The sequence below is a fragment of the Oratosquilla oratoria genome, chromosome 1 (genome assembly GCF_046742065.1).
Source record: "Oratosquilla oratoria isolate Oo_2021 chromosome 1, ASM4674206v1, whole genome shotgun sequence".
Classification (NCBI taxonomy): Eukaryota; Metazoa; Arthropoda; class Malacostraca; order Stomatopoda; family Squillidae; genus Oratosquilla; species Oratosquilla oratoria.
In genome coordinates, this window is record NC_134777.1 from 90803373 (window position 1) to 90875461 (window position 72089).

At 40.0% G+C, this 72089-nt stretch overlaps 3 protein-coding genes across 7 annotated transcripts in view; 1 reads left to right on the forward strand and 2 right to left on the reverse strand.

Annotated features, from left to right (window-relative positions):
- The window catches only part of mRpL16 (mitochondrial ribosomal protein L16), a 19959-nt gene extending 1341 nt beyond the window's left edge, over window positions 1–18618 (reverse strand). The window contains exons 1-4 of one of the 4 annotated variants that reach the window (XM_076177434.1): window positions 17274–17550; window positions 15630–15700; window positions 5844–5903; window positions 4731–4891 (exon numbers count right to left, since the gene is read on the reverse strand). In XM_076177434.1, the coding sequence (XP_076033549.1) occupies window positions 4731–4891; window positions 5844–5877 (195 nt within the window). In that variant the 5' untranslated portion in view covers window positions 5878–5903; window positions 15630–15700; window positions 17274–17550. Of the gene's footprint in view, window positions 1–4730; window positions 4892–5843; window positions 5904–8619; window positions 10295–10433; window positions 11886–15629; window positions 15701–17273 lie in introns of those variants that run through there. The other 3 variants (XM_076177252.1, XM_076177155.1, XM_076177345.1) reach the window with 3 other exon arrangements.
- A 6066-nt stretch (window positions 18619–24684) lies between these two features.
- Window positions 24685–36608, reverse strand: RIOK2 (RIO kinase 2). Its single transcript, XM_076177759.1, has 7 exons — window positions 36451–36608; window positions 30333–30474; window positions 29322–29490; window positions 28604–28813; window positions 27306–27497; window positions 25765–25860; window positions 24685–25550 (listed from the first exon to the last, which is right to left on the reverse strand). Exons 1-7 carry the CDS (start codon window positions 36514–36516, stop codon window positions 24794–24796), a joined length of 1632 nt encoding a protein of 543 aa, XP_076033874.1. The 5' UTR covers window positions 36517–36608; the 3' UTR covers window positions 24685–24793.
- Window positions 36609–36741: 133 nt separating this feature from the next.
- On the forward strand, window positions 36742–60536 carry LOC143020770 (uncharacterized). Of its 2 annotated transcripts, XM_076177541.1 has the most exons (14): window positions 36742–36887; window positions 40679–40842; window positions 41510–41718; window positions 41928–42101; window positions 42301–42392; window positions 43852–44037; window positions 44400–44515; window positions 45066–45192; window positions 46375–46584; window positions 47339–47513; window positions 49052–49164; window positions 50533–50700; window positions 57289–57510; window positions 57917–60536. In XM_076177541.1, exons 1-14 carry the CDS (start codon window positions 36802–36804, stop codon window positions 58044–58046), a joined length of 2172 nt encoding a protein of 723 aa, XP_076033656.1. In that variant the 5' UTR covers window positions 36742–36801; the 3' UTR covers window positions 58047–60536. The 2 variants fall into 2 exon arrangements, with proteins under 2 accessions (XP_076033656.1, XP_076033744.1); XM_076177629.1 differs by lacking the exon at window positions 41510–41718 and having other exon boundaries at window positions 36761–36887.
- The last annotated feature ends 11553 nt before the right edge of the window (window positions 60537–72089 follow it).

Sequence of the window (72089 nt, forward strand, 5' to 3'; positions counted from 1 at the left end):
CAACCATTTTCTTCTCACTGCATCCCTCAGACGGCGAAGAACTTCGATGTATTACTCCTTCATTATTGTTTGGCCTTGAGGAGTGTACTTGTGGTGGACAACACCCTGATAATCCAAAAAACTGTCGACATGACTTTGACTTTGCTTCGACTTTGCAGTGCCTTTTTCAGATGTGATGATGCAAGTGACTTCTATTGGCTAGACTGGGCTTTTGTTTCTGGGTCATAGCTGTAGACCCATAACTCATCTCTGGTTATTACATGTTTCAGGAAATTCTATTCATTTATAGCAGCTTGAAGCATATCCTGTGAAGTTTTAGCACGAAACTCCTTCTGCTCATGGGTCAGGAGGCACAGGACGAATTTTGCCACCTTGCGTGTCATGCCAAAATCTTCCATCAAAATCTCTGAAACACTTGTCCGTGGGATACCAAGATCATCTTCTAATTCTCTGACTGTCAATTGCCAAAGTTGAAGATAAATGTGGGTAAAAGTAAGATGATGAGATGTACAAGGGGTGAAATTGGCAGCACACTGGAAGCGAGTATTAAGGGAGAGAGACTGGAGGAAGTGGATAGTTTTAGATACTTGGGTGCGAATGTGGCAAGAAAGGGAGGAGTGGAGGTAGAATGTAGATTGAGAGAAGCAAGTTGTTGTTGTTGTTGTTGTCGTTCCCTAGACTGTCTGTCCGAGCAGTCCCGTCTCCCCAAGGAAGGCCACAGCCGAAACTGGGTTTTCCCACAAATCCTTTATAGAGTGTATGTTGTGTTGTTTGCGTGCATGATTGTGTATAATGCAGTCTTCCATTATGTGTTGTATGGTATGGGGTGAAGTGTTACATCCTGGGCAGCTGTTCACAACACGGTCCTGGAGCTGCAACGTCTACGTCGTGGGACCACCCCCCAACCCCAAGAGTTGGGGGCCAATCAGCAGCAACCACCCCTGGCCATCAGCTCTACGCAGAGAAGCAAGTAAATGCCTTGGGGGGTTAAAAAGTGTAATGAGAAATAGACATATGTGAATGGATGCAAAGAGGAGATTGTATTTACCTAGTTGTATTATACAGGAAGGGAGCTATGCTCGTGGTGACCCGTCTTTGTATCTTTCAGCATCAAGTTTATTCTTAAAATTGTGAATAGTATTTGGACACACTGTTTTTTCATCTAAGTTATTCCATATGTCCACCATTCTGTGTGGGAAGCTACTCTTTTTCCTATCTCTTCTATAGTTGTCCTTTTTGAGTTTCTTTTCATGACCTCTTGTTTTTCCATTGTCATTTTTTAGTCAATCTTTTCTGTCAAGGATTTCCATTCCTTTCATGATTCTATATATAGTCAGTAGATCACCTCTTTCTCTTCTTTGCTCTAGTGTTGGTAGTTCTAGCTTCGATAATTTTTGCTCGTATGTTAAGTTGGAAAGAGCTGACACCAACTTTGTTGTTGCTCTCTGTATTCTTTCTAGTTTCCTTATATTCTTTTTAGTACTGGATGTCCATAGGATTGCTGCATATTCCAGTTTTGGTCTAATCAATGTGACTAATATTTTTTTTTATCATTTCTTCATCCAAGTATTCAAATGCCACTTTCATTCACCTTAGTAGGTTGTATGTTTCACCTACTATTTTGTTTATATATCTGTCCAGTGTCATGTCATTGCTGATTATCACTCCAATGTCCCTTTCCGAGTGCACTTTTTTTATTTCATTTTCACAAATTTTGTAATTTTTTGAAATTCTGTTTTTGCTTTTACCAAACTCCATTATGCTACACTTCTTGATATTAAAGTTCACCTCCCACTTTTGAGTCCATTTCCAGATTGTGTCCACGTCTGATTGTAACGAGTCACAGTCCTCATTTGTTGATACTTTCTTTAATATTTTTGCATCATCTGCGAAGAAATTCATATAACATTCAACTCCTTCATCCATGTCGTTTATGTATATGGCAAACATGATTGGAGCCAGTACTGACCCTTGTGGAACACCACTTATCATTTCTTCCCATTTCGAGTATGTCTGTAATTACTACCCTCATTTTTCTCCCAGTTAGGAAGTCTTCCATCCATTTTAATAAATTACCTGCAATGCCACCTATTGATTCTAATTTTCCTATTAATTTTTTGTGCAGTACTTTGTCAAATGCTTTTTGTAGATCTAGATAGGCACAGTCTGCCCATCCATCTCTCTCATCTATTATATCTATTATTCTCCAATAGAAGCAGATTAGATTTGTTGTACATGATCTTCCTTGTCTAAATCCAAATTGGCTTGGGTTTAGTATAGATTTTTCTTCCAAATGTTTAACCCATCTACTTTTAATCACTTTTTCACATATTTTAGCTACTGTGCTTGTTAGGGAGACTGGTCTGTAGTTAGTTGGATCTTCCTTACTTCCTCCTTTATATATTGGTACAATGTTTGCATTTTTCCAGTCTTGTGGTACTTTTCCTTCTTTGAGCGAGTATTTTATTATAGTGTGTATTTTATCTGTTAGTTCCTCCACGCATTCCTTCAGTATCCAATTTGCAATTCCATCCGGACCATGTGATTTTCTAACATCTAGGTTTTTTATTTGGTCACTGATTTCCTTTTTTGTTATGGTTATTTCCTTCATTTGGGGGGAATTCTGTTTTTCTATTCCTTCACAGTTAGGTGAGTTCTCAATTGTGAAAACCGATTTGAAGTGGTTACTCATAATTTCTGCCATTTCTTGTTCTTTTGTGTATTCATGACTTCCTTGGCATAGTTTTTCTATTTCTTGTTTGTTTTTCAGTTTACCATTCACATATCTGTAAAACAGCTTCAGCTAATCCTTACATTTTTCTATAATTTCCTTTTCATAATTTTTTTTTTCTCCCTACGTATTTTTACATAATTGTTTCTTAGTTTGATGTATGTTTGCCTTTTTGCTCTTTTTTTTTCATTTTTTCCAGGCTTTGTCTATTTTATCCTTGGCTTCACTACATTTTTTGTTGTACCAGTTTTTTATGTATATTCTTTCTTGCTTTTGTTGTGGAACATATTTGATCACACCCTCATTATACATTTCCTTTAGTATATTCCATTTCTCTTCCATCCTTGTTTCCTCACTAAGGAATTTTTCCCAGTTTGCATTTTGAAAAAATTCTTAAGTTTCTCAAAATTTGTTTTGCTATACATTGGTCTTCCTATTCTATGTTTCTCATTTCTTCTTAGGTCCATTTGCTCTTTTAATTTGAATTCGATTAGTATATGGTCACTCTTTCCTAATGGTGTTTTGTATTCTATTCTGTCTATGAAGGAGTGATTGTGCCAACAGCATTGTACGGGGCAGAAACATGGAACATGAGAGAGGAAGAGAGAAGGAATTTGAATGTGTTTGAGATGAGGTGTCTGAGAAGTATGATAGGGGTTACTAGGCTGGATAGAGTGAGAAATGAGGAGGTAAGGAGGAGAACGGGGGTAGAAAGAGAGTTGGGAGATAGGGAGGATGAAAGAGTATTGGGATGGTTTGGACACACGGAAAGAATGAATGAAGAAAGACTGGTAAGAGGTGTGGAAGGCAGATGTAAAAGGAGTGAACATGAAGGGGCGACCTAGGATGAGATGGACCAATGGGGTAAAAGGGGCTTTGGGGAAGAGGGGAATGTCTGTTGAGGAAGGATGGGAGAGGACAGAAGACAGGGGAGAATGGTTGTATATGGATGATGTTGTGATCCATGAGGTGGAATGGGTGAGGGAGTACGTACAAGGAAAATTTGATGCAGCCCAAAGGGATTTCTCCTGTCTCCTTTTCTGCATGAGGGGACGGAAGGGGGGGGGGGGGGTTGCCGATTTAATGAAACAGGCTTACTGCGGATGTGCTGCGTCTTGCAACACTGCTTCTGACCCAGGGTAGTGGACAAGATGCAGGGATGATCCATCCAGGAGGTGCCAAGATAAGAGGGAGGGAAGAGGGAAAAAAGCCTTTGGTATATATAAGACAGGCCTAGGCACTTTAACTTACACTCTCTGGAAAGACGAAGAGTGTGGAGTTATCTAATAAAAGTATTCAAATGGGTCAAAGACTTCAACAAGGGTGATACAGGTAAGGTCATCAAATTCAGACAGCAGGGCAGGACTCATAATAATGGATTTAAATTGGAGAAATTTATGTTTATGAAGGAAATAGGCAGTAGCTGGATTACCAACAGAGAGGTTAATGAATGGAAATGACTTAGTCACAATGTAGTGAGTGCTGAAACAAGTGGTTGTTTTAAGAGAAGATCTGAAAACTTTATGGATAGGAATGACATGTGGTAAGGGACATGGAACTGCCTAGTGTAGGCGTTATGGTCTCTTGCAGCCTCCTCCATTCTTATGTTCTTATCCTAAGCCCCCCTTCACCCTATCCATCCATATGATACCTTTTTTAAATCACTCCTTTACCATCTCTACAACTCCATGCTTCATCTTTAGTGCAATATTGTCCCCTGAGATTGGTGACAAAGTATATAAATTCAAGTCGGATTATATTACTAACTGAATTAAATTATCATAAATGTATTTCTATCTATATACCAAAAGGCTTCTTCCCACTGATCCTCCACCCATACTACAACCATAAATGTATTCATCTAGGTAAATAATGACTTTTTAATACACAAAGATAAAATGTATAATTATTTTCCTAATACAGACCATACAGCCGAGAGGGAATTAATAAATTAAAAAAGTATGAAAAATACTCATGACATTTTCCTATTTCAACTTACAATAATTCCATATTGTTTGTGAATTAGTTGATTATGTATTTCTTCTTCTCCTCGGATAAGGTCTATACGTTTGGTCATCTTGGGAGCTCTAACACCATTTGGGTACTGTGGAACTTTTTCCAGGAACCTCAACTTTTGTCGTTCTTTTGGTACTTCGATATCTAGAATGGAAAAATTGTAATGAAGCATAACTACTCATGATGTGCTTTGCTCTATTCAAATGTAATAGAAAAAATGCTTACAGATACTTTTTGATAGAATGTACAATTTTTTTTATATAATAGCTATCCATTTTCCTAAATGTTTAACCGTTAAGTATAAATACATACCTAAAGACCTCTTCCCTATTATGAGGGGCCAAGTCAAAACATACATCCAGCCTACATCCATATTTCCCCTCAAACCTTCACATCTCATTGGTGAAGGATCATGTTTTTCATATATAGTTCAAATATACATCATCAACATGGAGTACCTTACATAATTTCCTACACAATAGGTGTTTCACAAACACATTTGGCAATTGTCAACTGATTCATTCCTTCACTTCCCATGTTTAATAATATATTGTATTTTTCTCCTTTTCACTCAATCTAAAACTCACTCTCCATTGAATCAGTATTATTTTGTTTCCATTCAAATAGTGTTTTCCTCTCTCTCTTTCTTCTTCTTCTTTTACAATACATATGATTTCTGTTTTGTATTCAAATCTCCAAGGTATCACTACTACCTGAAATATGGCAATACCAATCTACTAAGAAATGCCACCATCTTTCCTCACCTGGAGCTCTGTGAGCTAACCTTCAGTTTCCCTGAGACTGAGCTCACATTTTTTTTACTACATGGCCTGTGGGTCCAGCTAATAGCTCCATCTATCCTTCTGTGAATACAGTTACACCTTCCATGCTTAAATATGACAACTGTCACAATCTGAACAACAAAACCTAGGATAATCATTATCCCTACCATTCTGAGATGATCACTAACAATCAATTAGATATTTACAACTTCTGTACTCTTCAAAGGGCAATTCTTTGAACTCAAAACAAAAACCTTAATACAGTAGCCCTAAGTCACACCTGGAAAACCAGGGATACAAAGCATCAGCCTTACCTCTGAAGTTGGGAGGAGTAGCAAAGTTTTTCATTCCCAATACTGGAGTCCATGACCACACTGCAATATTTAAGGAAACATGGTTTAGAAGTTAGAAAATGTTTTTAATTCAAATTTGAATGCTGACACTACATAAAACTTTAAGTGTAGTTACATATTCCTGTATACTTTCAAACCTTACTAATTTACTGGAGCTTGGCTTGAACAAGGATGACAATTCAAAATAAACATGGATCAACTTGAATACTGACAGTAAAGAAAACTTTTTAGTGATTGACATAAGCCACCCTATACTCCTTACATACTTTGCACTGAAGCCTGTCTTAGAACAAGAATCATGATTCAAAACAGCATTAACACAAGTTTAGGCCATAATAATGTACACCACCCTATACTCCTTACATACTTTGCACTGAAGCCTGTCTTAGAACAAGAACCATGATTCAAAACAGCATTAACACAAGTTTAGGCCATAATAATGTACACCACAAATACTTCACCTCCCTAGATCAAGAGAAAGTTATGAATGAATAGTGAGAGCAAGAGAGAAAGAAAAAAATATTCCTACAACACAATTATCATTATTCTAAACTGGAGATTAATTTCCAACCTACTAAATGTAGTAGCATTCTTTACAAAATTAGTTTTGGCTAATAAAAACTTCAAATAACTGTGGGTGCCCCCTAAACTGATGGATTAAACCTGTGTATACTGAATACCCTCCTTACTCTTCAAACATATATCATAATGTTACTAGTGAAATTCAAACTTCTTAGAAGAGTGGAGTATCCCAAAACAGCCATCTGAGATCAAAAGATTGTACAATGAAGTCCATCAAAGAGCAATACTCCATAATATTTATTTAACCTCTTCACAGGTTCCCCACACCAAATCCAGAGCACATCAAAGCACTCACCAGAACAGATGACGTAATAATAATAGCGCAGCACAGAACTACAAAACAGCTGCTCAGAACACCCAAACCTATTAAGATAAACTAGAATTGGCTAAAACAAAATATAATAAAGACCTCCCCTTAGACATTATTAGTGACATTGCTCAACCCAGACAACCATGAATCAAAAATACACCCCCAATAGTAAAATTGAATGGCCAGTTCCTTCTTCCATTGGACAAGAGCACTGAAATCCTGGCTCTCACTTTTGAAATCCATACCCTGCAGCAGATGGTAATGGTCCTTGGACCTTCTCATAGACCTCTCTGGGAAATGTTGGGCTGTTGTCTGTATCACATCACTACAGAACCATTTCTGTTACCAGCTTATGTACATGGAGAAGATCAGTTAATGGTTGTCAGCTTTCTTTATATGAAAAGGTCATTCAATCTTGCAGGAGACCCATGGTTCCCAAGTAACTGGCCACAGCCACTGGCTTGACCCACAAGTTGTTCAAGAGAATGATTTTTGGGTTGCTGTATGGATAGGAGTTGGGCAGTGTATAATGACGTATTTATCTAGTTGTATTTTACAGGAAGGGGAGCTATGATCGTGGTGACCCGTTTTTATATCTTGCAAGACCAAGTTTGTTCTTAAATTCTTGTATGGTGTTTGCACACATTTTTTTTTTTTTGTCCAGGTTGTTCCAGATATCTATCACTGTGTGGGAAGCTGTTCTTTTTCAGGTTTCTTCTGTAGCTGTCTTTTTTGAGTTTCATTGCATGTCCTCTTGTTTTTCCTCTGTCCCACTTTAATAATTCCTCTCTTATCAAGGAGTTCCTTGCCTTTCATAATCCTGTAGATGGCTAGTAGGTCCCCTCATTCTCTTCTTTGTTCCAGGGTTGGCAATTCCAGTTCGGCCTATCTTTGTTCATATGTCAAGTTCGAAAGTGTTGGGGCCATCTTTGTCGTTGCTCTTTGTATTCTTTCTAATTTTCTAATATTCTTTTTTGTACTGGGTGACCATATCAGCACTGCATATTTCAGTTTTGGCCAAATCAGTGTTTGTAATATTTTTTTCATCATTTCTTTACCCAGGTATTTAAAATCCACCTTTATTGATCTCAACAAATTTTATGTTTCTCCTGACTATTTTATTTATATGTTTATCTGGAGACATGTCTTTGGTGATGATTACTCCTAGGTCCTTTTCAGAATTTACTTAACTTCTTTTGTCAATTTTATACTGTCCTGATATTCTATTCTTGCTCTGTGTCTTCTGTTTGGTGGTTGCTCCTGGGGCAGTTGGAGTCCATTACCAGGTCAACTTTTTTGGTATTGTTTTAATGTTGGGTGGTGACCTGAAGAGTCATGCTAGCACAATTCTTTTCTCGAGTGTGATTTTTCTGTTGAGCTGATGTCTGGGGAAGGTTGTTGAAGTAAAGAATTTGGAAATCTATTGTGGAATATGTGTTTTTGTATGGACATGTAGGGTGCTAGGAGAACTTGTAGGTGATTTATTAGTGTGTTGCTAGTTTTTTTTCCAATTCAATTCAGTTGGTTGTGCTTGTGTAATATGGTGTGTGAAAAGGAGGAGGAAATACAGTTGAAATTGATAGTTTGGGCCCAGTTCAGACTAAATGTCAGATTCTTGGGGTGAGATTATTGATGGGTTTTGAAGATGGACAGCAGAATCTCTTTAATGTCTGTCTTGCATGACTTGTTTGCAAATATCCTCAATGGTTCTTATCATGGGAATAAATATCCAATATCAAAGAAATACCACTTCTTAATTTGAATATTCAAGGCTATGACTGACTTATACCAAGCTAAATTACATCAAAATTATGAATGTAGTGAACAGGAAAGGGAAACAAGAGATATAAAATATCTTTAATAACACCTTGTAAAAGTATATAACTTTTGTAGTTAATAATATCCACAACTTTATTTACAAACACACATGATTATAAATGTGATCATACCATATAACTTGTACAATGTATATAGCAATGGCTTTTTCCCACTTGAAAAAGGGGCAAGCAAATTCAAAGCATGCCTGGACTCTGCATGAGGAAAACACAGAAAGGCAAATCCCCAGCCACTTCGTTTTGCCCCATTAGTTGGCTTTTATGACATGTGGAACATGAGAAAAGAAAGGGTGGAGTACTTGAAGCTGTACTGGAGAGATTTAAGAAAAACAGTATAAACATGAGATGGTACAAGTTGAGATGGTACAAGTTAAAAAGTGGTACAGCATTCCTCTGTGAGTGGGGATTTGCCTCTGAACATAAGACTGCTGCATGATTGGTCCACAGGGATGCCATAAAGTCTTTAAAAGTATTGACTGCCAAGCAGCCAATAATGTAGTACAGGGACTGGTAACTTGAAGAAAATTTTACTTGTCCAAATGTGTAATACCATTCACTAATTTCAAATTGCATCACTGTTATATACAGCACTAAATTGTACTGTCTACTCCATGATTCATGTATTATATAGCTACACCACATTCATTTTAATAATCATTTTGATTGGTTTATTGTCTTTAAGAACTCTTGAAGTAATGAATCTGCTGCATCACCTGGTGATATCATTCCAAGCATAACTTGCCTTTCCCTTTCCTTTAAAATTTGTTTCATACCATAAGTTTGCATGAAAACTGACATGAGGTTCTCATTAAGGTGTGTCCACATCCAGGATTTCTGTTGCGTTTGTCTACGGCTTAGAAAGTCCCCACTGTTTTCCATTGTTTTCCGATATTTCTGTAAGATCTCCCATAATTCTTCAATCCCTTCACCTGTTACTGATGACACTCTTTTAACAGGGGCTTTCCACTGTTTGTTTCTGGAACGTATATACTTAAGTGCTGATATGTATTCATACTGCATTCTGTGAGCTGCAGCAACCAAATCACCATCAGATTTATTCACAACTATGAGATCACTCATTTCCATGATGCCTCGCTTCAAACCTTGAAGTTCATCTCCTCCTCCAGGAGGAATAAGAAGAGTAAACATGTCCACCATATCTGCAACTGAAAACTCACTCTGACCTACACCTACTGTTTCAACGATGACAATATCATAACCTGCAGCTTCACACAATACTACTGCTTCATTAGTGGATCGTGTTACACCTCCAAGATGTCCTCTTGATGGAGATGGTCTAATGTAAGCATTTTTGTCTGTTGTTAATTCTGGCATACGTGTTTTATCTCCTAAAAGTGAACCCCCTGTGGTAGCTGAGGATGGATCAACAGCTAATACTGCAACCTTATGACCCTGGCTAGTCAAGAATTTTCCAAATCTCTCAATAAATGTGGATTTGCCAGCACCAGGAGGTCCTGATAAGCCCAATCTAAAACTGAACGACTTGGTGCCAAGTGCATACTGGCGTTGGCGAGCATCATGAAGAACTTGAGAAACCAGCTGTTTGGCCTGTTCCTTCTTCTTGGGATGTGAAGTTTCCACAAGAGTAATGGCTTCAGCAAGACTTGCTCTCTGACCATTGCGAAGTCCTTCCAAGATTCGGGTTACGGTGTGATCAAGGCATCCTGCAACCAGCCACTCACATTAGCACATAACAAAGGCCACTTAAATGCCTATCTTCTTGGTACTGTCCACTATTGGTATACAGTGCTGTTTACAGTAAATATAACTGCATAATATCTAATAGCAACATAATATACTTACAATTAAACTGGATGAAAGTAATCATGGGTTTTCTGTTATTTTTGCTTCCAGGATAGAAATATAAGAATCTCACATTTAAAAACACCCAATCATAATAGTAAATACTTTTTCATATGTAAAACATGTATCAACAAACACAACTTTATGATGGTAATTATTTTGACATTATTTTATTCTTTATCCTCCATAACATCCTAATCATACCTTCAACAATGAATGACTAAAGTTTAACATTGTAGCACTGTTTTTTCCATCCAACACAACTTTAACCATCCAGTCTGGATTGAGGTGTTACTGTCAATTTCAAAAGACTGGCACATTATCAAAGGCAAACTATAAAGCAGCTGATAAAGAGAAATGAATGACAAGGCCAAACCAACCACTGAAGTTCTAACTGAACTGTAACATCAAGAAGGCAGTAGACATTGACTGCATTGACAGAAGTTAAACATTCCACCATGAGTGCAATAAGGTGTAACCTTTGGCTCAAGCCGTTAATGACCTTCCACTCCCTATGATACAGACTACACCTAATGCATGAAATCTAGATTTATCATTCTAAGAACCCAAGTTCCACTGAATGAGCTCCAACTACCTGTTCAATTATTTTACAAAAGGTATTAATCACTGTACAGTTGCTGTACAAGATCTTCATTAATGATCTGGATTGGATATGGATTTGACAAATACTACACTTTTTTATATATCTGTCTCCTCAGGAACTACTATATAATGACAAACAATACCATCACAAGAACACAATTATTTATATTCATTTATTTATTTGCCAATAACCAGTGTTTCTATCCTAGTGGACAATATGGCCTTAAAGAGGTTAAATCATTGGTTGATATCTAAAGGAGGGTCACTAGACAGAGGGATAGCAGAAGTTAAGTGATCTGGAGGCTTTTGAATGTGAATTATTCTATAGTCATAAAAGAATGCTGTGTTATTGGTCAACAAAGCACTCATCTCTAAAATAGTGTTTCTTAACCTGGGTTCAACTAATTTTAAGGGGTTCAGTGAGTCCCACTCAGGGGTTTGGAAGAGAGCTTCTGAAACACCTGCCCTCCAAAACAAGAACAAAAAAAGGCATCAAGATGCAATTCTTATTGTGTACTATTTGCACTCTTGTGTATGATTTTCATTACTTTTTTTCAATTGTGTGTATGCTTTTTCCAGATATATTCTTTATTTTTTATGCAATACATTTTATTTTTGGATAAAGTGAAAGAGATTTGTTTTTGTAAAACTTAATGGGTTCAGTAGTTGTGTAGTGGACTTTGTTAGGATTTGACACCTCTTAAATACTAACTGCATAAAATCATGCAGTCAAAACCTATTAGGAGAAATTATTGGTTGTTCTATTATTCATTTCCAATAATTGGTTTGTATGTAAATGGCAGTTGCCAACAAGTCTATCAAAAGAAATACCATATGAGGATGGAGCTGTATCAAGCACAACATTGTACTATTGTACTAATAGAGGCTCTGTCTCCACATGGTGTTTCAATAATTGATCATTAAAAATAAAGTTGAAAAGACTTCTTATGTACATAAACAAAAAAACAGTTAAAGTTATTACCATCAAAAACCCTATAAATACCATTGCCCTCTACCTGTTATAATCATAGTGATGTGGTCTTGAACTCTCTCTAGCTTAAAAACAAGAACCCAGGGCCATCCTTGAGTAGCTTCCTTGCTAAACCTTAGCTGGAGAATCCTAGTAGTTTATGCATGCAGGGATTTTATTTATCTATTCATTATTATGAAGATTGTATGAAGGAGCGACTGTGCCAATAGCACTGTATGGGGGAGAAACATGGAACATAAGAGAGGAAAAGTTTGAGATGAAATGCCTAAGGGGTTACTATGCTGGATAGAGTGAGAAACAAGGAGGTGAGGACAAGAGCAGGGGTGGAAAGGGAGTTGGCAGATAGGGTTGATGAAAGAATATTGGGATGGTTTGGTCACATGGAAAGAACGAGTGAAGAAAGATTAGAAAAAGAGGTGTGGAAAGCAGAAGTGGAGGGAGAGAACAAGGGGCAACCAAGGATGAGATGGATGGATGGGGTAAAAAGGGCATTGGGAAAGAGAGGGATGTCTGTTGAGGAAGGAAGGGAGAAGACAAGATAGGGGTTGTGTATGGCTGATGCTGTGATGCATGCAATGGAGTGGGTGGGGGATAGGGGGTGAGGGAGTATGTATGAATGATATTTTGATGCAGTCCAAAGGGATTTCTCCCCATCTTCTCTTTTCTGCACAAGGGGACAGTGAGGGGGGGGGGGGGTCACTAATTAAATGAAGTGGCCTTGCTGTGTCTTGCTGCATTGCTTCTGACCCTGGTAAATGGGCAAGATGCAGGGATGACCCATCATCCAGGAGGAGCCAAGAAAAGGGGGAGGGATGGTGAATAGGAGTGTGGAATATGTGGAAATGAAATGGGTGGGAGTGGATTTATGCCTTTGACTTTGTAAGGGGGAAAAAAGCACTTGGTATATGTATTATTATCAAAACTACACACACACATATATATGTATATATATATTTAAGAGCCACTTGTTCTGTTATTCTTTGTACCACAAAATCTCCAGACAAATAATAAGTCCCAATGTTTATGCCAAAAGACAAGTACAAACATACATATATCAAAGGCTTTTCCCCCTTGTAAGGGAGGTAGCAAAAAACATTCCCACACATCCTATCCCTAATCCACTCCACTCCACCCTTCCTCTTATCTTGGCACCTTCTGGATGATGGGTCATCCCTGCATCTTGTCCACTGACCTGGGTCAGAAGCAGTGTCGCAAGGCACAGCACATCCACAGCTAGGCCGCTTTATAAAATCAATGACCCCCCTCTCCATTCCCCCATGCAGAAAAGGAGAAGACAAGTAATTTGATATAAAGCCCACAGTGGAGACACCCAAAGGGCATAGGAATTGATGGTAAGTCACACTTGCCAAAACATTAAAAAGAAATTGCCAATAATGTGGCAAACTTAAAGATGCAAAGCTCAAAGCCCTCAACACAGTTTCACTCATTTGTGGTTTTGCAATAGTCTACATTAGCTGTATGCCTTGAAAATGTAAAAATCAAACAGAGGATGCCTAATGTGACTCTGCCTTGAGCACCCTAACTGGTAGCTCTGCTGAGCTCACTTAAGGGGGTTTTACACAATCAAATGTGTTGGCCAACTCACTCATCAAACCTCCAACACAACATATTTGAAGAGTTGTTACACACTCAGACCAAACAGACAGACAACCTCAGTCGGTGCCAAGAGGAGAAGGGGACAACATGTCCCTTTCTCAAGACAAGGTGATGACAATTGGGACAGTGATTGCCTTTAACGAAAAGAAAAGGAAGCGTTCAAAGTGGACAAAGGACTGGTAACTGAAAAGGGACCACATTTCTCATATCAACTTAATGAAGGAGCTGAAATTACACCCAGATGATTGGCACAATAATATGTGCATGGACGAATCAACATATGAACTTTTGAATTTGGTCACTCCATTCATTGCTTGTCAAGACACCGTTATGAGAAAGGCCATTAGTCCCCATGTATGATTGAGCGGAACATTGTGTTTTTTAGCAACGGACAGATCTCTGCAAGTCTTGAGATTTTCAGCTCTCATCACAACTAACACCTTATCTAGCATTATACCAAAAACTTGTCATGCCTTCTAAAAGAACTACAAAGACAGTTGATTTTTTTCATCACATCATCCTGCGTGCATGGAGGGTCAAGTTCTTTTAGTTTTCCATGCAATTCATCTATACCTTTATTTCTTAAATTCCTATTAGAGTATTCTTTCGATTTCACCTTCCACAATGCTATATGGTTCCCATACATGTCAATGAAATCTACAATAACTTCCCTTTCCTTGTCCTTAACGGCACACGTATCATTCATTTTGGAAATAATCGGCAAGTCTGTCACCAAAGGAGCTGCTATAGATGTTACCTCCGCGAGATTTGAGTATGTATGATGGTTGGAGACTGATGCATGTTCAGACATTCATGCATGGACATGGACAAGCAAGCTCCACCCACAAAAGTCAGGCCAGATCAGACATCTGTCCAACAAGTTGGTCCAACATGTTTACCCCTTTCACATGTTCAAGCATACTCTCAAACATTGTGTTGTCAAACGTGTTGGCCAACATGTTTGACTGCGTAAAACCCCCTTTACTGTAACTTCCAAACTAAATTTTCACATGTATATATGCCTGGCCTGTATGAATGACAAGCCTGTTACTGTGTGAAAGGGCTAACTAAATTGAAGAGTGGCAATTGTAGTATGGTGTAAATAGCAGTTTAAAAACCAATGTATGGTAAAATTAGCATTATTTAGCCACTTAAATTCATTCTTGTTTAAATCAATCAATCTTGCCTTAAGTTTCACTAAGTGAAAACCTGCAACCTCACAGTGGTCAGCAAGTTTTCAGAGCCTCCCATAGATCTCTCAGCAAAAAAACTTTTGACTTATCTGTGCTGTGGGATGGTAAATTTTTAGAAGTGCACACTTACATGATATAGCAATAGAAAATTAATTATTAATTTTGTAAATTATAATACATCAACGTAATATGCAATTTTCTTGGCGGAAATCAATAACAAAAAAGTTACTAAAACTTATTTACTAATGAACGAAGTTGCAGCGGTTGAATGGTACAGCATGTTTGTTTTGATAAATACCGAGGTTGAAGAAATGAAAGGATGATAAATTCATCTATTCTAACCTAACCAATATTTAATAATTTGGTACCTCAAATCCTAAAGATCACCTGGGTTGTCGTCATTGTCATGGATGCTGACAGCCTGATTGTTATTGTACCTCAGGCAATTAACAGACAACTGCAGAACTCAATGTTCTCTCAGAAAATCCAAGGAAGCCCTGTTGTCTTTGTAACAGTGCTTATTAACATCACCTAGAGTTGGAGAATACCCGGTTCATAATGAGAAAGCCATCATCTAACTGATAGTGACTGAACTGGACAGATGACACCATGGCATCTGGACCATATCATAGCAGCTTAGTTCATTAGTAAATTTGCTTGTAACAAAGTTTTTCTGTTATTTATTTCCACCAAGAAAATCGCATATTACTTTCATGTATTATAATCTACAAAATTAATATTTAATTTTCTAATGCTGTATTGCATTGGTGTACATAATTAAGATAATAATACCTGGGACTATTTTAATGTCACTGGCTACAAGTTGTAATGAGAGGAGAGCAGTTGCCAGCTGTCAGCTCTCCCTGTGTGTAAAAGAAAAGACAGTAAAAGCTAGGTCAATATGAAAATGGAATTCCTGATATTTGAGCTGAAGTAGTTCTCATGGGATGGAAAAAGTCGCTATGAGTATAATGCAATTTGATTTATCCATCTAGCTGTCCTAGTTCTCGAGATATTGCATTTTGAATGGAATTAAATCGGGCCTATTTTGTCCGAGGAAATCGGGCCGAAACGTGCGGTCTGACTGATCGCCGATCAAACGTAAACAATGACGGTTTTTACTGACAGGCACAATTTTATATAAAAAATTAGCATATGGTTGCATTATTTGACCTATTTTCTATAAGATGTGTGATTTCCATGTAATTTGATCATATAATTACGTTTTTATCCTCTGCAAAATTACCCACCACAGCTACGAATACCGTAAAATTACATGAAAATCACACATTTTAAAGAAAATAATTTGAATAATTCAATTATATGCAAGGTATTACGCTAATAACCCAATAGTAACAAACTTAATAGTGTAGTTTGATCCATACCACCAGTGATCATAGATAGCGGGCAGGACGAATCGTACCTGTGGTCCGTAATATTACGGAGGATGAAAACGTAACTTCTCTTCGATCAAATTACATGAAAATCACACATTTTAAAGGAAATATTTAAAATAATTCAACTATAAGACTATTACACTAATAACATAATAGTAAGAAACTTAATAGAGTGAAGTTTGGTCCATATCACCAGTGATAGATAAGATGGCGGGATGGATGTTGATGTTGTTATCCGATAATCCGACCCGATAGAAAAAAAAACTAATTTTAACAACCAATTTCTCAGCTCTACCGTAACATACTGACTTTATTTTGGTATTAGAATAATCCACGATACTAGTAGTTTTGGTTAATTATGGTCAGTTGCCCGCACAATAAATTTGTTAGCTCATTTTTTACGTTGAAACATATACCAATTTTTGATATACTGCTGAATGCAGGCCGCCATGTTTATCTAATGTTTTTATTGACCGACATGTAACTGATGATGTGAATGTTTGAAATTTATTACGATCGTAGTAAATACACTCACGCAACATTTTTATTAATTAAATTTCCCGCGGTATGTAAATTTGGCCGTTTGAACGGCGTGCGCATAAAATGACGCGCTATTGTGCTCGTCATCGACGGTGGCGCCTCTGGTGGTGTTTGACCTACCTAGAAAAGTGTTAGAAATACACCTCAAGTTGATAGAGACAGAGCTTGGGCCCAGTCTAGAGACCAAATGCCAGCCGTTCTGGGCTACATCTACTGATGGAGATCAGATGGTTGACAGGTTTTGAAAATTGGCAACTTTTCTGTCCATCTTTAAGATGCGACAGAAAAGTTGATCTTACAGGACCACCACATGCACCAGTCATTAGTACTTTCATAACATTTCACTGGATAAAGTTGCTACAGAATGACTACGCAATGACATTATTTTTAGGTGTATTTACTAAGATATACTGTAGTACACAATAAAGGAGCTGAGTTTCTGTACTTATTATCATTATGCAATGATCATGATGTACAGTGGGCAGACGGTATATCTTACCTGAGCCGCTGAATGAACTACTCCGTGACAGAGCTGTTAAAGTTCTAGGAATCTGTTTTGTTAACAGTGCCATTTTATATTTTCATAACACAAAAACCAATTTTCAAACTGCACCCTAGAATATCGCCAAATTATTCCAGCGCTTCAACTATTTGTTTACATCTCCGACCGTGAATCCGTGATCCGCTGATTCCGCCCTTCTGCTGTAACACCGGTAATAATCGTTTCTCTCAACAGATGTCGCTAAAGTCTGCTACAATGTAAACGTTCGTAATTTCTTATATTTGGCGTCCACCTTCGAGGATATATGTAACTTTTTCAGCCGGCCATTGTTAGTGTTTAGCTTTAGTCACAGTTCCACTATTTTTCACAGTTTAAATTAATCATTTATAATTTATATTATTCACTATTTCTAGTTCCAAATCGTAGCATCTCAAATAAGAATGAGTATATTTATCTTGTAAATTTCTAATTTTATATATGCTGTAGGTCAAATACGTAGAAAATTTTTGTTGTAATTGCAAGTGAAAGTATAAAAAATAAAGAATATAGTAACACACTTGCAAATCATAATTAACATCGCAGTGACAGCGGGTGGTAGATGTGAAGATGAACATAATGAATGGATAGGAGGGTGGGGATGGAAAGGGAGTTAATATGGATGATGAAAGAATATTGGGATTGTTTGTGCATGTGGAAAAATGAATGGAGAAAGATTGGCAAAATGAGTATAGAAGACAAAGGTGAAGGGGAGAGCGAAAATGAGATGGATGGGTGCGGTGCAAGGAGTCTTGAATGAAATGGAATGCTTGTTGAAAAGGCAAAAGATAGGCGTGAGTGGAGAATAGTTGCGAGGTAACAATAAACTGGCGCGGCCCGAAAGGGTTTATCTCTTCTCTATTTTCGCACGGGGGGGAACGAGGAAGGTCACCATGTAAACGAAGCGGCAGGCCCTGCTGAGGATGTGCAGTGTACTGCTGCATTGCTTATGAGGGTAATGGCAGGAGCAGGGATGACCCTTCATCCAAGGTGAAAGGGAAACTAATGGATGTGTGTGTGCATTGGCTAATTACCTTCCTTTTAAGGGGGAAAAGGCTTTTTGTACATACATATACCAAGGCTCTTTCCCCCTTACAAGGGATGTAGCCAAAAAGGAAAAGGCATAAAATCATTCCCACCCATTCCATCCCTGAATACACTCCACACCCCTCCACCCTCCCTCTCATCTTAGCACCTCCTGGATGATGGGTCATCCCTGCACCCTGTCCACTGCCCCGGGTCAGAAGCAGTGTCGCAAGACACAGCACATCCACAGCAAGGCCGCTTCATTAAATCGGCGACCCCCCTCTCCGTCCCTCCATGCATAAAGGAGAAGACGGGGAGAAATCCCTTCGGGCTGCATCAAAATTTGCTCACACATACTACCTCACCCCCCATTCCCTCGCCCATTCCACCTCATGCATCACAACATCTTCCATATACAACCATTCTCCATTCACTTCTGTCCTCTCCCGTCCTTCCTCAACAGACATTCCCCTCTTCCCCAAAGCCCCCTTCACCCCATCCATCCACCTCATCCTAGGACGTCCCTTCATGTTCACTCCCTCCACATCTGCCTTCCATACCTCTTTTACTAGTCTTTCTTCACTCATTCTTTCCATGTGTCCAAACCATCCTAATACTCTTTCATCAACCCTATCCCCAACCCCCTTTCCACCCCTGTTCTCCTCCTCACCTCCTCATTTCTCAGTCTATTTAGCCTAGTAACCCCCATCATACTTCTCAGACACCTCATCTCAAACACATTCAAACTCCTTCTCTCTTCCTCTCTTATGTTCCATGTTTCTGCCCCATACAGTGCTGTTGGCACAATCACTCCTTCATATAGTCTCCTCTTAGCATCCATTCCCAAATGTCTCTTCCTCATTACACTTTTAAATCCACCAAGGCATTTACTTGCTTCTCTCAATCTACATTCTACCTCCACCTTCACTCCACCTTTTCCTGCCACATTTGCACCCAAGTATCTAAAACTATCCACTTCCTCCAGTCGCTCTCCTTTAATGCTCACTTCCAGACTACTGCCACTTTCACCCCTCGTACATCTCATCACCTTACTTTTACCCACATTTATCTTTAGCTTTCTTCTATCACACACTCTCCCAAACTCTGTGACCAACTTCCTCACTCCCTCCTCCGATCCTGCCACAAGCGCAGTGTTGTCCGCAAACAACAGCTGGCTCACCTCCCACTTTTCTCCATTTTCTTTAACCATCTCCAATCCCTGACCCACTACCCTTGCATTTACCTCTCGCACTACCCCATCCATGTATAAGTTGAACAGCCACGGCGACATAATGCATCCTTGACGAAGTCCCACCTTTACCTCGAACCACTCACTCTCTTCATTTCTAATCCTAACACAAGCTCTACTACTCTCATAAAAACTCTTGACAGCTCCTAGAACCTTTCCTCCTATCCCGTAAATCTGCAAAACCTCCTACAGTGCCTTTCTGTCTCCCCTGTCTTAAGCCTTTTCCAGGTCCATAAAGGCCCAAAAAACATCCTTCCCCTTTCCTATAGCTTTCTCACATATCTGTCTTACCACAAAAATCTGATGTACACAACCTCTACCCGTCCTAAATCCACACTGTTCCTCACCAATTACTCCTTCTGTTCCTCTCCTAATCCTCTCAATTAAGATCCTCCCATAAGCCTTCCCAACTACACTTAACAAGCTAATCCCTCTGAAACTACTACATTCGCACTTGCCCCCTTTTCCCTTGTAAAGTGGAACTATACAGGCATTCCTCCAGTCCTCCGGCACTCTACCCTCTCTCCAGCAAACATTAAAATAACCTCACCAGCCAGTCCACCATCACTGTACCTCCTTTTTTTAGACATTCTGCATGGCATCCATCCAGACCAGGTGCCTTACCTGCTTTCATCATCTTAACAACTGCCTTCACTTCATCCTTCCTTATTTCTCCTCCATTTTCCTCACTCATCACAGTAATTTTCTTAGCATTTCCCACTGCAGCTATCTTTCCCTCCCTGTCCTCCTTCACATTTAGCAACTCCCTAAAATATTCTGCCCATCTTCCCCTTATTGCCTTCTCTTCCATTATCATCTCTCCATCTGCACCTTTTCTTCTCTACTTGATTCGCCTCCTCTTCCTCTCTTAATTTCTTTCCAAAACATCTTTTTATTACTTTCAAAATTTTCTGTCATACTCTTACCCCATTTCACATCTGCTCTCCTCTTTGCCTCCTTTACCTTTTGCTTTACTTCTCTTTTCTTTTCTTTGTACCTCTCATATGACTTCCTCGTCCTATTTTGTAACCAATGTGTGAAAGCTCGCTTCTTCTCTGTAAATTGTAAACCAGTCTTGCATTTATTGGTGGCAGAGTTTGGGAGAGTATGTGATAGAAGAAAGCTAAAGATAAATGTGGGTAAAAGTAAGGTGATGAGATGTACAAGGGGTGAAAGTGGCAGTAGACTGGAAGTGAACATTAAGGGAGAGCGACTGGAGGAAGTGGATAATTTTAGATACTTGGGTGCAAGTGTAGCAGGAAAAGGTGGAGTGAAGGTGGAGGTAGAATGTAGATTGAGAGAAGCGAGTAAATGCCTTGGTGGTTTAAAGAGTGTAATGAGAAATAGACATTTGGGAATGGATGCGAAGAGGAGACTGTATGAAGGAGTGATTGTGCCAACAGCACTGTATGGGGCAGAAACGTGGAACATAAGAGAAGAAGAGAGAAGGAGTTTGAATGTGTTTGAGATGAGGTGTCTGAGAAGTATGGCGGGGGTTACTAGGCTAGATAGAGTGAGAAATGAGGAGGTGAGGAGGAGAACAGGGATGAAAAAGGATTTGGGAGAGAGGGTTGATGAAAGAATATTAGGATGGTTTGGACACATGGAAAGAATGAGTGAAGAAAGACTAGTAAAAGAGGTATGGAAGGCAGATGTGGAGGGAGTGAACATGAGGGGACGTCCTAGGATGAGGTGGATGGATGGGGTGAAGGGGGCTTTGGGGAAGAGGGGAATGTCTGTTGAGGAAGGAAGGGAGAGGACGGAAGACAGAGGTGAGTGGAGAATGGTTGTATATGGATGATGTTGTGACTGCATGAGGAGGAATGGGCGGGGGGGGTGGGGGGGTGGGGGTGGGGTAGTATGTGTGAGTAAATTTTGACGCAGCCCGAAGGGATTTCTCCCCGTCCTCTCCTTATATGCAAAGGGGGACGGAGAGGGGGGGTCGCCGATTAAATGAAGCGGCCTTGCTGTGGATGTACTGTGTCTTGCGACACTGCTTTCTGACCCAGGGCGGTGGGCGGGGTGCAGGGATGACCCGTCATCCAGGAGGTGCTCAGATGAGAGGAAGGGTGGGAGGGGTGTGGAGTGTATTTGGGGATGAAATGGGTGGGAGTGTTTTTATGCCTTTCCATTTTTGGCTACCTCCCTTGGAAGGGGGAAAAAGCCTTGGTATATGTATGTATGTAGTATACATTATAGAAATGATCATGTAATATTGATTTTTTATTTCCATAAACCATGCATTTTTATTTTGTATGTTTAGTAGTTTTTATATAATCTTGATATATCATTCGGTAGTATATACAAAAATTGAGTTACAGTAGTTTGAAAATTATATAATTCTGGATCAGTATGTTTGATGTGTCTGCTTGTGAGTACTTTCTTATAAATGTAATCTTTCTTTGATGAGAATTGTACTTTTTACTACATTTTGTATTTTTCATATATGTTATAAATTATCTATCCTATGATAAAAATTCTCTAGTGTTACGATGGTAGTTCACTGATAAGGCCTAGACTACTAGAATATGTGGTGACATTGTGGTCACCCAGTACCAAAAAGAATATAAAGAAAATAGAAAGAATCCAGAGAGCAGCCACAAAAATGGCATCTGCACTTGCAAACTTGTCATATGAGGAGAGATTGGCTAAACTGGCGTTACCGACTCTGGAGCAAAGAAGAGAGGTGACCTACTGACCATCTACAGAATCGTGAAGGGCACAGAAATATTCGATAGAGAGGACTTGTTAACCTGGGACAAGAGGACATGGAAAGAAAAAAAAAACAAAAAACATAGCTACATAAGAGATCTGAAGAAAAACAGTTTTCCACATAGAGTGGACACTTTGAACAAACTGGACAATGAAATAGTGTGCGCAAAAACCATTCATAAGTTTAAGAGCAAACTAGACACTGCGAGGTACAAAGGCGGGACAACGAGCGTAGCCCCCCTTCCCGCAAAATATAACTAGGTAAATATAGTTTTTATTTATCTAATTTGGCAAATTTTTCTAGTCCAAATACCATGCAAATTGTTTATTCTTCATTTAACTTATTATCTATTATTAGTATTGATCAGTTAGTTATAACAGTAAAAACTCATTTTTTTTCTTATGTATCACTGATGGTGGTAATAAGGAAATAAATTGGGTACACTCCTTATACAGTTTAAAGTTCACATTATGCATGTTGAATATTTGAAACTGTTGTCATATAAGTGTTGGAATTAGTATACACCTTACTGGCACTCCCTTATTTAAGTTTTATTTTTATTTATTTATTTTTTATATTTTTTTAACATTGATAAGATAATTTTCCATGATATCCTAACTGATGTTCTTGAGTTCTTCCATCAAATTCTCTTGCTTGTGGTCTTCTGAAAGGGTTCTCATATTGTATAGTGTATGGTTAAGAGGTGACGGTAATCTTACTCTCCTGCTGCAGTTACTGGGCAGTGGGCAGGAGATAGGGAACACCCTTCATCCACAAGGAGCCGAGATAAGAAGGGAACAATGGGTGGTGGATGGGAGTGGGTACTTGCCTTGATTGAATACCTCCCTTATAAGGGGAAAGAAGCTCTTGGTATATAGACAGTAATATTACTTCCTTGCCACCTAGTTCCTGGTGATATACAAATTTGGTGCCACCTAATTCACTGTACTTAGGTGAACCCAATCTATTAATAAGGTGCTATGTGATCCATGTCTGCATCATGATAGTACTCTACATACTGTATCTATGAGGAATTTTCCTGTCTGCCACTAGGAATGCATCATTTAGCAGTTGGTTTTATCTGTATGTGTGATCTGATATTAAAGACTTGTCCAGTATGAGTGCATACATATACATACATATACCAAGGCTTTTTCCCCCTTCCAAGGGAGGTAGCCAAAAAGGGAAAGGCATAAAAACACTCCCACCCATTTCATCCCTAAATACACTCCACACCCCTCCCACCCTCCCTCTCATCTGAGCACCTCCTGGATGACGGGTCATCCCTGCACCCTGCCCACCGCCCTGGGTCAGAAGCAGTGTCGCAAGACACAGCACATCCACAGCAAGGCCGCTTCATTTAATCGGCGACCCCCCTTGCATATAAGGAGAGGACGGGGAGAAATCCCTTCGGGCTGCGTCAAAATTTACTCACACATACTACCCCACCCCCCCGCCCATTCCTCCTCATGCAATCACATCATCCATATACAACCATTCTCCACTCACCTCTCTCTTCCGTCCTCTCCCTTTCTTCCTCAACAGACATTCGCCTCTTCCCCAAAGCCCCCTTCACCCCATCCATCCACCTCATCCTAGGACGTCTCCTCATGTTCACTCCCTCCACATCTGCCTTCCATACCTCTTTTACTAGTCTTTCTTCACTCATTCTTTCCATGTGTCCAAACCATCCTAATATTCTTTCATCAACCCTATCTCCCAAATCCTTTTTCACCCCTGTTCTCCTCCTCACCTCCTCATTTCTCACTCTATCCAGCCTAGTAACCCCACCATACTTCTCAGACACCTCATCTCAAACACATTCAAACTCCTTCTCTTCTTCTTCTCTTATGTTCCCCGTTTCTGCCCCATACAGTGCTGTTGGCACAATCACTCCTTCATACAGTCTCCTTTTCGCATCCATTCCCAAATGTCTATTCCTCATTACACTCTTTAATCCACCAAGGCATTTACTCGCTTCTCTCAATCTACATTCTACCTCCACCTTCACTCCACCTTTTCCTGCTACACTTGCACCCAAGTGACCCTGCAGATATTTTATCATCCAACAAAAGAAACACCATGTGAGGATGAAGCTTTTCCATCTCTATTGACAGAAGTCTTGTAGTAATTAAGATACTACCACCTACCCACCAACATGAATGTAAGCCCTTAGGCATGATATCTTACATATACCTGTAGGTTTCATACCTTACTAGAAGATCTAAATTTTTTCTTCCTCCATAATTCTACTTGTTTCCCTTACTCTATAATTTACTTCCACTATCATTTCCTGCTACATGTGACCCCAGACTCATGAAAAGTGGTAGCCTTGAGGATGTGATGCAATGAAATCCTAGCATCAGGTTACTGAGACAATGAAATAAAAACCATTAACATTTTTATTGATACGGTTTCTATAACATGTTACATGCACATATAAAACTATATATAAAAAAGAAAACTATAAAACAGGTAACAAAAACTAACATTTTAGTAGTCATCCCACCCAGAGCTGTGTTTAATTGTGTCCTGATTTTCTTTCTTAACTCTGTTGTATGCATTAGATTCGCCTTTCACTCTTAATTTTTTCTTTGAGATCTGTTTCTTCTGGTTCCTTTCCAAATCCTTCCGAGTACGATGCTTAACAACTCCTGGGGCAATAGAACTGGCAGTTGTTGAAAAGCTCCTGATGCTACAAATATCACTGACAGAATCATCAATAAGGTCCATAAGTGATGGAGGTTCCTCACCAGCTGCAGTAGCTGTCTGACGGGCCTGGCGAGCTCTTGCTAGCTGCTCTATGAGAATCTTTCTAGATTCAGCATTAATATCTTTTCCTTTCTTTTCCTTCCTTCTTCTAGATCTACCACATGACTCTTCCTCATCAGAATCCCCCTCGTCTTCTCTACTATCAGTGACTTTATGACTACTCTCTTCTCCACTTTCTTCCCCTTCAGAACTGCCATGTTCTTCAGGCTTTATTGTCAAACTGTATTTCTTCAAGTCCTGGCACAGTTCCTCCAATTGAGTTTCTTCTTTCAAGTCTTTACAGAGTGCGTGCGCCTCAACTCTCATCTCCTCTAATTCTTCTTCAGCATCTTCAATGAACTCTTCCTCCTCCTCCTCGGATTCCTCTTCTTCTTCTTCCTCTTCAAGGTCCCGGCCAACTCCATACTCTTCATTAAAGTTTTTCACTTCCTTCAAAAATCCACTTGCTTCAATCTCCTTATCAAGGCTCTCCTGACGTCTGTACATGAAAGGTAAAATGAGATGTATCATAATTCATGATATGAAAAATATATACAATAATGTGTTGATAATACTTTCTACACAGGCTTGCAAAACTGGAGGGAAAAAAAAAAGGGGGGGGGGTAAAGAGTCTATTATCAATAACTATTTAACAAATAAAATGCACACAAAGCTCCACAAAATAACTACTAAACTGAAGCATTTCCACTTACTCTACATCCTTTGAAAATTCAGGGAATAATTCGCTTTCATATCCAAATCTGCGCTTGAAAAAGTCTCGAACACAGTTGACATCCCTATCAAAGTACCTGGAATAGAAAAAAGAAGAAAAAAAAAAAATAAATAAAAATGTTAAGACAGCATCTGTACATATTAGTAACAATATACATACATACATACATATACCAAAATGCATTTTCCCCTTTATAAGATGGGTGTGCTGAGTCAAAGTATACATCTACTATGCACCCATCTAAAAGCCCAATCACTGTCCCTGCCATCTTAGCCCCTCCGGGATGAGAGTTCATTTATCCCTTGCCATACCATGTAGGTCAAAGATAATGCAGTGAGACATAGTGCATTCACAGCAGGGACTTATAGCTAGAGCTGGTTTACCCAGACAACTTCATTTTATACCTCCCCCGCCTTTTATTCACTTAAGAAATTTATGGAGGCTCTTGCCTTCTGCCCCTTTCACATTCCACTGCATTAACATAATAATATATACAAAGGTTTCCTGTACATTTTGAATCATGCGGGTATGTGATTTTTGTTGTATATATTCATATACATTCTGAGATTTCACCACGGCTGTTTCATGGGTATATGGATGAACACCTGCACAATGAAACCAAAATCCTCACCACAGAACATCACATGAAAATGATAGAATGATAGATACAGTTCTACAATAGAACCCTAAACACCACCAACCCATCTCATTACATCACATAGGCACCACCAGCATAACACTGAATAAAAGCAGCATTTTATGATACATCCACACAAAAACATATTCACACTCAGATCACTAAACAAACGCTCCTTGACAGATCACCAAACTCAATGTTCGTCCAGCATCCCGCAGACACAGCCACCCAGAAAATCCCTCTCGTGGGTTGTAAGAACCACACTGATATGCTTGCATTAAGGACACCATCCAGTGTTAAGACAATACCAACACAGGATAGGCCTGGTGGTCAATGATTCAAACTGCTCAAGGTGCAACTTCCACAGATAAAACACAGAGCACCTCATTGTACAATGCATTACATTCATAATCCCTTGACACTGACATAGTATTTCTTCCCTGAGTGACATATGGACCTTCCTGGAGGCAGCTGCCAGTTACTTGGGAGCTGTGGGTCTCCTGCAAGAGAGACCAGGGGCAACAGACTGACTGGCTGGAGTTGATGAGGAAGATTAATGCTTAAGCTATGAGCAGGAGAAAGAGATTGATGGAGAATGAACAAGAATATACATTAAAATAACCTATTATATACTGATGACACTGTTCAGCCTCCAGAGAAGAGGTTTGCAAGTGTTTTTGAAGAAGAGTGAAAGTTGATTATGAGAGCAAGTTTACAGTAGTGGGGGAGGGGAGCAGTTATTAGTTGTCAGCTCTCTTTATGGAGAACTAACTGGTGGGTGATTCTTTGATTCACAGTATTCAAGAGTATATGGAATATTCAGTTTTTATTGCCATGTGTGAGTATAAGAGTTTAGTTTACTAGTGTAACTTCAGATTCCTTACATTTTTGCATTGACATGGCTTGTGGACACCATCTGTGGAAAGTCGATGAGGATTGGTTTGTCCTGTTCATCAATGAGAATGTTGAACTCATTGAAGTCACTGTGGATGACGCCTAAACTTGCAAGATGGACAATGAGATCCATCAAGTCACTGTACAGTTGTGGAACATCAGCAATGTGATGAACGTTGCATCTGGAATTATAATTAACATAAGTTTATTATTATGCACATAGGAAAAGAAGTCAATGAAAATTTTCAACACGAAATAGTTCCAAGCCATTCCATTGTTTAAGACCACTGGAAACATGATACATACATTCATATACCAGCGACTTTTCCCCCCTTACCAGGGAGGTTGCCAAAATTATAATTCCACTCCCACCCATTTCATCCCCACATACTCCACTCCCATTCACCACCCCTCCCTCCCTCTTTTCTTGATTCCTCCTGGATGATGGGTCATCCCTGCATCTTGCCCACTGCCCTAGGTCATAAACAATGCAGCAAGACATGGCACATCCACAGCAAGACTGCTTCATTTAATCGGTGACCCACCCCTTCATGAAGAAGAAGAAGAAAAAAGAGAGAGAGATGGCATATCCATAGCAAGACGGCTTCATTTAATCATGGAGACAGAGACAGAGACAGAGACACACACACACACAGAGACAGAGACAGAGACAGAGAGAGAGACAGACAGACAGACAGAGAGACAGAGGGACAGACAGACAGACAGACACACACACACACACACACGGAAGAAATCCCTTCAAAAAACATAATGCAAACTATCATTAAAATTGCTGTAAAACCTTGCACTGTGATGGCATCCCCTGCAGCAAAAAAGAATGGTGTAAGCTAGATTATAACGGTTGTGCATCTCACTTCAGTGCAGGTTGATTTAAATATGCCAAGATTGACATACCCAAATCAGAATCTCCATACCAGTCAGAATAAAATCATTAGAGTACAGCACTCTGTGAAAGCATTGATGAATTTTAACACTTTAATTCATGTTGACAGGCAAACGAGTAATAGCTTAATCACTTTACATCTAGGAAGCACACCAGGCGAGCAGGTTAGGGCATCGTTACTTGCAGCAAAGGTCAAGGGGATAGTGGTTCAAATCCTGCCACCACTGAAGTTGAATCAAGGGCATGGCTCATTAAATTCCACACTACAAAGTCCTCTGTAAGGGGCACCATCCTAGCCTCCTGATAGGGATGAGTTTGTGACATTAAACCATATCACATTATCACTATAAAACTACGTTATACAAAAAGTATGGAACTACTTACAGTGGATGGCCATTGACAAGCTCCATGATGATGCAATGACGACTGAAATCAACTGGTTTGGGGACAGGCACTCCCCGCATGTGTAGGGCCTTCATGTAAGCAAACTCTTTGGTGGCAGACAACCGGGAGAGGTAAATCCATGATGCCCTATTACGGTGATGATGATAATCACGTTTTTCTTTAAGTTTGCGAAATGATGTACGCCCAAGCCTGTAATGATTGCAGATTTCATAATGGTTACAGAAGAACATCCTCCACCTCCTTTATCACTCACATCACTTATGTCCTTTCTACGGAAGTTATGCAAAGAATCTGTACATAAGGGTTACAATACAGTAATCCCTCCCATATCCAAACTAATATTATGTGAACTGCCATCATTAATCATTATCTTAAGTACCCAACCCCATGATGGTATGCTGTGCAGGTACATACATACATATACCAACTGCTTTTTCCTCTTACAAGGGAGGTAGCCAAAGTCAAAGGCATAAATCCACTCCCATTCACCACCCCTCTCTCTCTCTATTCTTAGCTCCTCATGAATGACAGGTCATCCCTGCATCTCACCCACTGCTCTGGGTCAGAAGCAATGTAGCAAGACCACACATCCACAACAAGGCCGTTTCATTTAATTGGCAACTCCCACTTCTCCGTACCAAGCTATAATCAGTCTAATGCATCCTAACAATCTTATTACCACTTTTTATGTACTCACCTATGTAGTTTCATGCACAGAGGATTTCCCTCAGGGTCAGCAACTACATAAATGTCTGATTCTTTGCCAACACCAATTTGGCTCCCAACTGATCCAACAACTTCTCGTGATGAGAGAACTTTCAAAGCCAAATAGTCATAACCCATATTTGTCAGTCTGTATCCATCATCTGTAAGACAATGAAATTAATGCATTTCTTTTGCTGAATTCCTTATACATATTGAGTAATTCATACTATAAGGACTAACTCCATCCTTAAAAGTAAAAAGATAGGATAGTTTGATATCAAAGAAAGCAAACTATTAATTACTTCAACATCTTAATGAGAGTATTTGGTCTGACTTGGGGGACAACTTACAAACTAAAGGATCTTAACCTCCTTCCATTAAGCCTCTAAGCAAGCTAGCATATTATATAGATTCTGACAGCCTGGAGTAATTTTAAATAATTTTCTAGACAATATTTATCAGAGCTATGAGAGGATAACAAGGGTGGTGGATGGGAGTTGAGTGGGTGGATGCCTTCAATCTGGTTACCTCCTTTATGTGGGGAAGCTCTAGACATACAGATTGATAGATTAATTAATCTAAACTTCTAAAAGGGTATACATAAAACCCCTAAAAATTTGCAGGTCAAAGTAGCCATTATGGCTCAAACTGCTGTAGTTGGACTTGGCATTTAGGGTTAGTTATGAGAAAAAAAAAAAAAAAAACTTTAAAGTGATACTACAGTTATATTCTAAATGAAAATTAATGTGGATGTGCGGTGTCTTGCTGCATTGCTTTTGACCCAGGGCAGTGGGCGAGATGCAGGGATGACCATCCAGGAGAAGCCAAGAAAAGTAGGAGGGCGGGGTGGTGAATGGGAGTGAAGTATGTGGGGATGAAATGAGTGGGAATGGAGTTATGCCTTTGACTTTGGCTACCTCCCTTGAATGGGGGAAAAAAGCCATTGGTATATGTAAGTACGTATAAAAAGAACACAGTGTATAAAAATAGCAAAAATTCATACAGTGTTTTCCACGTTCATACGAGCACAAGCGGTGTTTGCAGAGTTCCTTGATAATCTTGATGACACCACCAGCTCGGATGTTGGCAATTTGAGTGACTAGTGGTGCTGGTACTAACTCATGGTTTTTCATCCCCATTTCAATCTGGCAAGAAAGAAAAATGTAGTTTAATATGTTACACACATATGGTTGAGACAGTATAGATTGCAGATTAACATCTGGTTTATTGAAATGTAATTTTGAAACAATATAATAATTGTTGTCTTCATTTTCAGTGATTGGAAACTTGCAGCCCTTCAGTAACTAGCAATGTTTCTTTGGCCCTTCCATAGATGTCACTGGGAAGAAATACTGCACTATTGTCTGTGTTGAATAAGGGTGGGTCTGTTTCTATATCACTGATTAACAGGAGAAATGGTCACTAGTTGTCAGTTCTCCTTGCATAATTCTGGTGAAAATAGTAAAAAAAAAAATTGATAGCGAGAAACCTTGGGCCCAATCAGGAGACTGTGTGCCAGTGCCTTGGGACAACACTATCAGATGGAGGTGAAAATATTGATAGGTTTTAAAAATGGGTGACAGATAAATGGTTCTCTTTGTTGTCCATCTTGCAGGACCACCACAAGTATGTATCACTGGGGTCTAGACTACAAAAATTTCATGTAATTAGTACTTACAATACTTCAGTGATACTTTTACAGACCATAATCATTCACCATTCTTTTATGACTAGTTTCATAAATTGTACTAATCTATAGTACAGTAACTGCATGTCTTGTATGTGAGAGTATAAATTTACTGATTTTCCCAATTATTTTATTTAGATTAGATATTCTGGTTAAGTAAATTAAACAAAAGTATAGCCAATACCCATCTGGGGTATTGGCTGCTTGTTACTGTGGCAAAGTAGCATGCAGTCGATACTTTAGGGTCTATATGGGGCGCCCCTACGGACCAGAGCCACACATCATTTTGTCTATGATAGAGGAAAACTCTGTTCATAGAAAAATGATGACACTTTTATACTACGACTGTCCCTCCGTTATGCTGTCCCCCAACCCTTGTTGCTATACTGTACCATTTCTCTGAGTATTTTCTTTTTCTATGGTGGGGGAATTCCCTGTGGTGGGGGAAAAGAATACTGCCACCAAGTATTCCCACTTGGATAGTAAGAGGCGAGAAAAAAAGGGACGGGGATTGGGACTAGGCATCCCTCTCCTTGTAGCCCTACAGGGCACATTCCTAGAAAAAAAGGCAGAGGCATAAGAGGGGCTGGAGGGCCTCGGTCCAGCACCCTAAGGTTTGGGTCTTTTAATGTGCATGGATGTGGTACAGATAAGAGTAAATGGGAAGAGATAGGTAGTATGTTTGTGAGAAGAGAGATGGATGTGTTGGCTTTGAGTGAAACTAAGCTGAAAGGGAAGGCTGATTGTAAGTTTGGGAATGTAAGTGGGAGGTTATCAGGAGTGAAGAGAGGGCGAGGGAGGGAAGGGGTGGCTATACTAGTAAGTGAAGAGATAGGTAAACGTGTAGTGGAGTGGAAGGAGGTTTCCTCAAGGATAATGTGGATGAAGGTGAAACTGGGAAAGGAGATGTGGGTTTTTGTAAGTGCATATGGGCCTGGCAGTGAGAAGAATGTAGAAGAAAGGGAGGCCTTTTGGATAGATTTAAATGAGTGCATAGAGGGTTTAGGGAGAAGTGTAAATGTAATAGTACTGGGAGACCTTAATGCTAGGGTAGGAAAGGAGCCAATTGATGGAGTGGTTGGGAAATGTGGAGTTCCAGGAAAGAATCGTAGTGGAGAGTTGATGGTGGAAATGTGTCTAGAGAGTTGATGATAGCAAATACAGTGTTTCGGAAGAAAGTCAAGCATAAGTACACATGGGAGAGGGTGGTGGAGGGAAAGGTGGTAGATAGAGCTTTAATGGACTATGTAGTGGTAAATAGGATTATGATAGGAAGAGTTAGGGATGTACATGTGCTAAGGGGAGAGGGTGGGGGAATATCAGATCATTTTCTGGTGGAAAGTAAGTTGAGAGTGGAGGATAGATGGAGGAAGAGGAAAGGGACAAAAGGTAGGGAGGTGCTTAGAGTGAACTCTCTAAACGAAGAGGAAAAGGAGAAGGAGTACAAGAGGAAGCTGAAGGAGGAGTGGGAGGAAGTGAAGGATAGAGTGGAGGTAGGTGTGGAGGAGGAATGGGGATGGTTCAAGGAGGGAGTCACAAAGTGTGCAAGGATGGTGTGTGGAACAAGAAGGTCAGGAGGAAATAGAAGGAAGGGTAGTGAATGGTGGGATGAGGAAATGAAGAAGGTTGTAGAAGAGAAGAAGCGAGCTTTCACAGATTGGTTGCAAAGTAGGACGAGGAAGTCATATGAGACGTACAGGGAAAAGAAAAGAGAAGTAAAGCAAAAGGTAAAGGAGGCAAAGTGGAGAGCAGATGTAAAATGGGGTAAGAGTATGACAGAAAATTTTGAAAGTAATAAAAAGATGTTTTGGAAAGAAATTAAGAGAGGAAGAGGAGGCGAATCAAGTAGAGAAGAAAAGGTAAAAGGTGCAGATGGAGAGATGATAATGGAGGAGAAGGCAGTAAGGGGAAGATGGGCAGAATATTTTAGGGAGTTGCTTAATGTGAAGGAGGATAGGGAGGGAAAGATAGCTGCAGTGGGAAATGCTAAGAAAATGAGAGTGATGAGTGAGGAAAATGGAGGAGAAATAAAGAAGGATGAAGTGAAGGCAGCAGTTAAGATGATGAAAGCAGGTAAGGCACCTGGTCTGGATGGATGCCATGCAGAATGTCTTAAAAAAGGAGGTATAGTGATGGTGGACTGGTTGGTGAGGTTATTTAATGTTTGCTGGAGAGAAGGTAGAGTGCCAGAGGACTGGAGGAGTGCGTGTATAGTTCCACTTTACAAGGGAAAGGGGGACAAGTGTGAATGTAGTAGTTTCAGAGGGATTAGCTTAACCCCTTCCATACGGTGCCGCACACGTAGGCGTCATGAGGAGCAAGTGGATTCGCGACGCTGCCATATCGGGATCTTGATTATATTTATTGTAGTCACTCCTGTGTTTTTACATTCTCCCTAATCTGCTCTTAATCCCATTCTCTGTGGTTTTCAAAATTCACGGGTGAAAGATAGAACGATCGATATAAGCCGTGACTATATTTTATGATGCAAGTATTATTACGACACGTCGTACGGCTGGCATTGGCTGCTGCCCGCGAGATTTAAGTCCCATAGTGAAGTGGTTAAGTGTAGTTGGGAAGGCTTATGGGAGGGTCTTGATTGAGAGGATTAGGAGAGGAACAGAGGGAGTAATTGGTGAGGAACAGTGTGGGTTTAGGACAGGTAGAGGTTGTGTAGATCAGATTTTTGTGGTAAGACAGATATGTGAGAAAGCTATAGGTAAGGGGAAGGATGTTTTCTGGGCCTTTATGGATCTGGAAAAGGCTTACAACAGGGTAGACAGAAAGGCACTGTGGGAGGTTATGCGGATATACGGGATAGGAGGAAAGCTTCTGAGAGCTGTCAAGAGTTTTAATGAGAGTAGTAGAGCTTGTGTCAGGATTAGAAATGGAGAGAGTGAGTGGTTTGAGGTAAAGGTGGGACTTCGTCAGGGATGCGTTATGTCACCCTGGCTGTTCAACTTATACATGGATGGGGTGGTGCGAGAGGTGAATGCAAGAGTAGTGAGTCAGGGATTGGAGATGGTTAAGGAAAATGGAGAAAAGTGGGAGGTGAGCCAGCTGTTGTTTGCGGACGACACTGCGCTTGTGGCAGGATCGGAGGAGGGATTGAGGAAGCTGGTGACAGAGTTTGGGAGAGTGTGTGATAGAAGAAAGCTAAAGATAAATGTGGGTAAAAGTAAGGTGATGAGATGTACAAGGGGTGAAAGTGGCAGTAATCTGGAAGTGAGCATTAAGGGAGAGCAACTGGAGGAAGTGGATAGTTTTAAATATTTGGGTGCAAATGTGGCAGGAAAGGGTGGAGTGAAGGTGGAGGTAGAATGTAGATTGAGAGAAGTGAGTAAATGCCTTGGTGGTTTAAAAAGTGTAATGAGGAATAGGAATCTGGGAATGGATGCTAAGAGGAGACTGTATGAAGGAGTGATTGTGCCAACAGCACTGTATGGAGCAGAAACATGGAACATAGAGAGGAAGAGAGAAGGAACTTGAATGTGTTTGAGATGAAGTGTCTGAGAAGTATGATGGGGGTTACTAGGCTAGATAGAGTGAGAAATGAGGAAGTGAGGAGGAGAACAGGGGTGGAAAGGGAGCTGGGAGATAGGGTGGATGAAAGAGTATTAGGATGGTTTGGACACATGGAAAGAATGAGTGAAGAAAGACTAGTAAAGGAGGTGTGGAAGGCAGATGTGGAGGGAGTGAACATGAGGGGACGTCCTAGGATGAGATGGATGGATGGGGTGAAGGGGGCTTTGGGGAAGAGGGGAATGTCTGTTGAGGAAGGACGGGAGAGGACAGAAGACAGGGGTGAATGGAGAATGGTTGTATATGGAAAATGTTGTGATGCATGAGGTGGATTGGACGGGGGAATGGGGGTGAGGTAGTGTGTGTGAGCAAAAATTTTTGACGCAGCCTGAAGGGATTTCTCCCCGTCCTCTCCTTTATATGGGGGGACGGAGAGGGGGGGGGTCGCCGATTTAATGAAGCGGCCTTGCTGTGGATGTGCTGTGTCCTGCGACACTGCTTCTGACCCAGGGCAGTGGACAGGGTGCAGGGATGACCCGTCATCTAGGAGGTGCTAAGATGGGAGGGAGGGTGGAGGGGTGTGGAGTGTTTTCGGGGATGAAATGGGTGGGAATGTTTTTGTGCCTTGTCCTTTTTGGCTACCCCCCTGGTAAGGGGGAAAAAAGCCTTGGTATATGTATGTATGTATGTATAGCCAACCAGTTGAGTCAACCAGATTTAACAAAATAATTTGAAATCAGGTCTCAGGGAACAGACAAACTATTGCTAACTTTGGTCCCTAAACAAGATTTCAGAAATAACAGATGGAAAGTACATAGCAACCTTTGACAAGCAAGACTGAAGATTCAAGGGGTACATCAACTACTGGGAAAGACTGGAAAAGCTACAGCTGTACTTCCTCCAGCAGCACAGAGAGAAGTAAATCATTATCTATAACTATAAGATTTTAGAAAACAGGGTTCCTAATGTCAACATCACAAAAAAGAACCAAAGAAAATGAAGGCTAAGTTATGTCAGGACGACCCCTGGATCATCTCAAAGAATTAGGACCTTGACACACCAGTTTCACCTACGATGGAACACGGCTCTTCAACTGCATCCCGGAAAAACTCAGGAACCTGAGTGGTGTAACACCTGACACCTTCAACCACCATCTGGATGTAAGGTTGGTCAAGATCCCAGACCAACCACCCACACCAGGCTACCCAAGCTCCAACTCTGACAGTTTAATAGACTGGACTATCGAGGTAAGACAGCTGGCTGGCTTCAGTGGAGATCCATCTCAACTGCATCAATTACGGACAGAAATAACACCTCAAGAATCAAGATGATAAAATTCTAGAATCACAGAAGCTCGGATATTTGTGTTATCCTCGGCAATTGTAATTGTTATTTTGAACTATGTGTTCTTTTCATTATCTGCACTTCATGAATCATGTATATTGATTTAATGCCAAATAAACATTATTACTATTATAACATGTAACTTAAGAAGTTAAGTTCTCCAGTAGTTTCTAACCTAACAAACTATTCCATAGAAATATTTCAAGCAAGAAAAAAAAGAAAAGTGAAAAATGTGTTTGTCTTATACTGGAATAAAACCAATTAAGTTTAGTAGGATAGGAAATAAACTCGACAGTCCATTTTCATTTTGACTTTCTTTGAGCCTTGAGGCGAACAGGTTAATTACTTTTCAGCCGAGGGCGCGTTATTAATTGAACTTAGAATTTACAATAAAATACATCAATGTAAAATTGGGAAAATGAAAATATGAATCGAAAAAATAACAATGCCCAACATACATCATTGTATGAAAGCTGAAAATAAACACCGATTGAATTATTTGTTTACGTAAAAATACCTCCAGCTTCCTTGATCATATAAGCCACTACTGAAGGGTTGAATAACTTACAGCTGTCAGTACACGAAAGTCTTCTCTGCTGAGGTATCTCAAGATGCCCACTTTCAGTTTCCCCATTGTGCTAAATACTTAATTCACGCTTTCAAGCTGCCAGTCTCGCGTGTTTTTAGTTCTTCGTCACCATTCGGCTCGTGTGGTGTAAACACAAATTCGAGTATGTAATTATTTATTTCGGAAAATGATAATGTCAAATATAAGGATAATGATTTTGGTTTTATAATATCTACATTGTATCGAACTTGTATAAATGCATGTAAACTGAATGACCTCAGTATTATTGAAAGTATTTTTGTTGACACCGATTCGCTTTTATCATACAAAACATTACGTACATCGTCTGCCATGGCCGGGGTGCTATTACGAAATCCAATTACTAAGTTTTCTCCAGCAAGCATAAGATTTAGACCAAAAACAACATATGTGGTGTTGTAAGTATAGTATATTGAGTATACATGATATTAGATTACATATTTTGTGTGCGCTGTATTTACAAGGGTATATGTAATAAGAGTGGGAAAGTTGAGTTCAACTTGCCAGGAAGGGCAGTCATACTATTTTTTTTTTCCTAAAAAATCAGATAGGCATATGGTGTAATGACATTTTTTGTGCTCCTGGAGCGTAGAATAGAGTTATATTGAATTCCTCGCAGGATGTCAGCTCTTGACAAATAAAGTTCCTGGAGTGTTTTGAACTGTTGTTGAATTGGGGGAGTATTAATTAGATCTAAATACAGAGGAGTGAGAGGCCTGCTGATGTCATTAATCAAGTATGGTGTGAGTTTTATATATAACTAAAAAAAACTGATTATTGGGTACTGGATTAAATATTGTAATTTTATGTTGATGAAGAAGTTATGGCGTTGTATAACTTGAGTAATCTCTCTTATTCCTAGAGAAGGCCTGTGAACATCATACATGTTCTCTATTCAGACTATTGGTAGATGGTATCATGGTTTTAAATTTGTGTGATAAGTACTTGGGTAAAAAATTGGTCAATTTATAGTACCCAACCATCGTTCATATCACATTTCTCACCAGAAACACATAAGCCATTGGTTGGGTGAAACTATAAATTGACCAAATTGAGTAACATTTACATTATAATGATTAATGATATAATGATTATATTTTAAAATGCACTCCTGTCATTAGGAAATTAAATTATGATAGAGTAGTTATCTTTTATACAATATTACTATATAAGAGAAACAAAGTACATGACACTGAAGTGTCTCATTGTTTCAAGTGCCAAAATATTAGCTAGAGCCTAGGAGTAAAAACCTGCACTAAAGAACAATTGTTAAGGTGTAGTTATTCTGAATTTTGAGTGTGATGGAAAAGAAGAACAATTTATAAACTGCTCATTAACCTCTTCAATATGAATTGAATATTCACACAAGAGTGTGAAGCTGCCTGATATACAATGATGCATCACAATACACACATTATGGAAAGACAAGGGAAGTGAAAAGAGAAAACATGTGTGTGCTAATTTTTTAACATTTCACCATGACTATTTATAGTAGCCCTATCTCTTTTATTCACTCTTGTAGTAATAATCAACTTTTACTAATAAATGCTTTTTAGTGTATAGCAAGCTTGCATTAATAAATTATAGTATATGCTCTACAGTGCATATGTCAGTGTGTGTCTGTATTTATCTAATTGTAATATACATGAAAGGAGCAACCTTTGTTGGGCCCCGTCTCTTATTCTCTAATTTTCTAATATACCCAGACTCAAATTTATGTACAGTTCAAACTTAATCTTTGAGTTCCAATTATCATATTTAGGTTTGAACTCGTGTATTGTTTGAGCTTGGGCTATATTGCCTTCTAAGCTATTCCACAAATTTCTAGTTAAGAACCAAAAGGTCGTCTGTCAACATGCTCCGCCTTTGTAATCCATTGTAAATACATCTATATGGAAAAATGTATTTCTTCATACCCTTTCAACATGTGGTCTGTATGTCTGCTCACATAGGCCTATCATATTTTTTCCTGCCAGCTAGCCTCTTATTCTATCTCTTTTTCTCTCTGAGTCAACCCTTTAGTTGCTGTAGCAGCATAAGGCAGGAGTTGGCTTTTTCTGGTAGTAAGTGCGACACACACACGCATGGCTCAACAGTGCAGGGGTAGCATTCGCAACCCCTACTCAAGCAATCAGATTTCAATTCCAGTCCAGAGCTTAGATAATTTCAGTATCACTATGCTGTGACCCTGCACTCCAATTCTTATGGGCAATGAATTGGGTGTGTGTGTGTGTGTATGTGTGTAAGGTCACACACACACACACACACACATATTCTTCCGAACTTATTTGGATAAAATATACATACATACATACATATACCAAGGCTTTTTCCCCCTTCCAAGGGAGGTAGCCAAAAAGGGAAAGGCATAAAAACACTCCCACCCATTTCATCCCTAAATACACTCCACACCCCTCCCACCCTCCCTCTCATCTGAGCACCTCCTGGATGACGGGTCATCCCTGCACCCTGCCCACCGCCCTGGGTCAGAAGCAGTGTCGCAAGACACAGCACATCCACAGCAAGGCCGCTTCATTTAATCGGCGACCCCCCCTCTCCGTCCCCCCTTGCATATAAGGAGAGGACGGGGAGAAATCCCTTCGGGCTGCGTAAAAATTTACTCGCACATACTACCCCGCCCATTCCTCCTCATGCAATCACAACATCATCCATATACAACCATTCTCCACTCACCTCTGTCTTCCGTCCTCTCCCTTCCTTCCTCAACAGACATTCCCCTCTTCCCCAAAGTCCCCTTCACCCCATCCATCCACCTCATCCTAGGACGTCCCCTCATGTTCACTCCCTCCACATCTGCCTTCCATACCTCTTTTACTAGTCTTTCTTCACTCATTCTTTCCATGTGTCCAAACCATCCTAATATTCTTTCATCAACCCTATCTCCCAAATCCTTTTTCACCCCTGTTCTCCTCCTCACCTCCTCATTTCTCACTCTATCCAGCCTAGTAACCCCCACCATACTTCTCAGACACCTCATCTCAAACACATTCAAACTCCTTCTCTCTTCTTCTCTTATGGATAAAATATGGGGAAGGGTTATTCTTCCATCATAGTGGTGAGGGAGGAAATTAAATGCCCATCCATAGAAATAGTTTATTTTATATATTAAACTTATTCTCTAACACGAAATTGCCACAAATGAAAAATAGATATCCATGAGATATCTTTAACTTCTCCCGGAAACAACAGAATTCCACTGATCTGGAAAAGAGTAAACATAATTCTTATCCTAAAACTTAATATACTTCTTGATAATTTAGCATCTTATAGAACTATCTCCCTTCTACCATCATATCAAAAAAAGTCATGGGTTTTCTATAAGAGAGACTTGGGGCAACAAATTAATGACTTTTGGAAAAAATCAAAACAATTGCCCAGTTCTCTAAATTAGCATAGATTCATAGAGGGCACAGTCACCAGCATGCTAATCACAAATATTACTCAAGTGCTAAAATAATTTAACAAAAGTGTACCATCATAAAGATCAGTAATAGTGCCAATAGACTTAAATAAGGCATTTGATACAATCAATAGACACTTTGTCAAGAAAGATCATGGAGACTGACATTCATGACATCAAGAAATGACTTGCAAACTTCTTGGCTGTTACAGTGCTAAGTATCCCAGAACAACCAACTATTGAGGACCAATAGATTGTACACTGAAGGTTCCCCAAGGAACAACACTATAACCTGTATTGTACATCAAAGTTGTCACCTTTGTATTTGATCCAACAATATTAGCTCAGCACAATGACTACAAAACAGGAACCAGGAACACCTAAACATACTCAGACAAAGTAGAATAGTGGCAGAGACAAACCAAATAGAATCCTTCCCTCAGAAATCATCAGTGACATTGCTCATGTTGGAGAACCATGAATCAAAGAAATGTCCAAGAATCAAATTGAATGGCTAATTTCTTCTGTTGGACAAGAACCCAAAAATCCTAGGCCATACACTTGATATGTTCATATAATTCAATCTACACATGAATGATCTAATAGTGAAAATCAACAATTACCAATTATCATACAGTTGATACTTGGAGAATGTTGCAGTTGTATAGTGGGATGCTTGTATTATAAATCAGTGTGCCAAGTGGATTCTACCTTTTCTGATTCTTGTTACATATTAATTCTTATATTTGTACTTATTTCATCTTTCAGGCTACCAGAAACACCACCTGATACTCCAGAAGACAATGCATTACTTCGAACAGATGATTTGCCACTCTTCTCAGAGTTGTCGGCAGAGAAGTGTTGGGCAGGTATTGGGAAACTTGCCCTTGAATATGAATCAGGGGTTTGGGCTGTGGAAGAGAAGGCCAGAAGTAAGTACTATATTTGTAATCTTGAGCAGGCCTTTAACTTCTTTGCTGTGATGACTTCCTTATAAAAAAAAAATATATATATATATATATATATATATATAATGTGTGTGTGTGTGTGTCAGGCTTTTTTCTCCGCATAAGTGTGGGGGTAGCCAGTTTACCCACATTCACCCCATATTCATTCAAATCCAGTCATGCCCCCTATCACCCCAGAACCTCAAGGATGAAAGGTCATCCTTGTCTTCCTTCATACTGCTCAGCTCAAAGGCAATGCAATGAGATATGCTACCTCCACAGTAGGGCTCAACAGCCAGAGTTGGTTTTTAGCCTCACTGATTCATTACATGATGGACACCTCTCATCTCTCTCTCTCTCTCTCTCTCTATCTCTCTATCTCTCTATCTCTCTCTCTTCTCTCTCTCTTCTCTCTCTCTTCTCTCTCTCTTCTCTCTCTCTCTCTCTCTCTCTCTCTCTCTCTCTCTCTCTCTCTCTCTCTCTCTCCTCTCTCTCTCTCTCTCTCTCTCTCTCTCTCTCTCTCTCTCTCTCTCTCTCTCTCTCTCTCTCTCTCTCTCTTTCCACTCTTTCAAGTTGTCCAATCATAAAGCAGCACTACAGGACTGGTCTTCCTTTGTTTTCCACTCATTTGTTCATGCTTTGCTTGTTGCAGATGAAAATGAACCAAAAACGTTTGAAAATTTGTTGGAACCTCTAGATATCTTGGATGCTCCCCTCAATATGGCATGGAGTGCTGTCAAGACCTTGTACACAGTGAGCAATGACACAATGCCAACACAAGCATACATGAAGATCCACGAGCGAGCACGTAAAGCTAGAGTCCACAAGTTCCAAAGTCGACCAATTTATCAGGCATGCAAGGTGAGGGTGCAACACTGCTACTTGAGTAGCAGCTGTATGTATTGAAAGAACACAGAGAGAGATCTTGGGTCTGTTTTGAATATTGACTGCCAGTTCAACAGGACTACATCTCCAGATGAAGGTGTGAGTGTTGATGGAAGTTGAAGGTGAGCAGCAAGATGATTCTCTTAAAGATCTATCTCTTGTTTAGCATTTACATCTTGTTACAGGAAATGTATACAAAGCAGATGGACTTGAGTGGAGCACAGAAACGTGTTGTGCAGAAGTTCCTTCTTGAGTCAAGGCTTAATGGCATTGAGTTACCACCAGAACAAGCTCGAACATTCAACAGCATTCTTAAGAGACTCGAATATCAAAAATCTCTATATGTTAAGAAGGTTATGGTAAGGATAACTTCACAGTGTCACATGCCTTATATTTAAAAAGTAATATATATATTTGTGTGACACTCTAGAAATCATTTATTACATGAGATCTCATTAAATACAGTGTGTGTTGCATTGTGGAACAGAGAAATGTGTTGTTGATAACATTATATTTTGCTGCAGAAAAGTGATAATCAATAATTAAATGTTATTACAGGAGACGACAAATAACTTTATCCACCACATTAGGGATCCAAGTATGATGAGGGACTTTCCTTTAGACTTAGTAAAAGCAATGGCTCTGGACAAGTAAGTTTACTTTTTTTGTTAAGGTCTTGCTCAGTCTGTCTGGCAGGGAAGAGAGGGCAAAAGATAGGGTTGAATGGAGGGGGATTATGCAGGGATGAAAGATGACATGCTTAAAGGAACGTTCTTTGTCTACTATATAGATGAGTGGATAAGGAGGCAGGGGGGGTCATTGTATAGTGAAGTCAGTCAATCCATTGCCTGAGGTCTTTGTTGCAGAAGATCTGCATCCCCCAAGAAACCAGCCATGGTTATGGATTCTGCCCATAATTCACTTGGTGAATAAAATGTTGTGGAGCTGTCTGGAGTGAATTTATGAGCGAGTGCATACAAACACATACCTTTTCTACCTTATAAGGGGGGTGGTCAGGTCAAAGCAGACAGCCACCTTACACCCATTTGACACCTATGAGAAAACCTATTCATTGCCCCTCCCATCTGAGCACCTCATGGATATAATTATTCCCGTCCCCCTCTGCATGCATAGATTGGAGGCATTGCAGCAAGGTACAGTGCTTCCACAGGAGGGCCTGACTGTGTATTTTAGTATAATATGCTGTCTTCTGTGTAGTGATTATAAATGTGGTCCAAAATCTCAATGACTGGAAACATGCAGTCCCATAGCAAACAGCAAGTCCTTGGGCCTTCCCATAAACCTCTCAGGGAAGAAATGTTGGACTCTTGTTTATGTTGTATTAGTGTTGGACAGTTCCTGGGTTACAGTAGTAGGAAGAGGGGAGTAAAGTAGTTGCCAGTTGTCAGCTCTTCCTTTGTGAAAAAGTTGAGGAAATACAGTTGAAGATGTTATAGGTCTTGGATCTGGTCTGCTAATTGATTTTGAAGGCATGTAACAGGAAGATGACTGATGTTTGACTTGCAGGCAACCATCATTGGTCATTTCTGTATGGTGGTTGCATCTAAGGTAATTGTTGTCTGTTGCCAGGTTGTTTCTATGTAGGTGATGATCTGATTGTTGGTGTATAATTGTAATTCTTGCTCATCTTTTTCAGGGGGGGATTTCTTTGCTGGGTCAATTTCTGGTGATGATAGAAAAGTGTTACCATGAATTTCAGTAACTATCTTCAGCCCCACATTGGCTGGCAATGCCCCTTGGGCTTTAAGCATTCACTTTCCCCAACACCACTACATTCTCATTCATTCCAAAACTCTCCACACACTCATTTATCTAATTCTTAAATTCTTCTCTCTCTCTTTCACTGTACTCACTACCAAAGCTGTGTGCTTTCAAATGTCCATACCTCATAACTTATAAACAGTTCCACTCCAATACAACACAGACAACAATCCAAAAGTTCTTCCCAGAGATCCTTGGGTATTCCATTTATTGAAACTTGAGACAGCAATTTTTGTCATATTATTATGTGTAATTCATATAAGCCCTCCTTAGAGAAGCAAATTGTCTTATGTATTCATCATTGGATTCTTTATTCTCTTGTTGCAGACATAGAGCAATAGAAGGCCCATGGGCAGTGACCTTAGATCCACAAATATATGATGGTTTCATGACACATTGTCCTAATCAGTCTCTTCGTTTTAATGTATGGAGAGCGTACAATGTACGTGCTTCAAACCACATCAGCAAGGATGTAAACAACAGCCTTCACATTGAGGAAATCCGAAGTTCTCGGTAAGAAAATTGTGAAAATATTTGATGAAGTGCAAATGACATAAGACTAGCTTTTAAAATGTTAATGTCACATAATAGTGTTTAAAATTCAAATAAGTATATGTTTGAAAAATAATTTTTTGTAGGTAACATCCTAGCTTTGTAGATGTCTAAAGAAATTATGTAATTTGAGAGAGTATATTTTATTTTGAAATATGACATCTTTACTTAGCTATGTTCAGGGTGTATTGATGATAATGGCAAAATATTTTGATAGGTCTGTGGAATTGTTATCCCTATTCTTTATATGTTTTCATTTGTAGAGGTCACAGCACATGGAGTAGTGGTTTAAATTATTAACTACAATTTCTGATACTTTGCAGAAGAGAACAAGCAACCATTCTTGGCTATAAAGACTTTGTTGAGATGTCCATGGAAACAAAAATGGCAGGCAGTGTTGAGAATGTCCTTTCCATGATAACAAGCCTTGTTGCCAAAGGTGAGTTACTCTTAAGTTTTGATATTGTTTTTCTTTGTGTAGTTCATTAACCCCATCTAATTTGAACAGCACTTTGTGTTTTATTCTGGCTGCCTCTGATTGAATGGGGCGTGCTTGCTGTGTATGTGCTGTGTCTTGCTGCATTGCTTCTGACCCAGGGCGGTGGGCGAGATGCAGGGATGGCCTGTTGTCCAGGAGGAGCCAAGAAAAGAGGGAGAGAGGGGTGGTGAATGAGAGCGGAGTATGTGGGGATGAAATGGGTGGGAGTGGATTTATGCTTTGATTCTGGTTACCTCCTTTGTAAGGGGAAAAAGCTGTAGGTATATGTATGTATCAAGTTGTTTGATCTCTATGACACCCTGTGAGTAACAAAAGAGTAGTCTGTTCAACAACAATGGTCCAGCAAAAAACATTTGTAAGTGATTGGAGTGCTGTTTCTTCCATAGATATATTGCAATTGCTGCCTGTTAAAGCAGATGTAGTGTAGGTGTTGCTTTTGCTCTAAATGCAAATTTTGCATGGAACTAAGAGACTGCCATTTCTTCATCAGCAAAAGGAGAACAAATTAGGGAGCTGGAGTCCTTGCAAGCCTTTGCTGAGAGTCGAGGCTTTGATGGGGAGTTGCAGATTTATGATGTACCCTACTGGAGAAATAAAGAACGAAGAGCTAAGCTCAAGTATGTATCTGTGTCATGTACTTTCTCTCTCTCTCTCTCTCTCCATTTTTTTTTCTTACATTTTTTTTTCTTTTCTATTTTTTCTTTTCCTTAATTTTTTTTTCTTTCCTCTTCTTCCATTCATATCTTAAGCCCTTTCACTGCTATTGATAACATAAATAGTGGATCTATAAGTTGCCAAGATATTTTATTCAGCCAAAAGAAATACCATTTGCAATGAAAGGGTGAAGCATATTCTAAATGGCCATTCCCTGTTATTGCAGGGGATGGGGGGATATCAACAAACAATGAAGAAAGGGGTAAACCCGTTCTGGCTGATAGGCCTTGCTGTGGAAATAACTCATTCATTGTCTTTAACACAAGCATTGTGGCATGGTACAGGCATGACCTTTCAGTCATAAGATTCTAAATATAAAAAATAAATCATGAAAATCAACTAAAACTTATGAATCTGTTTTCCCTAACAAGCATAGACTCAGGGATGACTTGATTTAGGTTTTTAAGATTCTAAAGGGAATTGACATCAAAAGTGATAAAATTTTCATATTAAATGAGAATCAGACAAGAAATAGTGGTCTCAAACTGTCAGGAAATAGATTTAATTTGGAAATAGGTAGAAACAACTTTGCCAACTGTGTAGTTAATGAATGGAATAAACTTCCTGCAGAGGCAGTGCAATGTAGTTTAGTTTGAAGCTTTAAGAATCATTTAGATAAACACCTAAGATGCTGTAATGACTGCCATTTATTTTATATTATTTGTTTTTGTTATCATTCGTCTGTTTATTATTATTTGCTTGATTCACATTTATTATTAGTTATATGTCAATTTATTATTATTTACAATTTACCTGTTTGTTTATAATTTAACTACCTATGCATTTATTTATTAATTTCATTTATTATTATATATATTAATATATTTTTATTTATTCATTTATGAGGGGCACTGTCCTAGCCTTCCGATAGGGGGGAGTTTATGATGTTTAACCATATCATATCATCATTATTATAATTTTTTCTCATCCGACCTAGTTGGAACAAAGGGTCTCCTGTCAGCATGCTCTGCCTTTGTAATCCTTTAGTATATATATAGCTGTGGGTAATGCCAAAACATTTTAGTTCAATTTATAGGTACTCCAGGGCTTGAATACACAATGTCTGATTTCTTTTTCACTTGCAGTTATGACGAAGCACACCTTAGTGAATACTTCCCATTTGAACATGTCTTGGTAAAAATGCTCGAGCTCAGTGCCACTTTGTTTGGTGTTTCCTACGAACAAGTCCCCAGAGAGGAAGTCTCCCTTTGGCATGAAGATGTTCGTTTTTTCAACATTTTGGATGCTGATGATGGTTCGTACTTAGCTTCCTTCTACCTCGATCCTTTCCAACGGTGAGTGCAGACCATATACTTAAGCTTGTTCCATACTGCAATACACAACAGATTTTGTTGCTTACTCAGCTGAGGGTTAGGTCTTGGTCTATTTTGTAGCTGAATAAAATCATGTGGTGCTTAAGTTGCTGAAACACAGCAAAGGAAACAAGGACCAGGAGTGAAGTGTATATTCCTGATGTCAGGAATAAAAACTTCACTCCCAGTCCAGGTATCCTTTGCCGTGTTTCAGCAACTTGTTCACATGGATATTAATTTTCATCTGGTATTTTCTTTAATCAATTCTGTACAGTGTACCATGTTATTCTATTTTTCAATAAATTCACTTGATAGATATGTTTTTATTCTGGCTGGTTAGTGTGTAAGAGGATTTTGTTTTCCTTGAATGAGGAAGTTTAATATGGGTTAGTTCCCTCAGCTTAGTAACATACTTTATAAATTTTATTTTGATTGATGTCACATTATTCAGCTGAAGAGTTCTTGATTTACTGAGATTTCCTTTAAAACTGAATCTGACTTTAGCTCGATAAATTGATTGGCAATGGCCAAAACAAACTATTAAATATTTTGGATTTGGAAGCCATGTATGAAATGGATAACTTGTTATGCTTTCAAATATTTGTCTTAGGAAGTCATGTAAGTTGATATAGGATTTTGGTGGTTTTTAAGGTAAATTAATTTAGAATTAAATATATGGGAGTGTTAATGGCTTTTAAAGACTTCAGCTAGTCATGTATTTTGTCTTGTTTGTCAGGCCTGGTGCTAAGCTTCATAACCGTGTAGACTCAGCCTGGATGCTGGGTTCCCGCAGTCGCTCAGATGTGGCTGGAACCACACCAGTTGCTTCTCTCGTCTTTAATTTTGCGCCTCCACAAGGAGACCGCCCAGCTCTACTAACATTTAGAGATGTTAACATCCTATTCCAAAAGGTGTGGAGAAATTACCTTCAGATGGCTTGTTAAATGTATTTATGGATGACAGTGAATCAGATGTAAACTTATATATATATATATCTGTATACCAAGGGCTTTCCCCCTCATATGGAAGGTAGCCAAGTCAAAAGGCATGTACCTAGTCCCACCCCTCCATTCCCATCCATATACCTAAACAAAAGTATTAGGGTCCTTTATAAGTGGGTGGCTAAGTCAAAACATATTGCATATATTTACATACAAACACATACTTTGTCAGATATTCCATATGACAGCTGTCTAACCCAGACACCTTTATAATTTTCATCTCTTTTGCTCTAGCCTTATTATTTATAGTCATTCTCCTGGCATCTCCTCCTGCCACAATTAGTCTCCCTATCCTAGTGTATATTTAACAACTTTTTGAAATACTTTACCCATATTTATAAAAGATAGGGGTGTGTGAAGAGTGGCTGTAAATGGATCAGGAAATGATGCAACCCAAAGGGTTATTCTTGTCTGCTGTGTAAATATTTTTGAGAATATGAGGGGGAGTCACAGTATGGTAAAGCAGTGGGAATAAACCAGCTCCACTGTGGGGGGGTCTGCTGTGTTTTTTTTGGGTTCCCTATGGTCTGAGCAGTGGGGTAGGGGATAAGGATGGACCTTTGATTATTATAAGGTGTGAGGGACAATAAAGGTTTTGGATGTGTGTGGCATCTGTATAAGGTAGGTGTATAGTTTGACTCAATCACCTCCTTACAGAAGGAAAAGGCCCATTGATGTATGTGTGTGTGTGTGTGATTCACCATGATTTTGGATCATATGATGGACTTGTGATTGACAACTATTACCCTCCCAGATGAGGATGTGTGTGAATGTATACTCATTTTTAGTGTTGTTACTTGGGTGCAAGGTCAGAATGGAAACAATACAATGAGCTCATTACAAGGGCATCAATCTCAATATACCAAAAGCTTTACCCCCCTTATAAGCGAGGTAGCCAAGTCAAAAGGCACATATCTATTCCCATCCATTCCACTCCCATCCACCACCTTTTCCTCCCTCTCATATTAGCTCCTTGTAGATGATGGGTCATCCCTGTCTCCTGCCCACTGCCCTGGCTCAGAAGCAAAGCAGCAAGACACAGTACCTCCACAGCAAGGCCACTTTACTTAATAGGTGACCTCCCCCTCTCTGTTCCCTCATATGGAAAATAGAGAAGATGGGGGAGAGTTAGGGGGTGTCAAAATATCATGTGAGCAAAGGCATACTATATTAAATTCCCTGCTGCAGAAAGTTTTCTGTTAGGTGGCACTGTCCAAGCCCACTCTGAGAGATGGAGATCACAACAAAGAAGATGGGAGGAGAAATGTATGAGCTTTGGATTTGGGTGTGTGCTTTGATTTGAATAACCCCTGTATGTTGAGGGAAAAGCCTTTTGGTGTGTATATATTTACTTCAATTTTTTTATTTGCATAAGGTTTGTAGCTTTATTAGTCATAATTCTGTCCAGTTTTATTACTTATTGTGCATCCTTCATTGTTATTTGTCAGTTTGGTCATGCACTGCAGCACCTCCTAACCACAGTGCCATACAGTGAAGCTTCAGGACTCACCAATATTGAGTGGGATGCAGTTGATATTTGTGCTCACTTCTTCCACAACTGGTGAGTAATTGGCACCATAATAGATTTTACTGTAGGAGAGTGTGGTGTAAACATTAAGAGTACATGTTTAGATTAATCAATGTGTATCCTTGGCTCTCTCTTGCAGGAGAACTGTGGCCATGAGGTATCTGCCCATGGCCACTGGGTTTGATAAATCACTTGGAGAATAGATTTTGGTGAGTGAATGAGTCTGTTTTGGATCTTGTGCTGGATCATGATCAACAGCTGTTACCTTTCTGAATGAGAGCTTATTACTTGTATTGTGTGAACAATGGGTAATGCACCTGACATGTATACAGACACTTAAAGATAAGCTCCTTGAATGTAAAAGGTATTTCCTGAAATCCATGAGAACAGTGGTGAAGGATGATAAGTCAGGATGGAGAACAGTAATTAGCAGAGCCCCACAGGGGTCAACCCTGGCACCTTTAACCTCTTAATACGAGTCAAATTCTCATGCACAGCATTGGATGCCTAATGTATGATGCATCACACTACTCTTATAAAATATAAAGTCACTGCTGTATTACTCATTCTCTTTCACTCTGAGTAATAATAAACAGAAAACCTGATCAAACCAGTTCACAGAATTTGAGGGTCACTCATCTACAACTACAAAATAAACATAATCAAGATGCCAATGCTGGCATCCTTGTATACTCACTTGTGCCCCATGATGCCTGTAAATGATACGATGGAAGTTATAACAAGCTACACTAACATGTTTGCAGATGATGCAGAGATCATGATAAGGAAAGAAGAAGACTGCAGAATGCTACAACAAGATCTTGATAGTATATTTGCATGGATGTTATCATGGAAAATTTACCCTAATGGAAAAAAAAAATACAAAGTATTGGAAATTTGTAAAAACATAAAAAGACAACCAATTACTGAGTGGGAAAAGAGTTGGTTCCAAAAGGAATAGAAGAGGAAGAGCTGGAAGTGTTGGGCATAGGTTACTTATCATATGACAAACATAATAGCAAAATTGTGTGTGAAACATACAGACTATTGATAAACATAGAAGAAGCTTTTAGAACTTATTAAGCTTTTACTTGATAATAATTGATATTCTGCAAGAGGGCTGGGTGGATTGCTTATACCTTGTTCTAGAGAAGGCCTTTTATAAAGTACCTCACAGTTGAGGACCTCATGAGTGTTCCTTCTTTTGTGTATAATACAAATAGGTAAGTCATTTATGTAAATACAGACACACCACACACTGGGAATGTGGTATAAACTCAGGACCTCAAGCATGGAACCTGAAGCATAAACCAAATTATGTAAGTGTGTGAAGTTTTGTGAGAGCTGCATGCTGATCATTGTATTCCCAAATCATACATGTTATATACTTTCCTCCCTCAGGTTGTATGAGCAGAGCACCTTAGAGGATATCAGCAGTCACTATGAGTCAGGTATGCCCCTGAAGGGTTCCAGTGTGGAAGATCTTATGGCTACAAGATCACACATGGCTGCATATGACCTGTGTTCGGCCTTGTACCTCTCACACTTGGACCTTGCCCTCCATACTCAGTAAGTTTGTACTCTGTTAAGTTTCAAAATTTATCTATTAACCTCACCAGTTGGGTGAAGCTATTTACCTAGTTTATCAAATGATAATTTTTTCTTTATTTTAGGGCAGACTTTTGACAAAATGGATTCTTATCAAGATGCCATTTTGTACTGAGTTGGCTCCTCATTGAATAAACTTGTGTGGCAGGAAAGAGAGGAATGGAAGTGGAGGTAAATTGTAGATTGAGAGAAGCAAGTAAATGCTCTGGGGGATTGGAAAGTGTTATGAGAAATAGGCAATTGGGAATGGATGCAAAGAGAAGATTGTATGAAGGGGTGATTGTGTCGACAGCATTATATGGAACAAAGACTTGGAATTTAAGAGAAGCAGAGAGTAAAAGTTTAAATGTGTTTGAGATGAAGTGTCTGAGAAGTATGGTAGGGGTTACTAAGTTGGATAGAGTGAGAAACAAGGAGGTGATGATGAGAGCAGGAGTGGAAAAGGAGATGGTAGATAGGGCTGATGAAAGATTATTGGGGTGGTTTGGATGCGTGGAAAGAATGAGTGATGAAAGATTAGTAAAAGAGGTGTGGAAGGCAGAGGTGGAGGGAGTGAACTTGAGGGGATGACTGAAGATGAGATAAATGGATGGGGTGAAGGGGGCATTGAGAAAAAAGGGAATGTTGTCTGTTGAGCAAGGAAGGGAGATGGCAGGAGATAGGGATGAGTAGAGAATGACCATTATGCAAGGAAGGGAGGGATGGGGGGGTAGGGGTGCTTACGTGTGAATGATATTTTGATGCAGCCTGAAGGAATTTCTCCCCATCTTCTCTTTTTCTGCATGAGGGGATGGAGGTGGGGGGGAGATGACTGATTAAGTGAGGTAGCCTTGCTGTGGATGTACTGTGTCTTGCTGCATTGTACTTGACCCAGGGGAGTTGGCAGATGTAGGGATGACCCATCATCCATGAAGAGCTGAGATGAGGGGTGGAAAGGGTGGGAATAGGTATGTGCCTCTGACTTAGCTACCTCCATTATAAGGAGGAAAAAGCTCATAATATGTAGATAGTGTTACTCAGAAGAAGATATGGAATGCATCATTTGGTCAGTTGGGTTATGTTAAAGATGAAGGCATTAGTAAGTATGGGTACATTTTGGCACAGATTCTGCCAAGATGATTTTATTTTACACCTATAGACTTACATGATAAGATTAGTACATACACTCCTCAACTTACGTTTTAGTTACGTTCCGAACGGCCGAACGTAAGTTGAAAATGAACGTAAGTTGTTACTGTACTATACATCCGTAAATTCTATTACCGTATCTTATAAAACACCCCTAAATCATTAATTATACACATAACATTGTAAAATAATAACATTAATTTCAAATAAATTAAATTCAAGCAACATAAATTGAGATGGTGGAGGAGGAGGAGGAGGCAAGGCATGTTCAGTTTGTCGTTTGTGCAATGTAAACAATGGACACAGCGTCATGCGCAAGTATCGTTTGAACTACGGAGAGCGCGCTAAACTAAAAAATTCACTTTTTTTTTTTTTTTTTCACAGTCAGTTCAAACGTAAAATGAATGAACATAAGTAGAGGAGTGTCTGTATTCTAATATCTCCAAATTGCTTCTCTTTTGGCAGGGTTATTTCTAAGTAAATCAAGAAGTTGTTGAATGTAGAATCATAATTGTGTAAAACTGATGAAAGGGAAAATCCATACTTTTTTTTTTCTGGTGAGTATTACCTTTTCTGTCTCAGTTAACCACTTCTATATGGTGACGTCTATGTAGGCGGCATGAGGAGCAAGTGGGTACTCGATGATGCCGACGTCGGCATCTTGATTATATTTATTGTAGTCGTACCTATGTAATCTCCATTCTCTCTAAACTGGCTTCATCAATTTTCTATGGTTATAAAAATACACGGGTGAAAGAGAACGAATGATTGAGCACTGACTTTATTCTTTTATAATGCAATTATTATGACGCAATATCGCACGTCGGGCAGCTAATACTGCCAGACGTGCGATGTGCCCCGGAGTGAAGAGGTTAAATCGATCATAGATATATGTATGAACACACACATACCAAAGGGATCTTTCCCTCCTTTAAGGGGGTGGCTGACTCAAAGCACCCACCCAAAGCCATCCACAAACCCATTAATGCCCCTCCCCTCTTAACTCTGTCTGGGGTATTGGCTGCTTGTTATTGTGGCAAAGTAGCATGCAGTCGATACTTTAGGGTCTATATGGGGCGCCCCTACGGATCAGAGCCACACATCATTTTGTCTATGATAGAAGAAATTCTGTTCATAGAGAAATGATGACACTTTTATACTACGACTGTCCCTCCGTTATGCTGTCCCCCAACCCCTTGTTGCTGTCCTGTACCATTTCTCTGAGTATTCTCTTTCTGATTGGGGGAATTCCCTGTGGTGGGGGAAAAGAATACTGCCACCAAGTTTTCCCACTTGGATCGTAAGAGGCGAGAAGAAAGGGACGGGGAGAGGGACTAGGCATCCTTCTCCCTGTAGCCCCAAGGGGCAATTACCTAAAATGAAAAGAAAAGGCATAAGGGGTGCTGGCGGGCCTCGGGCCAGCACCCTAAGGTTTGGGTCTTTTAATGTGCGTGGATGTGGTACGGATGAGAGTAAAAGGGAAGAGATAGGTAGTATGTTTGTGAGAAGAAAGTTGGATGTGTTGGCTTTGAGTGAAACTAAGTTGAAAGGGAAGGGTGAGTGTATGTTTGGGAGTGTAAGTGGGAGGTTATCAGGAGTGAAGAGAGGGAGAGGGAGGGAAGGGGTGGCTATTCTAGTAAGTGAGGAGATAGGTAAAGGGGTAGTGGAGTGGAAGGAGGTTTCCTCAAGGATAATGTGGATGAAGGTGAAACTGGGAAAGGAGATGTGGGTCTTTGTAAGTGCATATGGGCCGGGCAGTGAGAAGAGTATAGAAGAAAGGGAGGCCTTTTGGATAGATTTAAATGAGTGCATAGAGGGTTTAGGAAGAAATGTCAATGTAATAGTACTGGGAGACCTTAATGCTAGAGTGGGAAATGGTCCAATCGATGGAGTGGTTGGGAAGTGTGGAGTTCCAGGAAAGAATCGTAGTGGAGAGTTGATGGTGGAAATGTGTCTAGAAAGAGAGCTGATGATAGCAAATACAGTGTTTCGGAAGAAAGTCAAGCATAAGTACACATGGGAGAGGGTGGTGGAGGGAAGGGTGGTAGATAGAGCGCTAATGGATTATGTAGTGGTAAATAGGATTATGATAGGAAGAGTTAAGGATGTACATGTGCTAAGGGGAGAGGGTGGGGGAATATCAGATCATTTTTTGGTGGAAGGTAAGTTGAGAGTGGAGGATAGATGGAGAAGGAGGAAAGGGACAAAAGGTAGGGAGGTTCTTAGAGTGAACTCCTTGAATGAAAAGGAAAAGGAGAAGGAGTACGAAAAGAAGCTGAAGGAGGAGTGGGAGGGAGTTAAGGATAGAGCAGAGATGGGTGTGGAGGAGGAATGGGGATGGTTCAAGGAGGGAGTCTTAAAGTGTGCAAGGATGGTGTGTGGAACAAGAAGGACAGGAGGAAATAGAAGAAAGGGTAGTGAATGGTGGGATGAGGAAACAAAGAAGGTTGTAGAAGAGAAGAAGCGAGCATTCACAGATTGGTTACAAAAGAGGACAGGGGAGTCATATGAGACGTACAAAGAAAAGAAAAGAGAAGTAAAGCAAAAGGTAAAGGAGGCAAAGAGGAGAGCAGATGTGAAATGGGGTAGGAGTATGACAGAAAATTTTGAAAGTAATAAAAAGATGTTTTGGAAAGAAATTAAGAGAGGAAGAGGAGGTGAATCAAGTAGGGAAGAAAAGGTAAAAGGTACAGATGGAGAGTTGATAATGGAAGAGATGGCAGTGAGGGGAAGATGGGCAGAATATTTTAGGGAGTTGCTGAATGTGAAGGAGGATAGGGAGGGAAAGATAGCTGCAGTGGGAAATACGAAGAAAATGAGAGTGATGAGTGAGGAGAATGGAGGAGAAATAAGGAAGGATGAGGTGAAGGCAGTTGTAAAGATGATGAAAGCAGGTAAGGCACCTGGTCTGGATGGATGTCATGCAGAATGTCTGAAAAAGGGAGGTTCAGTGATGGTGGACTGGTTGGTGAGATTATTTAATGTTTGCTGGAGAGAGGGTAGAGTACCGGAGGACTGGAGTAGTGCCTGTATAGTTCCTCTTTACAAGGGAAAAGGGGACAAGTGTGAATGTAGTAATTTCAGAGGGATTAGCCTGTTGAGTGTAGTAGGGAAGGCTTATGGGAGAATCTTAATTGAGAGGATTAGGAGAGGAACAGAAGGAGTAATTGGTGAGGAACAGTGTGGATTTAGGACGGGTAGAGGTTGTGTAGATCAGATCTTTGTGGTAAGACAGATATGTGAGAAAGCTATAGGAAAGGGGAAGGATGTTTTTTGGGCTTTTATGGATCTGGAAAAGGCTTATGATAGGGTAGACAGAAAGACACTGTGGGAGGTTATGCAGATTTATGGGATAGGAGGAAAGCTTTTGGGAGCTGTCAAGAGTTTTTATGTGAGTAGTAGAGCATGTGTTAGGATTGGAAATGGAGAGAGTGAGTGGTTTGAAGTAAAGGTGGGACTTCGTCAAGGATGTGTTATGTCGCCCTGGCTGTTCAACTTATACATGGATGGGGTGGTGCGAGAGGTGAATGCTAGGGTAGTGAGTCAGGGATTGGAGATGGTTAAAGAAAATGGAGAAAAGTGGGAGGTGAGCCAGCTGTTGTTTGCAGACGACACTGCGCTTGTGGCAGGGTCAGAGGAGGGATTGAGGAAGCTGGTGGCAGAGTTTGGGAGAGTATGTGATAGAAGAAAGCTAAAGATAAATGTGGGTAAAAGTAAGGTGATGAGATGTACAAGGGGTGAAAGTGGCAGTAGACTGGAAGTGAACATTAAGGGAGAGCGACTGGAGGAAGTGGATAGTTTTAGATACTTGGGTGCAAGTGTAGCAGGAAAAGGTGGAGTGAAGGTGGAGGTAGAATGTAGATTGAGAGAAGCGAGTAAATGCCTTGGTGGTTTAAAGAGTGTAATGAGAAATAGACATTTGGGAATGGATGCGAAGAGGAGACTGTATGAAGGAGTGATTGTGCCAACAGCATTGTATGGGGCAGAAACGTGGAACATAAGAGAAGAAGAGAGAAGGAGTTTGAATGTGTTTGAGATGAGGTGTCTGAGAAGTATGGTGGGGGTTACTAGGCTAGATAGAGTGAGAAATGAGGAGGTGAGGAGGAGAACAGGTGAAAAAGGATTTGGGAGATAGGGTTGATGAAAGAATATTAGGATGGTTTGGACACATGGAAAGAATGAGTGAAGAAAGACTAGTAAAAGAGGTATGGAAGGCAGATGTGGAGGGAGTGAACATGAGGGGACGTCCTAGGATGAGGTGGATGGATGGGGTGAAGGGGGCTTTGGGGAAGAGGGGAATGTCTGTTGAGGAAGGAAGGGAGAGGACGGAAGACAGAGGTGAGTGGAGAATGGTTGTATATGGATGATGTTGTGACTGCATGAGGAGGAATGGGCGGGGGGGTGGGGGGTGGGGTAGTATGTGTGAGTAAATTTTGACGCAGCCCGAAGGGATTTCTCCCCGTCCTCGGAGAGGGAGAGGGGGGTCGCCGATTAAATGAAGCGGCCTTGCTGTGGATGTACTGTGTCTTGCGACACTGCTTCTGACCCAGGGCGGTGGGCAGGGTGCAGGGATGACCCGTCATCCAGGAGGTGCTCAGATGAGAGGAAGGGTGGGAGGGGTGTGGAGTGTATTTAGGGATGAAATGGGTGGGAGTGTTTTTATGCCTTTCCCTTTTTGGCTACCTCCCTTGGAAGGGGGAAAAAGCCTTGGTATATGTATGTATGTATGTGATCAAAATTCACGGGTGAAAGAGAACGAACGATTGAGCACTGACTTTATTTTTTATAATGCGATTATTATGACGCAATATCGCACGTCGGGCAGCTAATGCTGCCAGACGTGCGATGTGCCCCGGAGTGAAGAGGTTAAATCGATCATAGATATATGTATGAACACACACATACCAAAGGGATCTTTCCCTCCTTTAAGGGGGTGGCTGACTCAAAGCACCCACCCACCACCCAAAGCCATCCACAAACCCATTAATGCCCCTCCCCTCTTAACTCTTGTAGATGAAGAGTTATTCCAGTTCCTTGTCACATTGCTCAGGTCGGAGGCAGTGTGGTGCAAGAAAAAAAAATCTTGACAATGCTTGGAAATAACAGTAAAAGTCTAGTGCTTGGTTGGTTCTATAAACTTGGCTACCATAATTGCATTATTATCAGTGCATTTTCACAGGATTAGGGGAACAAGAATTTAAAGTATGCATGCATTTATCTAGAAGTACAATTTTATGAGAATTTATGTTGGTATTGTAAGATGTCAAAAACATCAGTTCTATCAAAACCAGACAGTCAGGGTGTCCCCTTAAATGAAGTTGAACAAAAGCAGTAAATTGAAGACCTGAAGTTCAAGATTTATTGAATTTCTGTTGTGTTGTCAAAAATGGTCTGATGTGATCTCTCCATTACTTTAAACAGCACAGACTTCTGGCAGGATATTGTTCGGGAGTTGTGGGACAAATATCGGCCATTCCCAATGGACAAGTACGATAGTCATCTATGCTCTCAAACATCTATCATGGCAGATGTATGGACAGCTGCCTATTATTCACACACATGGTCACGTATGGTGGCTGCCGACGCCTTCCAAGCGTTCAAAGAAGATGAGGATGGTCAGAATATTCAACAGATTGGTAGACGGTGAGTTACTTAATATGCTCTCATTAGTTGGTTGAAAATAATTAATTTAACTACCAAGGAACACTAATTAGTGAGTAGTGGTTGAATTTGTTTTGAAGATGCTAAATTTTTATCATATTTTTTTTATAGGATTTATTTATTTATTCATTTATTTTATTTTATTATTATATATATTTTTTCTCTTTATCGCTCCTCTTCCATTCAATTTATTTTTTATGTACTGATTAGGAATTTCTCTGGTCTACATGTAATCATGTTCGTTGAATTAATGTATCACCAATTTTGAGGTACCATTCAATGTTGTTGTTATCTGTAATATTAAAGTGGTGTGAGATCTTTGTGAAGAGTGTATGTAGAAAATGAAGACCTTGTGCATGCATACATTCAAACATTTATCTCTTTGCAGGTTTCGAGATACATTCCTGTCTTTAGGTGGAGGAAGTCATCCAAGTGAAGTTTTCAGGAGATTCAGAGGGAGAGATCCATCGCCAGAAGCTTTATTACACTTCTGTGGAATTACGGGAAAGGGCAAGTGATAGATGTTGAAAGATGATAGAATGGAAGGAAAAGAAAAAATTTGCAGGCACTGGTGAAGGAAAAACAGTTTTTATGAATTGCTTCACTGACTTTTTTTTGTTACAACACATTTTGGTTTATAATGTTATCATAAAAAAAGTTGCAGACTGTAAGACTGAAAACTTACAGCAATGCTTATGGAACAGGCAGCTGATGGGTATGTTCCATTTAAAGTAGGATGTACCATGGATCAACTTCTTAGGTATTGTGCAGTGAGGTTGTGAAAATGAATGAACATAAGTGGAACAATCCATCAGAGGTGATTATAAACCAAATATATGTACTAAACTGACCTTTGTAAATAAGGAGAGATTGACCTTTTACAGGATTTGGGGATAGAATTCCTCATAAAACCATTGAGAGACATTAAACAAATCATCATAGAAAGCAAAACTGGTATATTTCACTGGCATTAGGTGATATTGAGAGACTATGCAGTGTATAGAAAAAAGTAAATATCCTATGGAGGGGTTTTGGTTGTATAAAACCAAAATTATATCCATGAATGTCAACAAAGCATCACAGTGAATTTGGCAATGATATGACTGTGTTTTTAGTGCCTGATAGCATTATCCCTACGAAGATGGTGACTCACTTTATTGATTGTGTTCTGGTTAATTAGTTCATGTTACATTTAATTCTTGATTTGAGGGATTTTGAATTTAAAGGACTCATTTGTCAAAAAGTCTGGTGCATGAAAATTGACTTTTTGAATATGGAGCTGCCATGTGAAATTTCTGCATTACTGTAAAATTCCCCATATTTAGGAATGTTTTTCTATGGTTTGGCATTGTTTCCTTATTTACATACATATACCAAGGGCTTTTTCCCCCTTACAAGGGAGGTAGCCAGAGTTAAAGTCATAAATCCACTCCCACCTATTTCATCCCTGCATATACTCCACACCTGTTTACCACACCTCCCTCCCTCTTTTCTTGGCCCCTCCTGGATGATGGGTCATCCCTGCATCTCTTCCACTTCCCTGGGTCAGAGTCATTGCAACAAGACACAGCACATCCACAATAAGGCCACTTCATTTAATCGGCAACTCCCCCTCTCTGTCCCCTCATGCAGAAAAAGAGAAGACAGGGAGAAATCCCTTTGGACCATGTCAAAACATTTACACATACTCCCTAATCCCCCATCCCCCACCCACTCCCTTCCATGCATCACAGCATCATCCATACACAACCATTCTCTACTCACCCCTATCTTCTGTCTTCTCCCTTCCTTATATGAAGACAAAAAAAAAATACCACAGCTCCCTACTGTGTCCCCCACACCCACCCCCTGCTCGGTTGTTTGCTCCCTTGCAACTTTCCTCTCTCTCTCTCTCTTCTCTCTCTCTCTAATTCTCTCTCACTCTCTCTCTCTCTCTCTCTCTCTCTTTTTTGTTTTTCCAGGCCCCATTTTCATGCCTGATATAGGGTCCCGTAGTTAGTCCCTTAAATCCAAATCCTTTAAATTGAGGTCCCTCAAATCAAGGATCAACTGTACATGTATTTAATTAACCTGAAGGTCCAGCATAATACTGGAGGGCACAAGAACTTTATTATCTCAATTAATTCTGTGACATGGTGATGCACTATACAGATTTTATTCAAGCTAAAACTAAATTATTTATTTAGCTGAGGGGGGCATCAGCAGCCTGAAGGGGTTAGTAAGTATATTCATTTTTTTTTATTTACATATACCAAAGGCCCTCTCCCCCATGTAAAGGATGTGGCAGAGCCAAAACACACATCTACATCATAAATAAAACCCATTCAGCCATCCCTCCCATCTCGGCACCTCAGTGATGAAGGGTTATCATGTCATATGAAAGTGGCAATTGCCGACAAGTCTACCGAAATAAACACCATGTGAGGACGGAGTGGCCTTTATTAGTATGATGTTTCACATGTTATAGCTTTTTCAAGTACTTAATCATGTGTATTATCACTATGTACTTGAAAAGGCGAAAGCGAAATGTCATACTAATAAAAGCTCTGACCTTACATGGTGTTTATTTTGGTTATCATGTCCCCAACCACATGACTTGGGTCAACAGCAATGCAGTGAGGTACAGTTCTTCCACAACAGAGATCAGCAACCTGAGCTGGTTGGATTACCTCCCACTGTTTCACAATATGGGGACTATGAAAAGATTAAGTTTGAACTAAGCATTTTAGGTACTTGTATACTCTTCCAATTTTTAGGAGGAGACAGCAAGCAAATTTTTCTCAGACACATTGCACCTCATATTGTCACACAAGTTGTCATAAGTGAAGAGATGTTGAATGAAAAATTCATGTTCTCTGGGCACAAAGTTGGGGTCATATTGTTGATATTTTCAGAATGTGAAGTATGTTTTGTTGTCTAAAGTGTCTTGAAAGCATTTCAAGGTAAGTTATTTGAAGTAACATATATTTAATTTTTATGTAGAAAATAAATGAATTTTGTAAATATGCTACTGTAGTTTATTTTTCCAGAGTATTGTATTATACAAATAACAAAGACTCTTTCTCTCTTTATAAGGGGTTTGTGGAGTCAAAGCACATTCCTGCTTCATAGACATTAAAACCCATCTAACATCCTTCCCATCCCAGCTCCTTGCGATTGAAGGGTCATCCCAATCTCCTGGCCATGCTGCCTAGGTCAAAGGTTAGGGTGTTGTTACTTGCAGCGAAGGTCAAGGGGATGGCGGTTCGAATCCTGCCACCAGCGAAGTTGAACCAAGGGCATGGTTTATTAAATTCCACACTATAAAGTCCTCTGTGAGGGGCACCATCCTAGCCTTCCAGTAGGAGGGAGTTTATGATGTTAAACCATATCATATTATTTTCACTAACTGGAAACACATCTCCATAGTGTCCGACACCAGTCTTCAGGCCTATTCTTTGCATTATACCAGTGGAGGACTGTTTCCGTGTTATTGTGGCGGTAGTTGCTAGCTCTTTGCTTTTCATGTGTGAAAAGGTGGAGGAAATACAAAGGTGACAGAGAAAGAGATCTTGAACCTGGTGTAGTGACTGAGTGTTGGTCCCTTGGGAGTTGATGAGGGTATCTGTGGCATTTGAAAACGGGTAGAGAGTCTCTGTTGTCTGTCTTGAAGGACCACCACATGCAGACACTCTGTTGATCCCTTGTATGTTATAGTGGAGAATAATAGGAATGAAAGTACATAGATATATATGTATCAAAAGGTCCTTTACACCTTTTAAGGGTGTGTAGCCTAATCAAGGCATGTATCCACCCTTCACCTATCCAACACCCTTTTGTTGTCTTATTTTATCTAACCTTATGTATGTCTTGGCAATAATTGATGCTCATTACCAATTATCCCCCTAATGTTTTGCTGTGAGTGTTGGTATAAATTTGCTTGTGTGCAAACTTTGCCTTCTCTGAAAAGTTTGTGCTCGTACCCATGCCAGTCACCATCTTATTGTTTAAGCAAATATGCACAGTTTGTAAGGTATTATATATTACATACATATACCAAGGCTTTTTCCCCCTTACAAGGGAGGTAGCCAAAAAGGAAAAGGCATAAAATCATTCCCACCCATGCCATCCCTGAATACACTCCACGCCCCTCCACCCTCCCTCTCATCTTAGCACCTCCTGGATGACGGGTCATCCCTGCACCTTGTCCACTGCCCTGGGTCAGAAGCAGTGTCGCAAGACACAGCAAGGCCGATTAATTAAATCGGCGACCCCCCCTCCGTCCCCCCATGCATAAAGGAGAAGACGGGGAGAAATCCCTTCGGGCTGCGTCAAATTTTGCTCACACATACTACCTCACCCCCCATCCCCCCGCCCATTCCACCTCATGCATCACAACATCATCCAAATACAACCATTCTCCATTCACCCCTGTCTTGTCCTCTCCCTTCCTTCCTCAACAGACATTCCCCTCTTCCCCAAAGCCCCCTTCACCCCATCCATCCACCTCATCCTAGGACGTCCCCTCATGTTCACTCCCTCCACATCTGCCTTCCATACCTCTTTTACTAGTCTTTCTTCACTCATTCTTTCCATGTGTCCAAACCATCCTAATTCTCTTTCATCAACCCTATCTCCCAACCCCCTTTCCACCCCTGTTCTCCTCACCTCCTCATTTCTCACTCTATCCAGCCTAGTAACCCCATCATTCTTCTCAGACACCTCATCTCAAGCACATTCAAACTCCTCTCTTCCTCTCCTATGTTCCATGTTTCTGCCCCATACAATGCTGTTGGCACAATCACTCCTTCATACAGTCTCCTCTTAGCATCCATTCCCAAATGTCTATTCCTCATTACACTTTTTAATCCACTCAATCTACATTCTACCTCCACCTTCACTCCACCTTTTCCTGCCACATTTGCACCCAAGTATCAAAAACTATCCACTTACTCCAGTCGCTCTCCCTTAATGCTCACTTCCAGACTACTGCCACTTTCACCCCTTGTACATCTCATCACCTTACTTTTACCCACATTTATCTTCAGCTTTCTTCTATCACACACTCTCCCAAACTCTGTCACCAACTTCCTCAATCCCTCCTCCGATCCTGCCACAAGCGCAGTGTTGTCCGCAAACAACAGCTGGCTCACCTCCCACTTTTCTCCATTTTCTTTAACCATCTCCAATGCCTGACCCACTACCCTTGCATTTACCTCTCGCACTACCTCATCCATGTATAAGTTGAACAGCCACGACGCCATAACGTATCCTTGACGAAGTCCCACCTTTACCTCGAACCACTCACTCTCTCCATTTCTAATCCTGACACAAGCTCTACTACTCTCATAAAAACTCTTGACAGCTCCTAGAAGCTTTCCTCCTATCCCGTATATCCGCATAACCTCCCACAGTGCTTTTCTGTCTACCCTGTCGTAAGCCTTTTCCAGGCCCATGAAGGCCCAAAAAACATCCTTCCCCTTTCCTATAGCTTTCTCACATATCTATCTTACCACAAAAATCTGATCTACACAACCTCTACCCGTCCTAAATCCACACTGTTCCTCACCAATTACTCCTTCTGTTCCTCTCCTAATCCTCTCAATCAAGATCCTCCCATAAGCCTTCCCAACTACACTTAACAAGCTAATCCCTCTGAAACTACTACATTCACACTTGTCCCCCTTTCCCTTGTAAAGTGGAACTATACAGGTACTCCTCCAGTCCTCCGGCACTCTACCCTCTCTCCAGCAAACATTAAATAACCTCACCAGCCAGTCCACCATCACTGTACCTCCTTTTTTTAGACATTCTGCATGGCATCCATCCAGACCAGGTGCCTTACCTGCTTTCATCATCTTAACAACTGCCTTCACTTCATCCTTCCTTATTTCTCCTCCATTTTCCTCACTCATCACGGTCATTTTCTTAGCATTTCCCACTGCAGCTATCTTTCCCTCCCTATCCTCCTTCACATTTAGCAACTCCCTAAAATATTCTGCCCATCTTCCCCTTACTGCCTTCTCTTCCATTATCATCTCTCCATCTGCACTTTTTACCTTTTCTTCTCTACTTGATTCGCCTCCTCTTCCTCTCTTAATTTCTTTCCAAAACATTTTTTTATTACTTTCAAAATCCCCTGTCATACTCTTACCCCATTTCACATCTGCTCTCCTCTTTGCCTCCTTTACCATCAAAGCAATTGTTGGTTTGGCAGCTGGCAAGTTACCATATTTTTAGAGAATTTATAAGTTGATGTTTGGGTGGAACTTCTTTTACTAAATGGATTTAAATATAATTTGAAAAACCTTGTGTTCACACATTTTTTCTTTTATGTGCACTAGTTGTAAAACATATGTGGGTGTGCACATGTGCACAGCTTAGAGGGAATGTTGCCCATCACCCCCAATAAAAGCAGCTGTTACCTGGAAAACAGGATGGCTAGGCACGGAAAATGAAATCTCCTCAATCCTTCCATTTACTCCCATCACATATGTCCCTTTCATTCCTTCCCACTTAAACCATAACTTTTCAGCAATGCTGTCCATTCATTCAAGGCCAATCCTCACATAGATTGATTATAATTATCACTTCAGTTCATATAATCTCTCTCTGTCAACCATACAAATTTTCACAGTTCAACAGACTTGAAGCCTCCTTTTGATTTCACTTGGACACATCTGCCTGGAAACAAAGCATACATTTTAGATGCAGTTGCTACTCAGAAGACAAAGAATACATTATCTTATACTGTTGAATACTCACTCATTTCATTTTCCCTGAATGATCAATGGGCCTACCCAGTTACTAAGGATGGTTTTTTAGAGCCATGGGTCTCCTGAGAGACCTGGGGCCACAAAATGATTGATTGATTGATTGAGGATTCAGATCATCATTCTATATATCCAATACCATTGATAGTTGAAATAGAATGTTGATGTAGATTATTTTGAATATATTTGTATGGTCATTAGTGCACCACAAATGTCTGGTTTATCCCTGACTTTAGTTTTTCTTTTTTTTGTTTGAAAATGAATGTTTTTGTGTATCAATGTAAGGATCCCGTCTTTGTATTGTGATTCATCTTCTCTAATTGTAGTGTAGTTTGTGAAGGGTAGCAGCAATGATGTAAAAAAATCTATAGATGCATTGACTCATGTATATGTATGTATATATTACAAAGGATTACAAAGGCGGAGCATGCCGACAGACCTTTTGGTCCATATCTAGGTCGGATGCGAAAAAAAAAGCATAATAATAAAACAATAAATAAAAACTATGATAATGTAAATAACAAATAAAATACATAAATGCATAAGTATAGTTAAATAAATAACAATTAGGTGAATAGTAAATAACAATAAATTGACATATAACTAATAATAGATGAAAATCAGACAGACAAATGATAACAAAACAAAAACAAATAATATGAGATAAATTATAATCATTACAGCATCTTACTTAGGTATTTATCTAAATGATTCTTGAAGCTTCGAACTGAACTACATTGCACTACCTGTGCAGGAAGTTTATTCCATTCATTAACTACACGGTTGGCAAAGTTGTTTCTACCTACTTCCAAATTGAATCTATTTCCGGACAGTTTGAGACCATTGTTTCTTGTCTGATTCTCATTCAATGTGAAAATTTGGTCACTTTTGATGTTGTCAATTCCCTTTAAAATCTTAAAGACCTGTATCAAGTCACCACTGAGTCTACGCTTTTTTTAGGGAAAACAGATTCATGTGTTTTAGTCGATTTTCGTATGATTTATTTTTGATATTTGGAATCAGTTTTGTGGCTCGCCGTTGTACTTTTTCCAGTCTGTCAATGTCTTTAATGAGATATGGTGACCATACGGAAACAGCATATTCCAAATGTGGATGAACTAACGATTTATATAGCTTGTTAATGAGTGATGGACTTTTGAAATCAAAAGATCGCGCAATCAGTCCCAGAATCTTATTTGCTTTCTCAGAGGCTGAAATACACTGCTTGGATGATTTGAGGTCGTTACTGATACTTACGCCGAGATCTTTTTCACTATCCACTTTTGTTAACGAATTTCCAAATAACTTGTAATCGTACTTACTGTTATTTTTACCTATGTGCATTACCTTGCATGTACTTGTGTTAAATTTCATTAGCCACTTTTCAGACCATTGCTGTAACTTATCTAAATCCTCTTGAATAACTAATTGGTTTGAGTGATCATTTGCCACTCCGCACAGTTTTGTATCATCAGCAAATTTGGAAACAGTAGATTTTAGTCCATGGTCTATATCATTTATATATACTATGAATAGAAGTGGCCCAAGAACAGAACCCTGAGGAACTCCACTTGCAACACTTTTCCATCCAGAAGTTTTTCCATTTAAAACAACTCTCTGTTTTCGACCATTCAACCAATTACTAGTCCAACCTAATAGGCTACCACTTATTCCATGCAAAGCTAATTTAGTAAGTAGTCTTTCGTGTGGGACGGTATCAAAAGCTTTTGCAAAGTCTAGATATATTAAATCTATATTGTTTCTTCTGTCATAATTCGAGATAACTGTGTTGTAGAATTCGAGTAAGTTAGTCACGCAAGAACTAGATATGACCGGTCGAAAAGAAGAAAGGGCGGACTTTTCAAGCAAAGTTCCCTATTTGTCCGGTAGGTGGCAGCGACGGCCGTACACGTGTACTCAAACCCGGCCCAGTCAAGCCGCCACCAGGGCTGCCGTTTCGTAGAATTTTGTACCAAAACGTAGTAAAATAGCGGCATGTGGCAACTGCACAAGGACATGAGGAAATTTTTTCTACATATCAGCGGGCTGTTAAAAACATTCAAAAACTCAAACTTTTGTTTAAAAATCATAGAATTAGTTATCAAATAATAAAAAACTAGAACCAACATTTTGTCAAAGTTTGACAAGTATATCTTGCTATGAAAGTCTGTACACGACCGAGAAAAATGTATGCCCCGGTATGGCAACACTCCCATTCTACACGGCAGTGTAGAAAACGCGGCAACCCTGGCCGCCACCACTGTCCCGCGTGCATACATTCCGACATTTACAGTGTAAGTAATAAAAAATACAGTACAGTACACTGTATATACAGTACATTTACATGCCTGTATTACATTTATTATTACAGAATTAAAATTATTACAATATTGTTATTATTACAGTGTTAGAGTATTATTCTTATGTGTTTCTATGCCATATCATACATTACCTATACGTATACCGCTACGAAAATCTGCGGGTGTTAGGACGATATTTTCGATGACCGGACTTTTGGCATGACCGGACCACCCTTCCCCCCAATTAGTCCGGGCTTTCGAGGTTCGACTGTATATATATATATATATATATATATATATATATATATATATATATATACTGTATATATATAATATATATATATGTATATACATATATATATCTTTTTTCAACCACATTAACTTTTTACTTTTAATTCCATGTCATCACGAACGAGACTGACAATGCGCTCATCGGAGATATATACGGAAACTGATACGAAGCGAAGCCAAGGGCTCGAACCTCAGCTACAGACGTATCAAAGTAACAGTGACTAACCACTGCGCCATATATATGTATATAGATATACATATATATACATATAGATATACATATACACATATATATATATATAATATAAAATAGATATATAAAATATATAAAAATATAATATATACATGTGCTGGGGGGAGAGGGTGGGGAGTGTCAGATAATTTTTTGGTGGAAGGTGAGTTGAGAGTTGAGGATAGATGGAGAAGGGGGAAAGAGATGGAAGGTGGGGAGGTGCTTGGAGTGAACTCTTTAAAGGAAAAGGAGAAGGAGTGCAGGTGAAGGCTGAGAGGGGGTGAATGATGGAGAGGAGCTAGGAGTGGGGGGTGGTTCAGGGAGGGAGTCACAGAGTGTGCGGGGATGGTGTGTGGAGCGGGAAGGACAGGAGGAAACAGAAGGAGGGGTGGTGAATGGTGGGATGGGGAAGCAAGGAAGGTTGTGGAGGAGTGGAGGCGAGCTTTCACAGATTGGTTAAAAAATAGGATGAGGGAGTCATGTGAGAGGTGCAAGGAAGGGAAAAGAAAAGTGGAGCACAGGGTGGGGGAGGCGAAGAGGAGAGCAGATGTGAGGTGGGGTGGGAGTGTGAGGGAAAATTTTGAAAGTAGTAAAAAGATGTTTTGGAAGGAAATTAAGAGAGGAAGAGGAGGCAAATCAAATGGGGAGGAAAAGGTGAGGGGTGTAGATGGAGAGTTGATGGTGGGGGAGAGGGCAGTGAGGGGAAGATGGGCAGAATATTTTGGGGAGTTGCTTGATGTGGGGGAGGATAGGGAGGGAAAGATGGTTGTGGTGGGAAGTGCTAAGAGGGTGACCGTGGTGAATGAGGAAGGTGGAGGAGAGGTAAGGAGGGATGAAGTGAGGGCGGTTGTTAAGATGATGAAGGTGGGTGGGGCACCTGGTCTGGATGGATGCCATGCAGAGTGTCTAAAAGTGGGAGGTGCAGTGATGGTGGACTGGCTGGTGAGGGGGTGGAGTGCCGGAGGACTGGAGGAGTGCCTGTGTAGTTCTGCTTTGCAGGGGAGGGGGGGGGACAAGTGTGAGTGTGGTAGTTTCAGAGGGATTAGCTTGTTGAGTGTAGTTGGGAGGGCTTATGGGAAGATCTTGATTGGGAGAGGAACAGAGGGAGTGGTTGGTAAGGAGCAGTGTGGATTTGGGACGGGTGGAGGTTGTGTAGATCAGAATTTTGTGGTAAGACAGATATGTGAGAAAGCTATAGGAAAGGGGAAGGATGTTTTTTGGGCTTTTATGGATCTGGAAAAGGCTTACGACAGGGTAGACAGGAGGGCACTATGGGAGGTTTTGCGTATGTGCGGGATGGGAGGAGAGCTTCTAGGAGCTGTCAAGAGTTTTTGCGAGAGTGGTAGGGCATGTGTCGGGATTGGAAGTGGAGAGAGTGAGTGGTTCGAGGTAAAGGTGGGACTTCATCAGGGATGCGTTGTGTCGCCCTGGCTGTTCGGCTTGTACATGGATGGGGTGGTGCGAGAGGTGAATGCAGGGGTGGTGGGTCAGGGATTGGAGATGGTTATTAAAGAAAATGGAGAGGAGTGGGAGGTGAGCCAGCTGTTGTTTACGGATGGTGCTGCGCTTGTGACAGGATCGGAGGAGGGATTGAGAAAGTTGGTGACAGAGTTTGGGAGAGTGTGTGAAAGAAGAAAGCTGAAGATAAAAGTGGGGTGATGAGATGTACGAGGGGTGAGGGTGGTGGCAGACTGGAGGTGAGCATTGGGGGAGAGCAACTGGAGGGGGTGGATGGTTTTGGATAAATGGGTGCAGGTGTGGCGGGAGGGGGTGGAGGTAGAATGTGGATTGAGAGAGGTGAGTGGGTGCCTTGGTGGATTGAAGGGTGTAATGAGGAATAGACATTTGGGAATGGATGCTAAGAGGAGACTGTATGAAGGAGTGATTGTGCCAACAGCACTGTATGGAGCAGAAACATGGAACATAAGAGAGAAAGAGAGGAGTTTGAATGTGTTTGAGATGAGGTGTCTGAGAAGTATGATGGGGGTTACTAGGCTAGATAGAGTGAGAAATGAGGAGGTGAGGAGGAGAACAGGGGTGGAAAGGGAGTTGGGGGATAGGGTTGATGAAAAAGTATTAGGATGGTTTGGACACATGGAAAGAATGAGTGAAGAAAGACTAGTAAAAGAGGTATGGAATGCAGATGTGGAGGGAGTGAACATGAGGGGACGTAGGATGAGATGGATGGATGGGGTGAAGGGGGCTTTGGGAAAGAGGGGAATGTCTGTTGAGGAAGGACGGGAGAGGACAGAAGACAGGGGTGAATGGAGAATGGTTGTATATGGATGAGGGTTGTGATGCATGAGGTGGAATGGGGGTGAGGTAATATGTGTGAGCAAAATTTGACGCAGCCCGAAGGGATTTCTCCCCGTCTTCTCCTTTTATGCAAGGGGGGTCGCCGATTTAATGAAGCGGCCTTGCTGTGGATGTCCTGTGACTCGCGACACTGCCTCTGGCTCAGGGCAGTGGACAAGGTGCAGGGGTGACCCGTCATCTAGGAGGTGCTAAGATGGGAGGGAGGGTGGAGGGGAGTGGAGAGTATTCAGGGATGGAATGGGTGGGACTGATTTTATGCCTTTTTCTTTTTGGCTACCTCCCTTGAAAGGGGGAAAAAGCCTTGGTATATGTATGTACATATATATATATATATATATATATATATATATATATATATATATATACATTTACATATATATATATATATATATATATATATATATATATATATATATATATATACATATAAAGTTGCTGGGTTTCAGTTCCAATACCAGTTTCAACGACTCCTCAGAACGTGGGCTAAGGCAAACCTCAACATCCCACTGTGATGCCCAGACAAAACAGTAATCTCCCAGTACACAGCTTAAGCTCACGGGCCCGGGTGAGGCTCGATCTGCCGACCCCGTGATTTAAAACTTGAATGTGAGATGAAAGAAAAAGGTGGGTCTCACAGGTGTATGTCTTTTATACAGCTACTACTGCTATTTTTTCTACCTCCATCCTCATGGAACTGTGTGGTGAATGCAGTCAGGATCTGTCTCCCACAGACACAGTTCATCAGTCCCTCTCTCGCCAATGACTGTAGTTGACTACCCTTTTATATTTTGTATTATTTCACTACTACTATTACTACTACAACTACTAATAATAATGGTAATAGTGATGATAACAATAATAATTGTTGCCTTGATTTTTATTAAGTGAAAAATCTGCAGCCCCTGTGATAGCTGGCACCATTCCTCGGGCCCTCTCAGAAGTTTCGCTGGTAAGAAACTTTGGACTGTTTGTGTTGTACCGGTTGAAAGGAGATAGAGGGGAGCAGTCGCCGGTTGTCAGCTCTCCATGTGTGAAAAGGTGGAGGAAATACACTTGCCTCTCATAGAAAACTTGGGTCTAGTCCGGACACCGAGTCTCAGCTCTTAAAGGTTGCACCTGACATGGTGGTCCAAAACCACCATGAACAGGTATTTGTTATTGGTCCCTCCTGTATATTATGATTAAGTCAATAATATTAAGTAGATACTATATGCTGTTACATATATAAATGGTGAATGACCAAAAGAATCACCTTTACAGTTTACATAGCAAACTAACGTCAGGCGATTTTATTCAGTTGAAGGGATGTCTCCATGTTTGAAGATACCATTTTGAAATGACTTATCCTGTATTTTAACTTTGTAAATTTTATTATGTTTGACGCCTCTTTTTATATGTTGAGGGCCCTTTTGTCTTGACAAAATCTGCTATCTTTTAGAGTAGATATATAATACGACGCCATTTCTGAATAGGTCAAGTTGTACAGATTCTAAAACGCCTGTGTTACAATAAATAAACAAATGAAATAGATAAATGAATAGATATAGATAGATGATCAAGTAAATAAATAAGTAAACAAGTAGATAAGTGAATAAAGATAATAGACAAACAAATAAATGAGTAAATAAATAGAAAAATAAATTAATAAATAGATGGATAAGAAAATACACAAAAAGATTAATAAAATAAAAGATAACGAACTTCCTCAACTTCCAGTGCAAATCACGCAGACCTTGGCTTCCTGCCACCCAATCGACGCCAGGTCGCGGGACACCAGCGAAGCCGCAATTTGTTTGATTGGCCGCAGGTTCTCACGCGTTTTTGCCTGCAGCGTCGGATTGCCCAAGTAGGTAGGTAATGCTCGGTCCGGTGCGAACGATGATCATGGCTATGACGTGCCGAGTGCTTAGTATGAATATACTGCTGTTTATAATCACGATTTTCTTCTTATCAGTTACTTTTAACATTATTACTAGTGTCTCTATCATTATTGTTATTGTTATTATTACTATTATTGTTATCATTATTATTATTATTATTATTATTATTATTATTATTATTATTATTATTATTATTATTATTATTATTATTATTATTATTATTATCATTGTTGTTGTTGCTCTTTTTATTGTTTTATTTATTACCGTCATTATTATTATTATTATTATTATTAATACTATTATTATTATTATTATTATTATTATCATTAATTATTATTATTATTATTATTATCATCATCATCATCATCATCATCATCATCATCATCATCATCATCATCATCATCATCATCATCATCATCATCATCATCATCATCATCATCATCATCATCATCATCATCATCATCATCATCATCATCATCATCATCATCATCATCATCATCATCATTATTATTATTATTATTATTATTATTATTATTATTATAGGGGTGGTTAGGACACATGGAAAGAATGAGTGAAGAAAGATTTGTAAAAGAAGTGTGTAAGGCAGAGGTGGGTGGAGTGAACATGAGGGAGTGACCAATGATGAGATAGGTGGTTTGAAAGGGGCGTTGAAAAAGACTGGGGTGTCTGTTGAGGAAGGAAGGGAGAAGACAGAAGATAGGGTGAGTGGAGAGTGGTTGTGTATGGTTGATGTTGTGATGCATGAAAGGAAGTGGGTGGGGGTAGGTGC

What these genes read in the sequence shown, in the direction of transcription:
- RIOK2 (XM_076177759.1), bottom strand. Translation starts at nt 36,516, where the DNA reads ATGGGGAAACTGAAAGTGGGCATCTTGAGATACCTCAGCAGAGAAGAC. An exon ending in ACTTTCGTGTACTGACAGCT is followed by an intron (nt 30,475 to 36,450) that starts GTAAGTTATTCA and finishes CTTTCTTGCCAG; the next exon opens with ATTGAAATGGGGATGAAAAA. An exon ending in CTTGTCAATGGCCATCCACT is followed by an intron (nt 27,498 to 28,603) that starts GTAAGTAGTTCC and finishes TTATAATTCCAG; the next exon opens with ATGCAACGTTCATCACATTG.
- LOC143020770 (XM_076177541.1), top strand. Translation starts at nt 36,802, where the DNA reads ATGGCCGGGGTGCTATTACGAAATCCAATTACTAAGTTTTCTCCAGCA. An exon ending in AAAACAACATATGTGGTGTT is followed by an intron (nt 36,888 to 40,678) that starts GTAAGTATAGTA and finishes TTCATCTTTCAG; the next exon opens with GCTACCAGAAACACCACCTG. An exon ending in TATATGTTAAGAAGGTTATG is followed by an intron (nt 42,102 to 42,300) that starts GTAAGGATAACT and finishes ATGTTATTACAG; the next exon opens with GAGACGACAAATAACTTTAT.